This window comes from Talpa europaea, assembly GCF_964194135.1.
Source record: "Talpa europaea genome assembly, chromosome: 7".
Classification (NCBI taxonomy): domain Eukaryota; kingdom Metazoa; phylum Chordata; class Mammalia; order Eulipotyphla; family Talpidae; genus Talpa; species Talpa europaea.
The window spans coordinates 88,038,820-88,101,978 of record NC_140074.1 but is presented as its reverse complement, the minus strand read 5'-3'; the positions used below and the strand labels follow the sequence as shown (position 1 = coordinate 88,101,978).

Here is a 63,159-nt window from a genome sequence, read left to right as displayed (position 1 = left end):
TGGCTGGTTGGGGGGATGGAACTCATGCTGCAGAGGCTGCGGATTGCTTCATAGTGCCGTGCTTAACCCCTTGCACCACAGGGAGGCCCTCCATATGAATTTTATAATAATCTCAAGTAGAGAGTATTGTGGAACTGAAAAGTTGTTTCAACATTAAAAAATACATCTAAATGATCATATCAACAGACTAAAGGAAGAAGACATGATTAAAAGAGACTTCATGATGTGATACCTCAAAGTCCATTTAATTAAAGTTATATTCCAAACTGTAATTCTGGGGAATGTGTATTCTCACTACCAAATGATTCTGTGCTACAAGAAATGTATCATCCATTAGTGGTTAATGTGCAAAGATAATTTAATAGAAAACCATCTTTTCATGAAGAAAATCACTGCCTATACCTCACAGTCTATACAAGAATTCACGTAGGGCCTCCCCAGTGGTGCAGCGGTTGAGCGCTGGGTTGCGAAGCTTCCCGCAGCCTCTGCGGCGCCGGTTCGATCCCCGGCTGCTCCCCGGCCACTGGAGGAGGGTCCCGCATGGTGCGCAGACCTCTCCTGCCGCCCGCTGCTCCCCTCAGCAGTGTACTTTGGTCCTTTTGCCGGTTCTGCTCCCCGCTCTGGCTCTGACGAATTCTCTCACCCTCCCGCGCTTCTGACTGTGCCCAGTGCTTGTATAAATAAATCTTAAAAAAAATTCACTTAAAATGAATAATAATATGCCTAAATATTTGCATGAGCACTGAGAAAGATCCCCCTGACACTGTGTTCCATGCCATCAGAAATGTCCTGGGTCTGGACCAAGTAGCAGGAGAGGTAGAAGTGATGTGAGGTGCTGTCATTTGGCACCTGTAGGGTAAATGGTTTTTGTGCCCTTCCACCATTAGGATTGTCCTGCCTGATGTGGCACCTGCAGTTGTTATATTGTTACAAACTGTCTTATTTACTTCTGTGGGCCATGGGAGGGGTATTGAGAGATAGTCACCAAGAGAAGCAGAAGCAGGAGAGAGGCAGGAGAGAGAAGGGGTGAAAGAGGCCAGAGAAGCCCAGAGTGAAGACTTGCATAGGGCCTGGAGGCCTCCTTGCCTCCTGGCTCCCAGAAATCCCTATGTGCCATGTATCTGATTGCCGCAATGCATGTAAAACTCAATAAAAGCCTGAGAAAGCCACCGAGGGCTCCAAGACTCTCCTTTACCCATCTGCTGGATCATAGATAATCTGCTCAGTGGCCATCCTGCCCCTACAGCACCTACTAAAGGCTAACTGAAATATATTCAGAACTAGTTACTGCAGTGTGGCTGGAATAAGAGATGAGGCTGAGAGACATGAAAATGACACTCAAAAAGTGTCCCAGATATTCCCAGGGGAAGAATACTTCTGCCAGGGGAAGTAATGATGAATTTTTTGGATTGGAAGTTGAGGCTACCCCCTGAATTTTTCGTGGTTCTCATGTGAACCAGTATTCAATGAGCAGGTTTCCATTCTGCCAGGTGATTATATAGATTTCCCAGGGAAAAACAGGATTGCTTTGTGCAACTGGAGCAGAGAGGACAATGTCTGAAATTGTTGGGAATTATTTGGGTACCGCTTGTTATTTTTATGTCCAAGAGTAATGTTAATGAAAATGACAACACCCAATTGGAAGACCAATGAGGATGCAGATTCCCCAGAAATGAGGATTGGCATCACACCACTATGTATAACACACAATCCAGCTGAGACGATGACCAAGGAGAACATGGAACTAGTAGTGAAAAAAGTAGGTTATATATGTTACTTCTAAACTTATGTTGGGATGCAAACTTATGCGTTTCCCAGATGTAATCTGAAATCATCCTGCATACACATAAGGCAGGAAGAGAGGAAGAAAGAGAGGAAGAACCCATTCTGGGTTGGTAGGTGGCAGTTTTAATGAGCAAGGGAACTTACGTATGAGGCTTCTCTTGGGCACTGCAAGGCGAGTATATTCCACCCTCCCTGCCAAAACTATAAAGTTTATATAGAGGCCATAACTGGCTAAGGCATGTAACCTAACCAGATAATCTCAATATTACAATACCCTGCCACCTCAAGATTATATGCTTGGGGCGAATTTGGAGTGAGTAAAGCAAATAGAACCCATAGTCAAAAAGGAAGTGAGGGAGGAGCCTCCACCTGCCCAGGTTCACTCACAGGTCAACTGGTAAAGCACCATGGTCTTTCCCAATACCTCATGATCAATTGCAAGGAAGGGAAAAGCTGGAAATGGAAGGAGTCTGACACCTAGAGAGAGTGGTAGAGATGATGGTGGTGAGGTGACATTAAGGTTTTCATAGAGAAGTGAGGGCTTAGATGCACCTCAGTGGGATGAAAATTGTTTTCTTCGTTGACCTGAGGAAGCGTTAGCCATAAAGCAGGAGAGAATATCTTTTCTCTAATCCCAGTCCTTCCTATATGTCTGCATAGGGTTGGGTCAAAATAATTTGAAACTTGTTAAATAAAAAGGCTTAACCCTACCTTTGGGGATATCCATGGGGAACTGGGTTGTAGTGAGAGGTTCTGTCAACTTGGGAATCTTTCTAAAATATGTGTATTTCTGGACAGTTTGATCAAAGACCACTGATGGCTTCTTGTTGCCTATAGAACAAGAAATACTCCAAATCTCTTAAAATATTTTTGGATAGTCACCACTGGTCCCTGCTTATTCTTATGGCTTTTTAAAGTTATTATTATCATCTTTCAACTCCCAAATGTCGACTCCAGTCCCACAGGACCAATTCCTGTCCACTCCTGCATATGCGGTGATCAAGCATTCGCACACAAGATTCTCTCCATCCCCAGCTTGACCCAGAGCATATTCAGGTGTGAGGGGTGACTGTAATCAGTCACTGCTCCAGTGACAATTTATCCTAGAGATGTCCTGGGTAATTACTTTGTCTAATGAGTTCCTCAAGTATCTGGACTCTTGTGGGATCCAGGGTCCCTTAGGTCCAGGGAGATATGAGCAGGATGTTGCAGATGCAGGTGATGACTGCAAAGGCTATTACTCATGTAGTGAATGAAGGGGAGCAAGGCCTGGGTCCGGGTCCTAGAGCTGCCCTGAGACATGTTGGGTGAGTTGGGCAGAGGGCGAGTGAGCGAGTCCATTGGGATCCTTCCAACCTGAGGTTCTTGATGTCCCAGGTTGGAGAGTTTTTCTGCTATGTCCCTTTACTTCTCACCTCTCTGACTCCCCCAAATTTTGCACATTATGGAAATATTTTGAAGAATGTTCATCAATGATGATCTTGGTAGCACTAACAGCATTCATAAGTGTATCTGCCCTGTAGTATGTCCTCACAAGACTACAAGTTGGTCATAACAGTAGCTCATGAGCTAGGCTTTCATGAAACAGTCTTCTCTCTTTATCAGCATTGAGACACCATGGGTGTAGCAGTCAGGGTTCTCAGGAAAATAAACAATAAGAGTATATATCACTATATCTATGAATAGACATCTGTATTAATGAATACAATATAAGAAGATACCCTAACATTTCCATGAGTATGCAAATACATCTATACATTCTGTAATAAAATGTCAAATGGTGCTCAACAGTTTACGTTGTAAGTTCTTTTTTCTTTTTTTTTAAAGATTTATTTATTATGCATACAAGAACAGGGGTACAGGCCAGAGATGCAGGGGGTGAGAGGATTCAACAGAGACAGAATGGGGAGCAGAATAGGCAGATTGAGTGAAATACACTACTGAGGGGAGCAGCAGGCAAGACAGGAGAGGTCTGCTGCTCCGTGTGGGTTTCTCCCTGGCCGGGGATCAAACTCATGCTGCGGTGGCTGCAGATAGCTTCATAGGCTGCGTCTTAACCCCTTGTGCCACCAGGGAGGCCACAGGTTGTAAGTTCTTGTTATGAGTTAATTTATTAGGCATAGTGATTTTCATTTAGAGGACGTTTCATTTGGGGGGTCTATGTTTCCACCTGAAGGACAGCCTGTCAGCTCTTAGGATGCACCTGCTAGTCCAGGTGCTGTGACAGGCCTGGTGCTCCTGCAGTCACAGTGAGACAGGGCCTCTCCTGAATGCAGCTCCCAGTCTGGGGCAGGTCAGCTGTGAGCAACCACCAGGCTCTGAGTGCGGGAGGACAAGCGCAGGACCCTGGGAACAGCAGCAGGTTTAGCTGCCCACTTCGGGAGACAGGGCAGGCTTAGTTGAGTAACTGATGAATAATATGCCTGAAGGGTAATTAGGAGTGTGTATTCTCACTACCAAATGATTCAGTGCTACAAAAAAAAAGTATCATCTGTTGGTGGTAAATGTGTAAAGATAATATAGTAGAAAACCATTTATTGAATAAAGAAAACCACTGTCTATACCTCACAGTCTATACAACAATTTACTTAAAATGAATAATACGCCTAAATATTTGCTTGAGCGCTGAGAAAGTTTCCCATGACATTGTGTTCCACGACATCAAAAATGTCCCAGAGCTGGAACAGGTAGAAGAGTAGTGAGGTGCTGTCAGTTGGCACCTATAAAGGCTAATAGAAGTATATTCAGAACTGGTTACTGCAGTGCAGTGTGGCTGGAATAAGAAACGAGGTCAAGAGACATGAAAATGGCACTCATCCACAGCCTGCGGAACAGAGACATCAAAGGTGCCCTGGGAAGAGTCTTTAGCAAAAAGAAAAGTTCCTTTTACCTATGACAATAAAGCTTGGGATGTCTACATAGTTTATTCAGTAAATGTGCTGATATTAATATGGGAATATTGATCTAGACTTTTTTTTTTACTTTGCAACTTTGTTAAGTGGCATGCTAAATAATTATCCAGTCAGTAGAAAAGATGAAGTGGAGGAGCACAGTTGAATAAGAAAGAGGATCCTAGTGACATGCTGGGAAGGTCTTCCTTTTGGTTCTTCTGGGGAGACCCTGAGGAAACATAGTTTTAAAGTTTTTAAGTGATCTTTCTGACTCCGTTAGCTTCACAACTAATTTATCATGTGTTAATTTTTTTTTTTTTAATTCAAAACTGCTTCAAATAGTCATCTGTTCTCCCTGGTCGATGCACACTAAAACTCAAACCCCTCCCTTTCCTGGCTACCTCTGCTCAGGTGAACTTTTCATTGTTGAATACAATGAACATATTCTTTACCTCTCTCTGAGTAAGGGATCAGATCATTCTATCTCTTAACCTTATCTCTTCTGGTTTATTTTTATGTCTGCATTAGCTCTCTGGCCCCACCTGAACCACCTGTGAGCGGTCTGTTTACATTGCACCAGCAGTTCAGTGTGTCTTAGGGAGCTAACTCAGCTCTGGGCACCTAAGTTTACTCCATCAGTTATTGGGGCAGCACCCAGAGTCTGGTTAACAGCTTATGTCACTCTCCTGCTTGATATTTGGAATTTGTCAGCAAACTTTATACCCTTTATCTGCTCTACTCTTGTAATGATTCCGCAAGGGCATCACTGCCTTTTTTTTTTTTTTTTTTTTTTAAAGATTTATTTATTTATTTATACAAGCACTGGGTACAGGCAGAAGCGCGGGAGGGTGAGAGAATTCACCAGAGCCAGAGCGGGGAGCAGAGCAGGCAGAAGGACCGAAGTACACTGCTGAGGGGAACAGCGGGTGGCAGGAGAGGTCTGCGCGTCATGCGGGACCCTCCTCCGGTGGCCGGGGAGCAGCCGGGGATTGAACCCAGCGCTCAACCTCTGCACCATCGGGGAGGCCCCATCATTGCCATTTTAAAGATTAAAAATGCACTCAATTACCCATCCATTCCCTGACACTGTAATTTATTGATTTGAGTTCTATCACTACGGATTAGATTGCTTATTTTTGTACTTCATATAAACAGGAATCGTAGGTGTTCCTTTGTATTTTTTGTGATTTTTTTATTTTTAGTATTTTTGTGAATCTAAAGAAGGTAACTTTTTGAGATTCATTCATAGAGTGGTATGTTTGTTCCTTTTGAATTCTGCGCCATTATTATAATTAAGGCTACTATGAATATTTTCATGTCTGTCTTTTTTTACATATATGTGCATTGGAGTAAAATTGTCGGAATATAGAATTTGCCTATATTCTAATAAGGTAAATATTACCAGAGAGATTGTCAAACTGATCATACCAATTTAAATACTTATAAGCAGTCTGTTAGAATTCTGGTTTCTTCACTTCCTTGCAACACTAATATTTAAAATTTTAAAAATATTGCTTATTTACTTTTTTAAGTTAAATTATTTTGATTGAGGTAATGTTAAAATGGCCTTTTGCCCAAAGCAATATAAAGATTCAGTGCAATCCCTATCAAAGTTGCAATTTCTTCAAAGAAACAGGAAATATTATTGAAAAATATATGGAACTACAGAAGTCCCAAATAATCAAACAATCTTGACAAAATAAAGAACAAAAGTATCACAAATCTTGAACATTCCTAAAAAAAACCCTTCATCTACAGCCTCTGGAACAGACATGAAAGCTGCCTTAGGAAGAGTCTTTTGCAAAAAAGAAAAGTCTCTACCATCCGTAATTTAACATTTGTGAGTTTTTACATATTTTTATCCAGTAAATGCATTATTATTAGAATTTTATTGTAGATTTTCCCCCTGACTTGGACACTTCTTAAAAAGACATGTTGCATAGATGTTGAGTAGTAGAACAGTTATAATGAAGCTGCACAGCAGAACCCTGGAAGGGGTCTTGGTTACCCCCAGGCTAAGTGTTCCTCTTTGTCTTCACCAGGAAATTCTGGAAAATCATAATTAAGAGACATTGTTTTAAATGATTTTTATGCCTTACATTCTTAAACTAATTTATTATAGATTACCGTTCTTTAGCCAGAATTCTATAATTGTGGTAGTGTTTTTTAATAGTTTTTTAAAATTATTAGGTCAACTCTAGATACAATCCAAAGAGTTCAGCCTTATGACCGTCCTTTAAATATCTCCTGCTTACCTCTCCTCGAAACTTTTGTTTTCCCACTATGATTTATGTTCTTGTTTACCTTGCGTATTCTGAATGACATTGCTTTTCCTTACCTTCTTGCTATAAGAGTGCATTTTGTCTATATCTGAGAATAGCTAATACCCAGGAGCCCTAAAGTTAATTTTATTAGGAATAGGAAAGATACCAGAGACTGGTAAACAAGTTCAATGCTTAAGGAGGATTCTTTTCAACTTGGTGTTTTGAACTTCATAAAAGAACTTTATGTTTTTAACTTACCTTCATGACAATTCCAAGAGGTAGAGAAGATTTTATCACTATTCCATGGATGGAGAATTAATGGCCTTCAATGACTTGTCATGTCACACAGTGTGTCCATTGCTGAATCTGTGTGAGATTCGGGAGCATATGTTTCTATCATTTCTTCTCATTTTCTCCTACTTCAAAATGAAGGGCAGCAGCCAAAACAAAAACAATGACAATAACACAGGTTTTTAAGCTCCGTTTATGGTATGGACTGGGGTTTAGCATTAGTCCATTGTGTCCTTAGCTGTCCTCTCTAAGTGATGGCATTCAGAACTACCACTCTGATCCTCCCAGGCTTCTGGAGAACTTCAGAAGATATGAAACCCAGACCTTTCTCCTGAGCTTTTAACTGCTAATCTCATCATTTTCCTCCCTGCCCCCCAGGCTCTATGAACGTTCGGTCTCAACCAGCATAACATGAACTTTTTATGTCCCACCAGTTCTCCTGTTTATCTCTAAATATTCTCTATCTTGATTTATAATGTCACCTTCCACCCAGTTACTAATGCTCCCATTTCTTTATATATATGTATACTCACAAAAGTAGATTATAGTAACATAATTTTGCATTATACACTTCCATTTAGTAATGTAATTCCTGAAATACTCTATTCTCCATGAGGTAGGTAAGCTGGAACCAGCTAACCAGCTGCTATACTGGTTAAATACTGAAATCTCCGTGGCACACCACAACAGAAGGGTCAATGGCAAGACAGAAGATTAGTATTTAAATTAAAGCGTTTTATTTTTTTCCTTACAGTTTTTAAATATATTTTTTACATCATTTTTCATTTTTGCACAATGTATGCATTTTCATCTTGGTTATATTCCCCATACAATTTCCCCCCACCTTATTTTGACCCTAATTCCCCTCCCCCCACCCCGTGTGTCTCTGGATTATAGTTGCTTGTTGAATTTGATTTTTATTTTATTATAATTAGTCTTCCCTTATTTAGGTCTTCTAGATTCCTGTTATGAGTGAGACCATCTGGTAAAGCACTTTATTTTGTACCGGAAAAATCCAATTAAAACATCAGTGAAACATAGTTCCTATTTTTTTTTATTTATGCATACAAGAACTGGGGTCTAGGTCAGAGGTACAGAGGATGAGAGGATTCCCCAGAGAGAGAATGGGGAGCAGAATAGGTGGATCTAGTGAAATGCACTACTGAGGGGAGCAGCAGGAGAGACAGGAGAGGTCTGCTGCACCATGTGGGTTGCTCCCTGGCGGGGGATGGAACTCATGCTGCAGGGACTGGTGAGAGCTTGATAGCGCTGCAACTTAACCCCAGGGAGACCCTAGATCCTATTCTTTTTTTTCCTTCATTATAACTAGACAATAATTTTATTTTCAGAGAAAGCCCAGGAATGGCTTGGAAAGAAAATATTTTCATTTTGGAAAAGTTTTACTTTATATTTTTCACTGAAGATGCCATAAAATGTTGGAAAGAAACATGATACAGCTTAAAAGATACAGCTTAAAAGAATAAGAAAACAAGCTACAAACTGGTAGAAACTCTTTGTAAAACATTTCTGATAAAGGAATGGTATTCATTTTAATTGAGTTTTTTATTTTCTTATTGTTGTGTATTAAGAGTTCTTTTTCTATTTTAGATACTATTTTAATTGCAATGAAAATTAGGTACAAGCACTATAAGAAGAAAACTGTGAAACTCTACTGAAATATATAAAAGAATACCATAAGTGGATATGCACAATAACCTGGAAAGGGTATCTCATTTTAAAAAGTTTTTTGAAAAGTATTTTTAAGTCTGACATATTTGACCACATATAAATAATAAACCTGTCTGGGACAAAAGATAAATAAACTTAAAAGAGAATTGACTCTGTAATGTACTTAACAGATACAAGTTAAAATTCGGAATGTACAAAGAGCTCCTACAAATAACATAAGAATAAAAATTACAAACAATAAAAGAATGTAATAAACAATGAAATATGAAAATGAACAAAGAATATAATCAGAAAATTCATAAAGAATAAACAATGTTAATATTCAATTTTAATGTTAATCAGGAAAAACAAATTAAAAAACAAGATGTGATAATTAAATTAGCACATAATAAGCAATTATAAATGATTGACCTCTGTTAATAACAAGGATGTGGGAATAAGGGCACTCACATCATTTTCAATTTTTTTAATTGTAACTTGCATATAATAAATTGCAACCATGTTAAGCACCTGGTTCTGTGAGTTTTGACAGGTAGAAACTTCCACATACACTCCATCACCTCACAATTTGCCATGACCCCGACAATCAGATCTTATGTGTTCTGATTTCTACTTATCATATTTCTGCCACAATAGATTAGATTTACCTGATTTTGAACTTCATACAAATGGAATCATTTAGTGTACCTAGGGTCTTTAGCACGATGTAGTGTTTTATAGATTTAGCTGTATAATTCAGAACATCAGTTGTTTCTTTTATATTATGGAGTAGTATTCCATTGTACAAATATAAATACAATTTATTCATTCATTCACATTTTTGTGTCCAGCTTTTTTAAAATTTGTTTAAAACTCATTTTTTTTAAGATTTAAAAAAAAAATTATTTATTTATTTATACAAGAATGAGGTACAGGCCAGATGTGCAGGAGGGTGAGAGGATTCACCAGAGACAGTCGGGAAAAGAACAGGCAGACTGATGAAATACACTGATGAGGGGAGCAGCGGGCCAGACAGTAGGGGTCTGCCATGCCATATGGGACCCTTGTTGGCCAGCCGGGATTGAGCCAACGCTGCAGAGGCTGCGGACAGCTTCACAGCGCTGCGCTCAACCACCTGCGCCACCAGTCGAGGCCGTTTTTTTTTTTTTAATTTATGAATTAACAGTGTATTATAAAATTATATACATTTCAGGTGTCATCAAAAAATCAACATGTGTATATACTGTATTAAGTTCACCTCTAAAGTCCAATTCTATTCTTCACTATATAATTGTTTCCTTTGTCCCAAAGTACCCACCACCCATCCCCCTTCCTTCCTGGTAGCCACTTAGTCTGTGGTCTAAAAGTTTCCTTTAGTTTTTTACTTAGTTCACCCATCTTTTGTTTTCTGTATATACCACTTATGAGTGAACCATAAGGTGTCTTTTTTCTCGTTGCCTGTTTCATGAAGTCCATTCATGTCGTTGCAAATAACAGGATTTCATCTTTTTTCATAACTTCATCTCTTTTATCCATTAGTGGATTGAGGGGTACTTAGGTTGTCTTTATATTATAAAAAAGGCTGCAGTAAACATGGGGGTGCATATAGCTCTCCAAATTAGATTTTGTATATATTCTGGGTAAATGCCCAGAATTGGGATTACTGGATTGTATGGAAATTTTGCTTTTAATTTTTTGAAGATTTTCCTTTGCTTCATTGTAAGCACTTGGCTCCTTTGTCATAAATTAGTTGTCTATATATGTGTTGTGACTGGTCTCTTTGCCTCTGGCCTCATTCCATTCTGTATACCACAGCCAAGGACATTTTGCTAAAAGTGCAAATCTATTATGTGTCTCCTATGCTTAGAATAACTCAACAATTTTCTTTTTTTTCTTTATATTCAGTTTATGTTTTATTTTTTCACTTAAACTTTTTAATTTTCTTGTATTGTTGTTGATTTTTCTACAGCAGTTGATTTTTCCCCTCAGATGTAGTCCCTGTAAATCTCCCACCACCACATCACCCGTGAACCATCACCACGGTCCCTTGTACCAGGGACCCTTGTTTTGACCCTTCTCCCCTGCTGTATGCCTCAGATCTATGGTTGGCCTGCAAGCTTTATCTTTTTTTAACCCTTTGTTCGACTTTTCTATATTCCTGCTAAAAGAGAAACCATCGATGTCTTTCTTTTTTCCTTCTGGCTTATTTCACTGAGCATGGTCCCTTCCAGCTCTATCCATGTTTCTGCACATAGCATGAGTTTATCTTAATTGATTGCTGAGTAGTATTCCATTTGCATATATACTACATCTTCTTCATCCAGTCATCTATTTTTGGGCATTTAGGTTATTTCCATGCCTTAGCTATTGTAAGTAGTGCTGCAATAAACATAAGACTACCTCAACAATTTTCCACTGCTCTCTGTGAAAACACAAACTACTTACTTTGGTTTCCATGGTCCTTTGGGACCTGACCCTGCCTCCCCAGCTTTGTCACTTACCTATCCCCCTCCCGACAGTCCCCTGTGCTCTGCCCTTCTCCCAGCACTAACATACCGCACCTCAGTCACAGTGAATTTCCTTTACTTTGGAAAAGCTGCAGGCTCTCTCACCTCTAGGGTTATCCAGGTACCATTTCCTCTCTCTGGACACTATTTCTATTTCTATTTCTTCTCCATGAAAATACCTCAGATTACACAGAAATTTCATTAAAAAGCAAGATGTCTTCTCTGATCTGCTGGATAAAGTGAGATGCCCTGATACGCACTGTTATCACATCCTGTATTTCCTCTATGATAGAATTTGTGAAACTCGATAGTAGCTTGTTGTCTTGTCTGCAGGTGCCTGTAAGCTCCCGGAGGGCAGGGACCGTTTCTACCTTGGTTGCTGCTTTCCTCACAGTGCATGTGCCAGTGCCTTGTAATGCTAGTCACTTAGTAATCACTTCTTAAAGAAATGCATTAATGAACGAATGAATTAAATGTTTCTGGAGTGAATTATTCTACACATTGCTTGCACTCTAGGAGCTTGAATTCCTGCTGAGAAGAGGTGGCTGATATATATGGAAGCCATCACTGAACAGCATAAAGAGTGGTGATCAGTGCTTCAGTATTTGATTACGGGAACTGTTGCAGGAGGCGGGATACTGCAGGAGATAGAGGGCATGTTCGTATAGGCTGTGAAGTCAGGGAAAGCTTCCTAGAGAATGTCAGACTTCAGTTTGGCCCGAATTTTTCTGTCTGTGGACATGACTTAGTCAGAATGTGGCTCATAAAGGTACAGGAGTGAGGGGGGCGGTAAGTACTAGGTTTGTCACTAATGAGTTTCTTTGGGACCCAGGCATCCCGGGGGTCAGGGCATTGTAGAAGAGAGGAGTCAGAAGAGAATGGTAGGGACTCTGGCTGGAAATGAGTGCTGTGGAAGTAGCAATCAGGAAGCAGACTCGGGAGCCACACTCAGACAAGCTGGGTAAGCTGGGAGAGAGCCCAGGAGAGGGAGTTATTCTGGAATCCCCCTCCCCATTTTTTTATTTCTTTTTAAAAAAAATACTTTATTTTATATAATTCTTACATCATTTTTCCTTTTTTTTTTTTTTTAGAGCTATTAGAGTCCCATAGTTCTATAGTGCAGCTCCTGCAGGGTGGGTTGGAAGTTATCATTCTCCTGTTTTCCCTCTCAACAGTGATTCCCTTGTCCAGGTGTAACTGGGGCTCACCAGAGCTGTTAATGGAAACTAACACGTTGAATGTTGTAGTGAGCTTTGTGCATCACAACTACCAATCGCTGCAAACTCACTGCGGCAAGGTGTGTAAGTGACAGTTGAGTGTAAGTTTGGGAAAATCCAGCAATTTGCCAGGGTCACAGCCTAGTGACTTCGGAGTCTAACTCCTCTGGGCTCCAGGATATTTTGCTCCAGGGCCAGCTAAAGAGAGTGTGAAAGTCATGTAGGACTTTCTGAAAAACCCCTTCTGAAAAACCAGTTTTTTTCACCTTCCATAGAGCTGTCCTAATAGTAACATCTTTGAGTAGGAGTAGAGTCAACTCATAACCTGGGAGGAAACACTCACTCTTGGGCTCCTATCTGTCCCCTTCAGGCCGGGTGTTTCTTCTACCCGACAGCGCTCCTCCAGGCCTTCTCTATTAGCATATATATGGGGGCCTTGGTTGGGAAAAATGCTGCATCCTCATCACAGAACTTAGTGCTGCCATGCTGTGTCTGCCTGGCAGCAGTGTCTCTACACGGACTGCTTATTGCCCCTCTTCCTTTGGTGTGACAAATTAGATCTGCTGTGTTCCTATGAAGCTGATGACAGAATTCAGAATAAGGGAGGCTAGGCTCCTCCACCAAGTTCATGGAGTTGTTCTGGGTATACTAAGGTGGTCCCTGCTGACTGGCTCCAGGGACTTAGCACTAGACCCCAAGCATGCCACTTAAGGGTCCTCATTCTCAGCTCCTTCCCCAGAATGTCCATCTTAATCCTGTTCCCTTCTTACTCTACTTCCCTGACTAATCACCCTGTGTCCGTAAAGTCTTTAAAGGGAAAAGTTTTAAAAGTCCCTTTAAAAGTCTTTAAAGGGATCAGTTTCCATGCTGTTGGGTTAGGATTAATCTGTGTAAAAAAAAAATCAAAGTGGAGGAGCCATCTTTCCAGTAGTTATAGTGGCAGGAATTGCACCCCAGCTTTGTGGGGTGGGTTTTACTGCCTGTATGTGGTGAGAGAACTTCTACTGCTTTCTTTTTTTTTCTTTTTTCTTTTTAAACAATATTTGCTTCCCACCCCCACTCAGATTGAGTCCTCATAGAATTTCCTTCCCCAAGGTACCCGTGTGCCATCACCACATCCTCTGTGCTCCTCCCTCCCTCCCTCACACCCCTCTTCCTCCTTCTCCCCTGCAGGATGACTCTGATTTATAATTGTCTGTTTTTGCTTTGTTGTATTTTGTACTGTTATTAATTTTTTTACACTGATGTCTTATTTGGTTCCCCCATATTCTTGTTATAAGTGAAACTATCTGATATTTTCCTTTTCCTTCTGGCTTATTTCACTGAGAGTAATTCCTTCTAGCTCCATTCACGTTGCTGCAAATGGGCATGAGTCTCCTGCTTTCTAATCTCAGCAAACTTCGTGCCATTCTGCAGTCTGAGCAGCCCCTGTGGGTGTAAATGACACCATGACTGAGGTAGGCATGGAACACAGGATTGCATCAATTTTGACTCATCCTTGCCTTCCCAAATCCACTGAGGTGAGTGGCTGAGGGGGCTATAAGCTGGTGGGTAGCCAGATAGATGGGCTTTCCTTTGGAATTGGGCTGTTGGGAGCAGAGCAGAGGAAAGGACCAGCTGGTGGAAGTTGGTGGCAGAGCCCCTGACATTTTGCTTGCTCCAGGTCATACTCCTCACTGCTCCCTGGTCTGATATCTTCTCCAGGCTCCATGGTGGACTCACAGGGCCAGAACTCCTGTGAGAGTGGAGGAGGAAGCATTGTGGAGGGTCAGATTAGGGGGCTTCACTGTGTGTTCACCATGGTGACTAGACCCTTCCCAGGGCCTGTTTCTCTCTGGCCCACTTAGGAGCCGCCTCAGCAAAGGCCCCACTTTGCCTCAGGGCCCAACCTTGCCTGGGGTGACGGCTCGGCCTGGGATCTGACTGAGTGTCACCACTGTGTATGAAGTCCTGCTGTGGTCCTCGGACTCCAGTGTTCACCCACTCCAGTGTTCCGCCACCCTCTCCACTGGCCTCAGGACCCAATACTTTTTATTTGTGAAATTGGGAATTTTCTAGTGCTTCTGGGAGAAAAGGGCCACTTAGCCGCTAAGTGGGTTTCTCATTTGCTTGTGTTACATGAAAGCTGGTTATTCCGAGGAATTTTTCCTCAGTCTGATCCTATTGCTTCATAGGATTCAAAAACCCTCAAAACTTCTGGCAAGCTAATGGCTAATGACACCATTTTTCAGTCCTGCTAGTCACTTAATTTTTTTTTTATATCTCATTTGTTATAGCATATGCCAGAGAGAAGCTATCCCTTAGACCTTTACTGTTCAGTTTGGTAGCCACTATGATAGGTGGTGACTGAGCACTTGAGTGTGGCTAATTCAAACTCAGGTATGCTATATTTGGAGAATAAACTCAAGATTTCAAAAAAAAATAGATGTACAATATATCATTATGATTTAAATATTGATAATATATTAAAATGATGATATATTGGCTAAAATAAATTTGGTAGTTTGAAATTTTCACCACTCTGTGTGAGATTAACTCTTGATAAAATAGATTTTTTTATGTATTCATGGAAATTCTCAGAGAGGTGGCCTGTGTGGGCCCTGAAACACCCTGCTTTATTGCTTGTATTTTTTTTTAAATTAGTCAGTACAGACCAACTATTGTGCTTAAGTAAGGACTCCAGAGTCTCTTAGTCTCTTCTAAGAAATAAGCTTCACATTTACAGCAAAGTTGGAAAATATGTAGATTGCAAATCCCCTGTTCAAAGACACTTCCATTTAAAAATAATACTTCTTTGCCAAGTGTCTCCTCTGTGTCCTGAACAAGGCAGAATGAGAGGTGTGGGTGTCAGTTTGGTGTGCCCCCAAGAGAGCTGTTAAAGGCTTGAGAACTGGGCCTCCCTTGTGACCTAGGGGTTAAGTCTCAGCGCTATCACCTCTGTGGCCTGAGTTTAATCCCAGCCAGGGAGCTCACCCACATGGTGCAGCAGACCTCTCCTGTCTCGTCCGCTGCTCCCCTCAGCAGTGTATTTCTGTCAATCTGCCTGTTCTGCTCCCCACTCTGTCCCTGGTGAATTTTCTCACCCCTGCATCTCTGGCTTGCACCCCAGTTCTTGTATGCATAAATTAATAAAAAATATCTAAAAAAAAAAAGGCATGAGAACTCTCTGTTCCAATGTCAATGGTTACCCAGTGTTGCCAGCAGACCTGAGGATAAGTGTAGAACAAGCGATGTCTTGGGGGAAGCAGTGTGAGTAATACCTGGCATGATAGTTGGTGGGCAACAGACAAGCCAAATCCTTTGATAGGATTAAGTCTTGGGTGGTTTGTGATTCACATTTCCCTGCAGCCTAGTGCAGAGAATGAGAGTGTGCTCTCATCCAGAGAGGGCTACAGCCCCAACTTGGGCAGATCGAAATACATCATATTAAGGAAGCAAGCTTTTGTTTCACTCTGAGCTTTGATCAGGAATTGCTATTGATGTTTTTCACATACCTAATTTTCCTATTGGACATATAAATGCAATTTCAAATGTGAAAGACTGGCATTACTGGTGTTTGAGACTAGAATTCATATCCAGTTCCAAAAGTGGGATTGGTCTATAATTTTATTCTTTGTGTCTTTCCACTCCCCCTCCCCCTTTCAGTAAATTATGCAGCTCTCTATTTAATTTTAGGTTCTGGAATACCTTATGGAAAATCTGGGGATTATTTCTTGAAAGCTTGAAAAATCCAGAAAGTTTCTTGGCCCAAGAGTTGAAAAATTACAAAATATACAGTACACAGATTTTAAATGTACAGCTTGCTGAATTTTACACCCGTGTAATCACTGCACAGATCAAGGCATAAAACATATATCTCCCCAGGAATTTCCCTTGTACTGTTTCCTAGTCAGTGCCCACATAGGTCCACAGGTAAGCCCTGTTCTAGTTCCTGTCACCATAGATTAGATTTCCCAGCTTGTGAACTTCATGTAGGTGGAATGATCTAGAACTATTTTTGAGTCTGGATTTTTTTACTCAATAACAAGTTTTTGAAGTTTGTACATTTTGTTGTTTGAATCATCATCGTTCATTTTTTAAAAATTGCCATAAGGTATATCATGGAAATGAATATGCCACGATTTGCTTATGCATTTTCCTGCTGATGGGTGTTTGGGTACCCCAGTTTCAGCAGCTATGACTAAGGGTTCTGTGGAAAATTCCATTACACTACCTCTGTGGACATCTGTTTTTATTTATTTGGTGGTATTTCAGGAATAAAATTCCTGGGTTATAAGATAGGTGAATGTTAAACTTTAAGAAACTGCAGTTTGCAAAGTGATTTTACTAGTTTACATCCTTGCCAGCACTGTAAGAAAGTGTTAATTGCTCCATATTCTTGCTAACATTTGATATTGTGAATCTTTTTATTTTAGCCATTTTAGCATTTCTCTGATGAATAATAACTTGACCATCTTTTCCTATTTTTTTGGCTTATGCACTTAATTATTTGATATAATTTTTTCTGTTTCATATTTGTTGCCTAAATTGATATTTCATTTTTCCTGCTTATTAAAGATTTTATTTTATTTTTTTAAAGATTTATTTATTTATATATTTATACAAGCACTGGGTACAGTCAGAAGTGTGGGAGGGTGAAAGGATACACCAGAGCCAGAGCAGGGAACAGAACAGGCAGACTGTCAAAATACACTGCTGAGGGGAGCAGTGGTCGCAACAGGAGAGGTCTGCGCGCTATGTGGGACCCTCGCCAGTGGCTGGGGATCGAACCGGCGTTGCAGAGGCTGCGGGCAGCTTCACAGCCCATCGCTCAACCGCTGCGCCACCAGTGGAGGCCCTTATTAAAGATTTTAATGATCTATTCAGATACCATGTATTCTATTGAACCAAGTTTTCCAGTTTGTCTCATCCAGATTTTCAAATTATTTAAGGAGTTTTAAAATTTTGCTTTTGTGGCTTTATCCTTTTTCTTATTCCTAATGTTTATCCTTTAATAATTAGATTGGCCAATTTTATCTATTTTGTTGAGCTTTTGAAAACGCTCAAATTATTTTATCGCTTTTATGACTTTGTGTTTTCCATTTTGTTAATATATACTTTTAACTTTATTGGTCACTTAATCCTATGTGTTTGAATTTTGAGCATTCTTTTCCTATGTACTTTTATCTTAATACTTTATGCACTCATTTTCATTTTTACTATCTTATTAGTCAAAACTGGGCATTGTTTTTTTTTTTTTTTTCTATGAAGAAAAGTAGTATTTTCCTCTTGAATAGAGCTTTGTTGATTGCTTTTTTGGACATAAACTCTACTTCAAAGTCTTATTTAATGTCTAAGTACATAACATTTTTGTATTAACTTTTTATATTGCTGCATTATGTTCAGATAGTGTGGTCTTCACAACTTTTTTTTGGAGATTGTAACTTCTGCCACAGTTTAAGTCACTTTATTGTCTATTGCATGGTAAGCAATACTGGTAAATGTTTTTTCTCTCTGAAATCAGTCTTTTCATACAGAAATATGTAGCAGCTAAAGGCGGTCAAATATATAAGCAGACAGCATGCTCACAGTGAGCAAGTTAAACACGGTCCTTGCTCTCATGGAGGGTCCTCTCTAGAGGTTTTATGTTAAGCAGCCTTATGAGACTTGAGCTCATGACTCCATATTTAGGTGCTGGGGCTCTAATTGCCCGACCAGGGAAAAAGTGAGCACCAGCCCATTGGCTCCAAGGGATCCAGGACGCAATGGGGATCTCAGCATTGGTTCCCTGTTTGGTTTTCTGCGCAAATACTGGTAATTTATTTTTTTCTGTCTCTGAAATCAATCTTTTCATTAAAATCATCAGCTGTTGGCAAAGCATTACAAAAATAAATATTAAAATATGGTATTTTTAACAAGCTTTACTCTTTTACAGTTTTACTCTGAATCAAGACTTGTTATCTTATCTCCCTGCCTTCCTAGAGGCATTGCCAAGTGTGTTCTGTTTTGGGGATCCACTGACCACCCCCCATCCTTCCTCTGCTCCTCAAGGACATGTCTTTTTGGTTAGCTGGGAAGAAGTTACCCTTTACTCCCCAATTCTGGCAAAGACATTAAATTTTTTTTCTGTTTCATCTTTTTCTTTAACTTCACATATTTTTATTGAATTGATATCTTTTTTTTTCCCACCACCATCCCTTATGCCTCTTGGCCCTTTCTCCCTCCCCCTTCCTCCTAACCTCAGAAGCATCACTTTATTTATTAGTGTCTGCTAATTTTTAAAGTGTTGCTTTGTTGAATCGTTTGCTATGTAAATGTCCAATATTTTTCTTTGTCATTCTGTTTTACTACACATAATTCCCTCAAACTCCTTCCATTTTGTTGTAAATGGCAACATTTCAGCTTTCTCTAAGTCTGAATAATATTCAGTTGTGTGGATATACTGCAGCTTCTTGATCCAATCCTTTATCCATGGGCAGTCACTTTTTTTTTTTAACCAGAAAATTCTGTCCTCACACCGGGGTTCAGGTTTCTGTAAATAAAAACCAGGAAAACATGTACACTATTTATGCTTTCCTGACACATCTCTCTCCTAAGGCAACGAGCACAGAGCTGACTATGAACTTCAGTAATGAGGAAAAGTGAAAATGAAGAACAAGGAAATCAAACTTTTAAAGAATGCCTCAAAAATTACTCTATTTGTAATTTTCAGTATGCTCACAAATTGAGAGAGTTCAAGAAGCCATTTAGCCTCCCATTCCTTGAACTGGTGGCTTTCCAGCACCTATTTCATGGTTTCCCCTGCTTTTGGACACCTCTACCCAAGAGCAGTCTTCTGCTTGTCCTCAGTCTCTGTTCTTTGACCAAGAGCGGGTGGTTATATTTATGGATATACTCAAACTGTTTGCAAGTGTCTATAATTATTAGAGATGCCAATAAAAAACTTTTCCCAGTCTCTCCCCGCAGCATGTTTTACTTCTAGAACTCATTCTGTTTGTGCTCCCATCTGAGATTTTTCTTGATGGCACATGGCAACCTGTATTGTGTAACCAGGCCCAGAAGCACCCTGGTTAAAAGTCAGGATCTGAAGTTAGACTGTTAAGCTAATGTTCCAGATCTGTTGCTTTATAGATGTGGTAACTTGGGCAAGTTATTTAATGCATGTAAATCTCAACTTTTTATCTAAAAAAATGAGGGTAATGGTACTTATTTTTTGGGCTGTGTGAAGTCAATGAGTTGATACATAGTTAGCCTTTAATCCCAGTGTTTGGTGAGAGCGAGCACTGGTGGATGTTTTCATGGTCTTATTATCACTATCCCAGCCATTGTGTTCACCACCACCATCATTGCCATTCATGAGTAATAAGGATGGTGACCAGTTTCATGGTTGATATACAATTTCCAATCCTAAGCTAGAGGCATCAGAAGTGTTTTCTTAGATAACATCCTGCATGATTTCAGATCATGCTGACCTGACTCAACCCATGGTGTAGTTATGCAACACTCTTATAGAATTCTGGTGATTAGATTTCACCCATAACGTCATACACTTTGTAGTTTTTCTTCATGTAAATATTTACATCCTTGGGAAAGGACAAATAAAGTACTGAACTTAAGCCCTTTTTGACTACAAGTATTCATATTTTAAAGTATCTTTTGAAAGTTCTGCCATATGTAATATGTATAGGAATGTAAACATATATGTACACACATATATGAATGTCTGTCTAGGTTCATATTTTCATACAAATTATTCTTCATTTTAAAAAGGCAAAATGAAAGCAACATGAAAATGGGAAACGAAACTGTCATCTCTGAGTTCCTCCTCCTGGGCCTGCCTATTGAGCCAGATCAGCGAGATCTGTTCTACGCCCTGTTCCTGGCCATGTATCTGACCACTGTCCTGGGGAACCTCCTGATCATCATCCTTATTTACTTGGACTCTCACCTCCACACTCCCATGTATTTGTTTCTCAGCAATTTGTCTTTCTCAGACCTCTGCTTTTCCTCTGTGACCATTCCCAAATTGTTAGAGAACATGCTGAGCAGAGTCCCTTCCATCCCCTATGCCGGCTGTCTGACACAAATGTACTTCTTCCTGTTTTTCGCAGATGTGGAGAGCTTCCTCCTGGTGGTCATGGCCTATGACCGCTATGTGGCCATCTGCTTCCCTCTGCACTACACCACCATCATGAGCCCCAGGCTCTGCGTGGCCTTGCTGGTGCTGTCCTGGGTACTGACCACTTCTATCTCTTTGTTACACACCCTACTCATGGCTCAGCTTTCTTTCTGTGCCGATAATGTCATCCCTCATTTTTTCTGTGACATGTCAGCTCTGCTAAAATTGGCTTGCTCTGACATTCAGATCAATGAAATGGCGATATTTATCTTGGGAGGGCTTGTCATTGTTGTTCCTTTCCTGTTGATATTTTTGTCCTATGCACGAATTGTGTCCTCCATCCTCAAGGTCCCTTCTGCTAGGGGGATCCGCAAGGCCTTCTCCACCTGTGGCTCCCACCTCTCTGTGGTGTCATTGTTCTATGGGACAATCATTGGCCTCTACTTGTGCCCTTCTGCTGACAATTCTACTGTTAAAGAGACTGTCATGGCTGTCATGTACACTGTGGTGACCCCCATGCTGAACCCTTTTATTTATAGTCTGAGGAATCAGGACATAAAGGGAGCCCTGGGAAGAATCTTTTCAAAGAGGATAATTCACTTTTCTCTGGGGCAGTGACTAAAGGTGCAAGTATGTGTTCACACAGTAGGTGTAATATTCATATGAGTAGTCTTCTAACTAGTCTAATAGAATCTGTCCTGAGCACTGCTAACATAGCTTCCCTGACACTTCCATGGGGAGCACTCCCCAGTGTCATCTGGGGAGGATCCATTGTGCTTCTTGGGTGTACTGTACAATGAAATGTCGGATGTGATGGAGCACAAGGACTGACATGTAGTGGACACTCAATAATTATTATTCAATGTTGAATAAATGCCACTCTAACTTCGGTGTTTATTGCACTCCTAGAATGTACAGTAGTTTCTAATTCCTTAAGAAATGAATCCAAATTTCTTAGCCACATCAGTGCTTTGCTTTTGCCAAATATATCTAATCAATAAAGAATATCTTCCAATTTATTCAGTGCAAATTCTTGCAATTTTTTATTCTCCAGGATTGCAATTTCTCCTCTTGCTAACTTAATCAGTTCTTAATTTTATGTTCAGGTATTGATTCAAAGAGCACATTTTAAATTGTCTTTTCTTTTAACCAATTATTTGTCAATTATATCTTTTGATAATATCGATATTTTGGATGAGAATTCCTCTTTTGAATTGAAGTTATGTTATTTGGAAAGGGCCATAGTTTTCTATTGTGAATTATTTAATTTATAAACAGTTAAGTGGCGAGCTATATGTAGCCTAAGGTAACACAGATAATAACAGAAGGACTAGAATCTATTTAGGACTCACAGGTACATTCTTTTCTTCTCTGGAATATTATGCCAAAATTATTTGATTTTTCTTTATTTCTTATAGCCAAGAATATTATAAGTGTCTGGAAGATAGGTGCTTTAATGCCCAGTTCAGTGTCTTGTAAATATTGATTTGATTTGAAGACATTTTCAAATGTTCCTTGATATGAATTTGTGCCTCAAAAATCCCACCTTTTGAAAGAAGTCTTCCTAACAATAACAATTTTGACTTTATTTCTTCTTCAATTTTTTAATTTATTATGAAAAGAATGCACTTCCAAGGAATGTATTTCTTGGCATACAAACAACAAAGAAATGATAAAACAGAATGTATGTAGGGTCCCCCATAATTCTGCTTTCCTCCCATGAAGACAATTAGTGGTTGAATAATAGTCCTCTAGATATTCCCTATGCACAGATTACATATATACGTATGTATATATGAACACACACATATGTATAACAAGTAAATAGGACTAAATTATACATGATATTTCTCATTGTTTTCACTTAAAATATGTTTTTTTAATTCATCACTTCCTATAAAAATACTTAATTCTTTTAGGAGTTATGTAGTGTTTTGTTGAATGGATACACTCACCATAATTTATTTAAATAATATGTTTTTTTTTTCCTAAATAATCTGTTCTTAATGGGCAGTCGGGTTAGCTTCAGTTTTTGATTATTTTTAACTGTGCTTCATTTCAGTTTTACTTCTTGATCCATATAGTTTCTTGTGAACTTCAGCTATATTCTGTGGACACATTCTTAGAAATGGTTGCACAGGATCAAAGCATATGAACATTCTGTAACTGGGTAGAAATTGTCAAGTTGCTTCCAGGGAAGTTTTACTAAAATAAACTCCCTTCAAAAGTAAATGAGACTGGTTGTCCCTTTACAATATTCTCAACACAGTATATTTTGCTTTCAAAATATTCACCAACCTGTTATCCAAAATATGAGCCTTTCTTTCTTTTATCTTAAACTCTGTACCTGTAGGTTAGGTGACAAGGCTTTTTATACTGATGAACTAACTACTTTTCCTCTGGTGTTATCTGTTCATGTCCTCTGCCTTCAGTTAGTTTTCTTTTTTTTTTTTTTATCATAAATAGTGTCATTTATTTATCTTGTAAGTGATATTTACCTTAGTTTGTTATTAATCTTTTGACTTTGGTGGTGATGTATTTTTCCCTTACTGAAGATCATAAATTTCCAAATAGACAAATAGGTTGATTTTTACTTCCATGTATGCACTTTTCTTTGACTCGTATAGAAAGGTTTTTCTGTCTCAAAATTATATTATTCCATTCTTTTTCCTTTTTCTTGTACAGTTTTAGCTTCTACCTCTCTATCTGTGATCCATCTGAAACTTGAGGTAAGACAATCACTCTTTTTTCTCTTTTTCCCATCCCAGTAAGTCAGTTGTTCTATCTTCACTGATGTAAAAATATTAGCGGTATAATATACTAAGTACTGCTATACATTGGAATATATTTCTGGACTCTATTATATTATATTAATGTCACTCTATTTTTGTATTAGTACCATACCAGGTATACATTCATAATAATACACTGTAAATATCTTGTGTGACAAGCCTGCCCCAATTTTGTGCTCCTCCAACTTTTCTGACACATTTATCCTTTCAGATATGCTTCAGATCTATTTTGTTAAATTCCAATAAAAGCCTGTTGGAAATTAATTGAAATTACATTACATTTATGGATTTATGAAGAATTGACTATACAGTTGTTTTACAAAACATATAAGGAGTGTATTTCCATTTATTTGAGTTTTCTTTTTCTTTTTAAAGATTTATTTATTTATGCATACAAGAACTGGGGTACAGGCCAGAGGTGTGGGGGTGAGAAGGGTCACCAGAGACAGAGTAGGGAACAGAACAGATGGATTGACTGAAATACACTGCTGAGGGCAGCATCAGGCGAGACAGGAGAGGTCTGCTGTGCCATGTGGGTCAGCTCTCTGGCCAGGGATCAAACTCATGCTGCAGTGGCTGCGGATAGCTTCATAGGTTGCATTTTATCCCCTTGCGCTACCAGGGAGGCCTTATTTGAGCTTTTTTAATAGAATTCTATAGATTTAAAAATTTGGTACCTGCATATAATTTTCTACATTTGTTCCTGGGAATTTTATATTGAAAAATGTTGGGAGGAAGGAATCACTATTGTGTTTTTGGACAGGTAATTTTTGTGCATAGGAAGTTATTGGTAATTTTGTGTATCAATTTTGCATCAGTTGCCCTTACTAAATCCTCTGTTTTCTAACAAAGATTTTCAGTTAAATATCTTGGGTCTTGCAGACATACAATCAAAACTAATATAAATATTGGTAAGTATTCATACTCCTTTCAAATATTTAGTTCTAGTCTTTTTTTTTTCTAATTGCATTGACTACCACTTCAAGAATAGCACATAATAATACTGTTTCTAATGAGAGTTTAGATGTAGTGTGAGACTTTGCTTTTTGTCACCCAACAACCAGTGAGTTGAGGGGGTGATAGAATTTTCCACATAGTTTTGGGCATTGGGGTGGGGTATAGTGAATTTCCCCTACTAGTTGGGAAGAACTCTGGCAGGAGGCAGCTTTGCAGAAGAGCCTACTGCTGCATGCAGCAGCCGCATCATGGCAGTGCTGGTCTGGGAACTTGTCTGAAATGTCACTTCTGCCTCCACATGCACAGACATGAAGCTTTCCAGCCACTGGGACCATGCAGGGCTGAAAAGCTCTTATACATGCTGGTGGGATGCAGACAGCAGGCTGGAGTCGGAAGCCCGTGTGTCTCCAGAAGCAGGGTAAGGTGTGAGGAGACCCTGAGCAGTGGCTAAGGTTAGATCCCAAGCCAGATGGAAGATATCACCAAGTCCAAGGGAATCAGTAGTACCAGTGAACCCTGAGAAGGGTTCAGCTTCCCCTCAAAAGAAAAATCATGTGTTATTTAGCTAAGAGATGTCGATTTCCATCGACAGTGACATTAGCAGAGGCTCCTGAAATCAAGACCATACATAGGCTTGCAAATCTAGAAAAAGTGTGAAGTCAACACAAAGGAAATGAATGAATTAATAAATAAGAAAAGTTAGTTGAACTGAAAACCCAGAAACAAAATAGTAATAGTAATCTAAATGTTGGTTCTTTGGAACTAATACTGTACCAGATAAAATTTTGGCAAGTACAACAAGAATAAAAAGATAACAAGTACAAAGAACTCTAGGAGTGTAACAGGAGAAAATTAACAGCTAAAAAAACCATTGTAAAATTATGTGAATATGGTATATAAAATGTTGGCAAAGTTATATTTTAGATATACATATTGCTAGAATTTGCTCAACATGATGAAAAATATTGACTATACTACAAATCTTTGAAGAGAATAGTGTCTTAGTTTGCTGATCTTGAAAAAGATCAGTTGGTTTCTCTAAGCTGTTTTTTCCTCTTAGGCAATGAGAATAATAATAATGGTATCTTCTTCCTGTAATCTTGTGAAGTTTAAACGAGACAAAGACAGTTAAGGCAGTGATGGATATATAGTAAGAATCTGAAAACATCAGAAAAGTTAGGGGATGCTAAACCATAGAGCATTCACTGCATATGATTCTATATCATGAAGTTAAAAATGAGAAAGTTCTTTTTGTAGTGATAAGAAAAGATCTCCTGGACATATTGTTTTATGGAAAAAGGAAATTTAAGAATATATAGAGAATACTATTTATGTTACAAAATGATAGACAACACACAGAGAGGGGGAGAGAGAGAGAGAGAGAGAGAGAGAGAGAGAGAGAGAGAGAGAGAGAGAGAGAAGAGAGAACTGAACTTTTAACAGGGATGGCAGTGGAAGTTGGATTGGATGGTAGTCAATTTTACTTTTAAAATTTATCTTTATCTCAACTTTTGAATTCTTACCATGAAAACAATGGCTATAGTATTTAAGGAATAGAATAAAATTTTTAAAAATACTTCAGCAGCTAGATCTTTAGGGAAGTTTCCGCAAAAGGAGTCTGCAGAGGTGGGTTGAGACACTGCAGCACATCCAAAGACAATCTCTTTAAGACCCTCCTCAGACCCCTACTGCTTCTCGGCTTTCCTCTGTCCTCCCCCTGCTGCTGGTCATACTCTTCTGCCCCTCTTTCCCGAAGCTACAAGATTCATTCCCTACTTCTTTGTTTTCTTTTTGTTTGTCCAGAATTTAAAAGTATACTCTCTTTCAAACATTCAGACATAGTTTATTGCTATGAATCCATTCCTATGAAAAAACAGTCACATATTTTGCTTAGGGTCTAATTTTTAATTTCACAAGGAATAAGAGACTGTAGCATCAAAATTGCTAGCTCTTTGCAAAGCAAAAAAAAAAAAAAAAAAAAAAAAAAAAAGGGCCTCCCCTCTGCAGCGCTGGTTCGATCCCTGGTCACCAGACAGAGTCCCACATGGCGTGACAGACCTCTCCTGCCGTGCCCGCTGCTCCCCTCAGCAGTTTACTTCATCAGTCTGCCTGTTCTGCTCCCTGCTCTGGCTCTGGTGAATCCTCTCACCCCGCGAGCTTCTGACTGTACCCAGTGCTTGTATAAATAAATAAATAAATAAATCTTTAAAAAAAAAAAAGTGAATTATTTAAAAAAAAAAACAAAAACCCAACCCCCCTCCCTCCAAAAAAACCCCCAAACAAACGAAGAACACAACAACAAAAAACCAAACAAAATAGCCGAGGGGTGCTCTTTTGTAATCCGTATTGTTGAAATGCCAGTGACCCAGCCCCACGGTCATTGCTCCGGGGCTGCAGCCTTCCATCTAAGCCCCCTTTTCAGGGCACCTTTGACCTCTCTGTTGCGGAGGCTGTAGATGAAGGGGTTCAGCGTCGGCGTGACCACTGCGTAGACCACGCTGGCCAGGCGGTCGTACCTGGCCGAGTAGGCCGAGGATGGTCGGAAGTAGACGGAGAGCACCGAGCCGAAGAAAAGCGACACCACCACCAAGTGGGCGCCGCAGGTGGAGAAGGCGCGGCGCCGGCCCCCGGCCGCCCGCACCCCCAGCACGGTGACGAGGATGTGCGCATAGGAGAGGGACACGAGGAGCAGCGGGGTCAGCACCACGGCCAGGCCCTCGGTGAAGATCGCAGTCTCCTCAGCCGTGGTGTCCGAGGTTGCGAGGCTCAGCATCACTGTCATGTCACAAAAAAAGTGGCGCACAGGGGCGGAGCGCGGGTAGGAGAGCGCGGAGATGAGCAGCGTGTGCAGCAGCGAGTGCACGTGGGCCAAGACCCAGGACGCCGCGACCAGCAGCGCGCAGCGCCGAGGCGTCATGATGGTGCCGTAGTGCAGGGGCCGGCAGACGGCCACCGCGCGGTCGTAGGACATGGCTGCCAGGAGGTAGCTCTCGGTGATGCCCAGAGCCACAAAGAAGTACATCTGGGCAAAGCAGCCCTCGAAGGACACAGCCTGGCCGGGGTGGAGGAGCCCGATCAGCAGTCTGGGGACCGTGACGGTGGTGAAGCAGACGTCCACCAGGCTCAGGTGACCCAAGAAGTAATACATGGGGGCCTGGAGGGCCCCGTCGGTCCTCACCACGGCCACCATGCTCAGGTTGCCCAGGCCGTTGAGCAGGTAGACGCCAAGGAAGAGCAGGAACAACAGCGGGTGCACGTCTGTTCCGTCCATCAGACCCAGGAGGAGGAACTCTGGCCGGGTGGAGAGATTGCCCAGGGCCATGGGGTGCCTGCACAGGTGGGGGTGCTGCAGGGAGAGACCAGGCAGCAGACCTGAATCGGAGCACCTCTCGGTGAACCTCTGCATAGTGGGGCTCCATGTAACTTTTGATTTTCTGCTTGCTGACATGACTTGCAAATCATTAGGCTCACCCAATTTAGTCATTTTATGTAGAAACTGAATCTCAGGAAGGTGTTTTAGGGTAGTGAGTAGGCTCAAGTTTTAGAGTAAATCAGACCTGATTTGATTTCTGGTTCCACCACTCAGTGTGGCCACTCAGAGCTTTATTTATTTTCCTCCTTAAGTGAGAAAAATACTAATAGCTACCCCTGGGGTTGGTAGTGAGGATAAAGTGGATAATGAACTTAAAATGCTTAGCACAGTGCCCCCACACAATAGGCACTGTTTATGTACCGAAACTGTACATCTACCCACAAACTACTATCCATCCATATCACCATTTACTTAGTCAAACAAGTTGGGGTGAAATTGGGACCCAGGCCATCTGAATACCAGATGGGTATAACAGTTTGTTCATAAAATATCCTACTGCATTTACCATTCATTTGTTCACCACATATTATGTGTTAGCTCAGAAACTGGCAAACCTTTTCTACAAAGGATCACATAGTAAATATTTTAAGTTTGTAGACCATTTAGTCTCCCTTGCAACCACTCTGTCTTTGTAGTGTGGAAACGTCCATCAACAATATAAATGAATGGCTATGGCTCTTTTCAATAAAACTTTATTTATAAAACAGGTGGGGGACCAGATTTGACCTGTGTGACATAGTTTGCTGACCCCGGTGCTAGGTACTGTGGGGAATAGGGGGGTGAGTGAGTTTTAATTTCTGCCCACAAACAATTTGACCTAAATCACCTTGCAGAATGTTTTGTCCTTTGCTAATTTTAAGAAACAAGTAGAAGTAAATTATTCCTCCAGCAGGAATGAAAGGAACGGGATTTTGAACCAGGTCTTGGAGAACTAATAGGATTTCACTCAGCAAGATATGATGTGGGAGGGAGAGAGCATTCCAGATAGCTGGAAGAGATTTTGGGTTGGGGGTAGGGGAGGCATGAAATGAAGATGGTAGAATAGCTACATATGATACGGGACATATGTAGCTCTTACCTCAGTTGACAGAAAACATCAGTATCTCAGTTAATCAAGTGACTTCAATGATATCAGAAACAATGCACTCATTTTGCCCCTAACTCAATTTCTCCCTTAAAACACATTCTTTTCTGGGCCTCCCCTGGTGGCACAGCAGTTGAGCACTGGGCTGTGAAGCTGCCCGCAGCCTCTGCAGTGCTGGTTTGATCCCCGGCCACCAGCGAGGGTCCCACATGGCACAACAGACCTCTCCTGCTGCGCCCGATGCTCCCCTCAGCAGTGTATTTCGTCAGTCTGCCTGTTCTGTTCCCTGCTCTGGCTCTGGTGAATTCTCTCACCCTCCTGCACTTCTGATTGTACCCAGTGCATGTATAAATAAATAAATCAATCTTAAAACAAACAAACAAAAAACCACATTCTTTTCTCTTATTGCTTCAAAATTTCTAGAAATGTTATTACTAGTCTAGTCTGTTTCCACTTTCCCAGGAAAGAGGACTAGACTTTGCAGAGATCCCAGAGATTGGATTAAATCAACTCTTAGTAGGGATGCTTCTTATAGGAAGAGCTGCATCTCACCATCTTGTGTGATGCATACAGAATTTACCCAGCAAATATTTGCTGAATGCTGCTTATTAAAGAGCAATGAGTGAAAACAGAAAAAAGGTGAAGGGCGGGAAAAGAGAGGAGATGATGGGCAAAGTGAAGTGTTCACTCCTGTCATTTCCAGGGGAAGCTCCAGACATGTCCTGTTTCAGTTTTCTGCTTTTCAGTAGCCATTCCTGGCTGGCTGTCCCAGGGAAATCATCTGCTTATGACAACCCTACCCTGTCTGGTGGAGAGCTGCAGTGCTGCACAGCCAAACTTTGGCATGCTCCAATCCACCCTCTTTTCTGGTGCAGGAGTCTCCTCTGCAGAACCCTTCCCTTCCCACCTGCCTGTGCACAGCTTTGGGACATAGAAGAAAGGATGCTGGCTTTGGAGTCAGCGCTGCCTGGGTTTTGGTCCCGATTGGCTGTGTAAACATGGCCTTCATTTCCTCTTTATTCTCTGCATCTATAAAATGGGCATATTGCTTATTCCTCTCTTACATGGTTGATGTCAAGACTAAATGAGGTACATAACAGAGGATGGATGCTCAGCTGACACTGGTTCCCTTTCCGTCAACTGCTGCTGGTTTCTCCCTGTTCCTTGCCACCGGCAGCAATCCAGCCCACTGATAGAGGGCTGTAGTCCTGGCATTGAGTTTTTCTTAATCTAAGCTGAAACTGCTTCCTTGTAACTACAGGTGATGCCAGTTTTGGCCACTAGGGGCTGCACGCCAAATCTGCATTCTCTAAAGCTTTTCACACAGGGGTGGTTGAATCTATTCTAGGTCTACTGAGTCTTCTTTTCTTCAACCCCAAACACCCTTGGTGCGCTATTCTTTTTTAGCGGATTCAGTGACCCAATTTTCCTTTAGTTTATGAACGTTGTTCTTAACGGGAGTTGAACTGAGGTTGGAGTTGTGTGGAGGTGTACACTTCACACCTGCTTACTGAATGCTGACTGAGGCTGGCATTGTGTTGGGCTATAGACCTATAAAGGTAGGTCAACTACTGTCCTTGACCTCCAGACATGCACAATGTAATACTACCACTCTAATGGTCTGACTCAAGTAGATTTCCTCTCCTTGGCTGATTCAGGGAAGATTCCAAAGGAGAGGTAAAGTGTGACCTGAGTTTAGAAGAGTGAGTAGGAATGACCAGATAGATAGAGCCCTGGGGGTGGTAAGGGCGCAGAGAGAATGTGAAGGCAGAGGCAGATGTTTTATGAAGTGGGAAGAGCTAAACATGGCCTTTTCCTCCCTACCAATGTAAGGCCGAGTGGACGTGGGGTGGGGAGGAAGCTAGGACTCAAGGCAAGAAGACAGGAGAGGAGTGGCATGTTCTCTCACCTGAATGGCAGCATGTTAGGCTTCAACACTGTCTGCGGAGTCTAAGGGCTTGTCTCCCTCCTGGCCAGAGGTCTCCAGGCTTGAGGGCAGATGCATTGATATCCATCAATGCCCAGAGACTTCAGTGTATTTCCAGAGAGTTGTCACGGTGGCCTTTTGAGAGAGAGAAAGCCCGAGCAATAAGGGTCCTAGGAATTTCCGAGTCATGTTCTTTGCCCTCCACTCTGCCGCACTGTCAGGCTATTTTTTGCCCACTGGCTACAGTACAAGATACCCAGGTCGCCCTCCGAGGCTTCCAACATGGTTCCCCGTATTCTTCTCCAGACTTCGCCCCCATTACTTCCCCACGCTTCCCCTGACCCCGCCCCACCAGGTCAGCCCGGTCACTGTCTCTTGTTTACACTTTTCTCACATGCCTGTCCCACACTGCTCACTACCTGACTGCTTCCTACCATAGCCCAACACTTAACTCCAGTTCTGCCATTTCCAGGAAGCCTATCTTCTTTCTAGATTTCTCCAGCCCACAGAAATGCCTCCCCCACTATCTTCACTGTGTTACTCATTTGGAACTTGCCATCACTGGCTGCTGTTAAAGTGATTTTCCGCCCCCCTGCTCTGATGCTCACCTTCCCTACTTGGCAGAACAAATATTAGTTGTCTTTTCCCATTGGCTGCAAGGCCAGCACAGGGTTTCGTATTATTAACTCTCCTGTCAGCCAGGGAAGGCTCCACAGAGCAGGTGGCATTTGAGAAGGACCAGTTTGAAGGACAAGACATGAACTATACAGATAAGCGTGGAAGGAAATTCTAGAAAGAATTCTAGTATGCGCTGAGCAAGTGACATGAGAAACCCCAGAAAAGTTACTTAACTCTTTGAGGTTATATGCTGTTAATATGTAAAACAGTGGCCTCCCTTGGTGGCGCAGCGGTTGAGCTCTGGGCTGCAAAGCTGCCGGCAGCCTCTGCAGCGCCGGTTGGATCCCTGGCCACTGGCAAGGGTCCCACATGGTGCGACAGACCTCTCCTGCCGCGCCCGCTGCTCCCCTCAGCAGTGTATTTCTTCATCAGTCTGCCTGTTCTGTTCCCTGCTCTGTCTCTGGTGAATTCTCTCACCTCCCCCATACTTCTGACTGTACCTAGTGCTTGCATAAATAAATAAATAAATAAACCTTAAAAAAAGAGATTAAAAATAAATTAAAAAAAGAAAGAGAACTTTTTAATATGTAAAACAAATAGCAAATGTCAAAGCAATGCCAATTTCCTCCCCCAAACACTCGCAACACTCTAAACAGTCAGAGATGAGAGATATATTGACTCCCCCTAGATGCCTGGCAGAGGACTAGGTCCCCTGGAGGTTGAGGTGCTATCGTTGATTCAGATTCCTTTGCTGAAGTCCCGGTATGGCAAGTGTTTGCTTTGAAATGGATAGGAAGAATCTATTTAAGGTCATAAAATGAGGCAGGGATACTTAGGATCTAGACCCAGAAACCCTACCTCCCAGGCACCTTGCTGCCCTAAACCAAATGTTCACCTTTGTAGCAAACTCAGATGTCATCAAGACACATCCTGATGCATCCAGATGCATGGACATGCCAGAGACATATGCCCTCTAGGATGGGAAAATACACATATGGGCACACATGAGCACACACTCCCAGTCATTGATACACAGTCACAGACACATGCACAGATCCGCTCGTAGAGAAAATGTAGACGTACATGCCACATGGGCTTGAAGCCCCAGGCACAGACCCTTCCACACACATGCAGTGACATAGCGTGGCCTCCATTATCTCCCAGGCACCCTGAGACTCTTGCAGGAGCCTGCATACAAACCCAGGCACTACTTTCTCCTTCTTCCTGCTCTCATCTCCGGTTTCTGTCTGCCTTGACAGAGTGAGCAGAGGGCAGTGGACAATAGGGAAAACCATTCCTGGTCCTCAACGCTCTCAGTCCCGAGAGCATCTAGCTAATTCTTCCAGCCCAGTCTCTTGCTGGCAGCTCAGAGTCTTCTCTCAAAGGCATACTAAGTGGCTTCCTCCCCTTTCCTGCTTTCCTCTGCCAACCTCTCAATCATTTCAGCAGCTTACTCAGCAACCTTACCTGTTGTATCTACTCTGTGCCCAGCAGGTACTTGAGCCCCAGGTGAGCAGGGCACCCAGAGCTGCATAAGGCACAGTCAAATGGCCCACCATCCTATCCTGGCATTGGTCAACTGGAAATGATTCTAAGATTTATTTCACCCAAGGCCAAAGTCACAAAAGGGAAGCCAGGTCCAGGGAACACCATGCCAGCAGTCATGCAGAGATCTGGGGAGAGAGCCTGGGTTTGCATGCAGGACTTGGATTTTACCTATGGTTCCGTCCACTTCCCTGTGCTGTCTGCCAGTGCTCACTGGCTATTTCTCATTTATCTTTCTCCCTCAGATGCTTGATTTCCCCATCTTGCCTATTCTCCATTGATTATTCTGCTCTGCCTGACAACTTACCTCTGAGCTAGGCTCTGTCCTCCACATCACGAACCCAGAAGCTGATCTGCTTCCAGCATGGGGTAGTTAAGACAGGTATCCCCCAAGAGGAAGATGTACCTCAGCAGACAAAAGTGGCAGGAAAGGAGGTCACTCACTAATTAATTAACCAGAAAACTCCTTGGGGAACTTTGGTGGCCTCTGCACTGCTGGCCCCATGAGGACCCCTTGGGCTTTAGTCTGCCTGGCTTCCCTCTGACCCTGTGAGACAGATTGAGTGGGAGAGAAGAAACAAAGGGTCTGGGGACCAAAATTAGGATGGACCCCCTGTGGTGACTCCTGGTGATGACCCACAATATTCAGAGGACACTGTTCTTCCTCTGCCACCTTCTAGGGGGCAATGATAGCAAAGTGGGAAGGGCTAGTTAAAGCTGGGAGACCTGGTCTCTTCTCCCTGGCTTTCCCTTTGCTGAGCTGCTATGTCACCCCTAATGCTGTGACCTCCCTGGGGGACTCCTTTGCTCTCAACGAGCCCTTTCATCTGATCCTGCAGTGAGAACAGTGAAGTAGAACTGGGGCTGTAGGTCCCCACTTCACCAGCATGGACCCCAGAGGTGTTTCCATGAGCCCGGGCTCACCTGACTCAGAATCAAGGAAAGGAGAGGGGCTGGAGTTGCTGGCGGAGTCACCCCAGACAGAAGGATTGGGGGACATGTGTGCCGCTGCTGTTAGTGGACTTCCAGGTTGCTGCCTTTTGTTGCCCCAGAGCCCAGGGTGGAGATGTCAGGATCCCAACCCAGCCCAGCTGGGGTTTCTGCTCCTAGTTTTCTGAAGTCTTTTGACTGTCCTGTCCTTACTGGCCTTGTAAAGCAACCGTCCTCGATCTAGAGGGGCTGACCTAATTCCCAGGCTGGAGTGATCTCTCCTGAGGGTAGTCTCTCTTGCTCATCTGCCTCCCACCTGGCATGTATTTTACTGTTTGTGGGTCTGGTAGCCACATCTTGGGGGATGAACATCTCCAGCTTGACTATTCACTCATTTGAGAATGTTGCTAAGGCAGTGTCTGTGGGGTGCTGGCTCTGAAGGTGTCAGAGAAGTCTGGGAATGTGTGACGTATTCAAGCTCCAACTAGCTGTGGGAACCTAGACTAGCCATTTTCCCCTCCAGGTCTCAGGCCCCTTGCTGATCCACTGAGAAAGGTTAACTGACAGAGGCTGATGAGTCCTTCATGTTGGAAGGTGAACATTCTGAGTAGGTACCCTCAATAGTGAACGTGCGTGTTGAGGGACTTGGGCACAGGCAGTCACAAGTTTGGGCAGCAAGTGCCCTAGGGGTTTGGAATAGAAGCTGTGCCTGTGGCTTGGGTATTCAGGGAGCACCTCTGGGAGGAAGTGGGGTTTACACAGAACAGAAGGATGGGAGAACATGGGTGTGTGGGAGGACAGTGTGGGCAAAGGCAAGGTATCTGGGGAGCACAGATTATATAGAGGGGATTAAGGAAGTACGCAAGAAATGAAAGGCAGCTGGGACACAAGTTTCCTGCAGGGGAGAAGGTCCATGTGTCCACTTCCCTGGGACTCTGGTATCATCTTGCCTTTACTAGTTGTGAGAGCTTGGGGAAGTTACTGATATATTCTGTAGCTCTGTCTCACCTGTAAAATGGGAAAATAAGAATTTTATTAGGACCCGATGGGTTAATGAAAGCCCTTAGAACAATTCCTAGCACATAGCACCCACAAGTTATATGCTGGCTGTTAACTATTATCAGTCCTTGATTGTTTGTTTCTATTGTGTGCTAGGTGTTTTAGGGTTTGTTCTATATTTCATTCACTTGACCTGGATTTTTTTTTAAAGAAGAAACCACTTTGAATCTCTGCATTCTCCTGATAAACGTGAAATGACTATTGTTGAACAGTAAGGAGGCATGTTACTAGGAGCTGTTCCAAAAAGAATTGGGGATACTGATTAGTGATCAGTGTTGACAGCTGATCAGTATTGACAGCTAAGTGATTAGTGTTGACAGCTGGGTTCAACACCTTTCTCCCAGCTCACAAAGACTTACATCTACCTACCTATCCACCTACCAACTTACTTACCTGGGTCTTGGCCTATATTGGGCCTTGTACCTGAATAGTAATAAGCTATAAAACAAGATAGTTAATGTTTGCACTTTTCTTTAGTGAAGATCATTTAAAATTACTTCTATTAGTCTTCTTAGCATAGCTATAATTCTCAGACAAATGAATAAACACATGATAAATATCAAGTTTCACAATTTCAGCTTGAGCTGACTTGTGGAATAATTTCCAAAGATAAACAATGCCACATAAACACACACAAAAAATTCATGTCTATATATGTTTCCATATCTTTATCATTTATATCTATATTTTTATATCTCTATGTATCATTGAATGGCAGTGTAATAAATCTAAAAATTAGAATAATTGTGATGTTCATATTTCCTTCTAAAGTACCAAAGTGAGAAATTGCACTCTAATACATAATAATTAGCATTGTTATTGTTGTGTAAAAAGGAAATCACATTGGTTTGCAGTAACTCTTATTTAGGTAAATATAAAGATGCTTAATAGAAAATTGTATTTATGAATAATCAAGGATCAAAGATCCAAATGGACTTGTTTGGATTTAGAAAAAGTGTAAATGCAGGCTCTACGGGAAGAATCTCAGATGCGAGGTCAATACTTTCTACACAACTGGATATTTGTTTCCTATTTGAGAAGTATGTGAGGGTCACCACCTCCAGGAGTCAGGGAATCTGGTTGTTGAATTTGTCAGTGTGGATTCTTTGTAAGGACCTCTCATATTTTGAGAAATAAATCTCTACAGCAAAACAAATGGTAAGGAACTGGAATATAAAGAAATCTGAGTTAGTATGTGAGCAAGCAGAGGAGCAGAGGAACTATGATGTGAGTAAGGCACATCCTCATGAGGCCTCTGTAGCACTAGAACAAAATCAGATAAGCTGAGCTGGGAGAACACAGCAGATGAGAAGTCCATGCTGGGAGAGTGGGGACTGTTCTGTCAGCCACAGATGGCTAAGAGGTGTTACCAGTTTGTTAGGGTGGAAGAAACTGGAAATTCATGTCAGAATTCTGTTGTTTAATATCTTGTGTCATATATTATTTTTAAAATTAAATTAATTTTTAATATTTTAAAATAAAATAAATTTAATAAAATGTTTTAATTTACTTATTTTATTAAATTTATTTAATAAAAATACATTTTTATTTATTTTTATTGTTTAAATTATATTTCCTTACATTGTTGCTGGCAAGGATGTGGAGAAAAAGGAACCCTCTTACTCTGTATTATAATTTATTACACTAAAATTATATAAATTATTACACTAATAATTACATTTATATTTTATAGAACAAATATAACTATAAATAAACAGTTTGATCTGGGTATTATGAAGAAAAACCTTAATTTTTCTCTCCTCCTTGCCCCAAGTGAGATCTGGGGCAGATCCCAGAGCTTTTGGGTTACTTTCAGATATTAGTCTTGTTTTGGGAATTAACAAGCCTAATTTACGTCAGTGCTGTCAAGTACAAATGTGAGCCACGTATGTAATTTAACATTATCTAGTAGCCATATTTTAAAAAGCAAAAATTAGACAGGTGTAATTAATTTAAAAATGTTTTGTCTCACCCAATGTATCTAAAATCACTTCAATATGTGATCAATATAAAAGTTTTAATGACATATTTACATTATTTTTTGTGTTAAGTTTTCAAAACTTAAGTTTCATCGTGTGCTTTATACTTAGAACACACCACAGTTTGGGCACTGAATTTTTATCAGAAATAACTTGACCTGTATTAGGATTTCATGAAATTTATAATTGAAAGAGTAGATTCACGTATCTAAGCTGTTCCAAACATACTTAGAGGTTTTATAAAAACTGAATCAAGCATTAGATTTTAAATGCTTTTATATTTATATACTTTAAATATAAAAGGTTATATTAACCTTAATTAATTTAACCTTAATTAACTTTAAAAATTAAATTAACAATTTAATTCCTCCACTGCAAGTCCACATTTCAAATGCTCAACAGCCTCATGTGGCTAGTGGCCACCATACCAGAGAATGCAAATCTAGATCAGGGCTTCTGACTCACACCCAATTAAAGTCTCTCCCCAACCCCAGCTCCCAATTCAAGACTGACCTCAGCTCAGACATTTTTCCACCTTTCACTCAAGAGCAGCCCAGGACCCACAAGTTCAGAAGTATCCAGTAGTGTGTGTGTCTTTAAGGTGAGAGAGGGGTTGTGTGATGAGGGCTTAGGCAATTTACTCCTAGTCCTGGATCTGAATCCTGACACTACCACTTAGTGTGTTCTAAGTTTTAATGAGTGTAATAATGATATCAATCAAGAGATTTTTTTCTTTCTGTATGTGTGCTGGTAGAATAAAGGAAAGCTTGTCATATGCTTAGTACACCGTATTAGGAGTTTCAATGGCAGCTAACAGTCCTAATGATGGTAGGTGGTGGGCTTGTTTAAGGTGGTGATAGTCGGCTTGAGAGTACGTGGCTTCCAGACATGGACAGCTGGAACCTGAGCTGGGGGGGGAAAGCTGGAACCTGAGCTGGAGGGGAAAGCTGGAGGCTGAGCTGAGTGTGTGTGGCGGGGGGAAGCTAGGTTAGGGAAACTCTAGTCTGAGCTCCTAAAGTTCTAAAGTGAGTTTCTACACAAGGAAGACTCCTGTCTACATTCAACTGTTGTGTTATGTAAAACGTCTGCCTAGGAACAAAGCTGAGATAACATCCATATACTGAGCGTGTGCCTCTAATGGGAGTGTAGAACATCTGGGCCCAGGTAGCAAGTATAAGCACCTCAGGACAAGACTCTGTACCTGAAAGTCCTAAGGAATAGATCCCTATTGTGACTTTATTCCAACCATAGACTCTCGCAGTGCTACAACCTCAGAGAAGATTGAGACAGGTTTGCAGGGGAGACAGTCTTTTGTGGTGGCACATGAAAACCTGAGGCCTCCCATCCAGCCGCGATCATAAGTGGGATAGTGGCCTCTCTGCAATGTGGACCTGCAGCTTTCAGATTACTTTGCTCCTGTTGGCACCTCTGAGGAATAAAACTACTGATTGCAGAACCTTCATGCCAGAGTTGGGCCACAGCTAAGGGCTTAGGGTCAGCTTGAAGCTCTTGGGGAGTTTTGACTGAGGAACTGGCCTGGTAGGAAGCATGTTGTAGAGCCCTCCCATATCAAACTTGGACATCCACAAGAGCCTCAGGAAGAGTGAAATCTTGGTTCTTGGTAGTAGCAATCTTTAGTCCCCTATTATTCCAGCTCCTACCCCTTTCCAGAAACAGCTCTGGTCGCTCAAACAAGTGACCAGAAGAATTTAAAGCAACAGTCATAACTATATTTATTTATTGAAATAAAAACAACTATTAAGCAAAAGCAGGATTACAAAGATAGAGAAAATGATAGCTTCAAACAGGAATAATAGACTTAAAGAATTTTATAGTTTAACTAAAAGATAGGATATGATAGAAGGGCTCAATAGTAGACAAACAGATGTAGCTGCTAAGAGTCAGCAAGCTTGAACACACAGTAATGAGAAACACATAAACAGACCAGCAAAGAGAAAAAAAGAATGAAAAGAGTATGAGAACTATTTGGGACAATATAAAGAGAAATAATATTCACATCATAGGGGTTCCAGAAAGAAAGGAGAGAAGGGAGGAGGGGAGAGAAGTGTTTGTTTTCATTATGTTTGATTGTTTTGCTTTTCTTTATGGTCTACAAATGAGTGAAATCATACGTAGTTGTCTTTCTCCTTTTGACTTGTTTCATTTAACATAATTCCCTCAAGGTCATCCATGTTGTCAAAATGGCAAGATTTCATCTTTTTAGGGCTGGATTATAGTCTGTGTGTATCTATATCGCATCTTTTTAACCCATACATCAGTAAGTCACTTAGGTTGTTTCCAAATCTTGATTATTGTAAATAGTGCTGCAATGAACATAGATGTGCATATATCTTTTCAAATTAGTGTTTTCAGGTTCTTTGGGCAACTACCCAGGAGTGGGATAATTTTCTCTCCATCTTCACTGACACTTACATCTCAACTTTTTGATAATAGCTATTCTAACCAGAGAGAGGTTATATCTCATTGTGGTTTAGATTTATAGTTCCCTAATGATAAATGATATAGAACATCTTTTCATGTGTCCATTGGACATCAGTATGTCTTCTGTGGTGAAATCCCTGTTTAGATCCTCTGCCCATTTTTTAAATTGGATTGTATGCTTTTTGTTGGCTTGTATGAGTTGTTTATACATTTTGATATCAACCCCCTTGTTTGATATATGTCTTGCAAATTTCTTCCCTAATAGGGGATTTTAACACTGCACTAAGGACTATGAACAGATCAACAAGACGAATAAATAAGGAAACAATTGCCTTATATGATATACTAGACCAGATAGACATCTACAGAACATTCTACCCAAATAATTTACATTTTTCTCAAGTGCACATAGAACACTCAAGGATAAGCCATGTGTTGGGACATAAATCATATGTCAATGAGCTTATAAAGATGGACATCATACCAAGTATTTTTTTCTGATCATAATTCTATAAAGCTAAAGACAATTATTTAAAAACTGGTAAAAACCTGATACATAATAGAACCTATATACTACAAACACAAAGCCAATATCATATTTAATGCTAAAAAACTGAATGCTTTTCCTCTAAGATCAAGAACAAGTCAAGGATGTCTATATTCACCACTTCTGTTTAGCTTAACATAAGAAGTTTTAGCTAGAGCGATAAAGGGCAATAGAGCAAAATGACAATTTTTCCAAAAATTATATATAGATTTAATGTACTCCCCATTAAAGTCCAATGATATTCTTCAAGGAAATAAAGCAAAAATATTAAAATTTATATAGAACCATTAAAATCTCTGAATAGCTGAGAAAAAAATAATAAAAGTGGAGGCATCTTGTTACCTGATTTTAAATTATCTTATAAAGTAACAAGTAAAACAATATGGCATTAGAATAAAAATCGACACCTGGATCAGTGGAACAGAATGGAAAGTTCAGAAATAAATCCACTTACATAGTGATACCTAATTTATGACAAAGGAACCAAGGCTATGCAATTGAGAAAGGACAGTCCCTTCAACAAATGATATTGGGAACACTGGATCGCAACATGTTAAACAATGCACCTGGGTCACTCTAACTCCAAACACAAAAATAAATTCAAAATGGACTAGGCAATAAAAGAAAGTATAGGTGATATATTCCATGACATCAATGATGGAGACATCTTTGAGGACTCAATCCTTATGGCAAGGGAAATAAAAGCAAAAATAAACAATTGAACCATATCAAATAAAAATCCTTTACACAGCAAAAGAAATTATTAACAGATGAAAAAGCCATAAAAGATATTTATATATCATACAACCAACAAGAGGTTAATATCCAAGGCATATAAAGAATTCATCTGACTGAACAACAAAACCCAAGCTACCCAATTAAGAAATGTGCAGATCTGAATAGACTCCTTTCCCAAGAGGATCTATAGATGACCAACAGACGTATGAAAAGTGCTCATAATCACTGATAACAGGAAATGCAGGTAAAACCAATGACACAACGTGATTCGTAGAGAATGAAGTATGTAGCAAAAGAGGAAACTTTACACACTGTGGGTGGGTATATAAATTGTTGCAGCCACTTTGGAAAGCAATCTGCATCTTCCTTAAATAGCTAAATAGAGAAATATCACCCGCTCTAGCATTCCTACTTCTGGATGTCTTTCTGAAGAATACAAAACCACAATTTGAGACATTATATGCATCACAATTCTTATTGTAGCATTACTTACTAAGTCTGAAATATGGAAGCAACAAGCTAAGTCCCCACTGAGAGAGGATTGGATAAAGTACATGTGGTACTCACAATGGACTACTATTCAGCTTAAGGAAAGGTGAAATTTTTCCATTTGCAACAGAATGAAAGGAACTTCAGGGGTTATGTAAAGTGAAGTTAGACAGAAAGATAAAGGCAAATATTGGATGATTTTGAAAGGGCAAAAATAAATAAATAATTTACCAACAGGGAGCTTTCCCCCCCATCAGTTAGCTGTTACCAGTAACCTTTAGAGGCTATTAAAATACCATCCTCTGAGGCTATTAAAATACCAACTCCAATGAAAGGCCTGGAGTGACCTCCAGGGTTCCTCTGTTACAGATGACAAGAACCAGATCACCCTTGGTGCCAGTGAGTCTCAGCAAGACTTAAGGGGGAACTTGCCAAAACTCAGTTGTTGACTGATTTTTTTTTTTAATAAAACCCCTGTGCTGAGTCCCAAGGGATGCGATATATTTTCAAGGACAAGAGTCCATCATCTCCCAGAAATACTGACTTTCTAAACAAAACCTTGCTTACCCAGCTCCTGTCTCTTGTGTTTGTTTTATGAGTGACAAGTAGCTGAGAGCTTGGTCTCTGTAGCAATTTCACATGTATGGGTAATAGAAGGAAAGAAAGCAGATAAGCTGACAAAGAAAGAAGAATAAACCAGTGGACATTGATACCTGAACTGAGGTTACCAAAGGTTGGGGGGTGGGTAGGAGAAAAGATTAAGGGGATATAAGGAATGGGAGTATTTTGTGTTTTTTTTTAAACACAGATTTTCATCAAATTATGAATAAATGACATATTTACATTATTCCTTAAAAATAATCTACTGAATGTTAACAATATTGTTTTTTTAAAAAAGATTTATTTATTTATACATATAAGAGATTTACTTATTTATGCATACAGGCCAGAGATGTGGGGGGTGAGGGGATTCACCAGAGACAGAGTGGGAAGCAGAACAGGCAGACTGACTAAAATACACTGCTGAGGGGAGCAGCGGGCGAGACAGGAGAGGTCTGCTTCGCCATGTGGGTTGCTCGCTGGCTGGCTGGGGATCGAACTTGTGCTGCAGAGGCTGCAGATTGCTTCATAGTGTGATGCTTAACCCCTTGTGCCACCAGGGAGGCCCCATGATCTTGACAATATTGTGATAGAAACTTTGGAACACTGTATGTTGACATGTTCCTGTTACTGATTGATATTGGTGGAGCCAATAAAAGATTTAATTAGAGTTTGACAAAATTCACTAATGGGAATTTAAACAGGACTAGAGGACTCATGGCCCCATCTAGAAGATGGACTCACCATTTGCCCACAAGAGGCTTGTACCACGTCCATGAGATCCCACTTATAAAGTCTTTGGAACATTCAAGGTGAAAGGTTTACATTTCTGGGACAGGACAAATTAGGGAACTCTTAAAAAAAAAGTGATTCCACATCATAGGGGTTTTGTTCAGATTAAAAGAGGTGTAAAGTAGGGGTAAAAGCTTGCAAGTGTCAGGTGGAGAAGCTAACACAGGGAAGGCGCTTCTGTCCTCAGACCTCCGGGAGTGCAGTGCTCCCCTCCTTTGGGTCATGCAAAACCCGCAGGCTGGAGCTGAGATTTTGAGTTAAGGATAATCTTGAGAACACAGAGGCATTTCCCCATATTGCTCATTACAGGTGTTTCTTGTTTATTGCTTACATCTTGTAACAGTGTGATCTCCATAGAAAGGGGAAGTTCCAGGTTCTCTGCTCCACCCAATGAAGCGCAGAGCTGAACAGAGAGAAGCTTGGCAGAGGGAGGAAGGGGTGGAGAAAGATGGAGAAAGGAGAAGACTGGAGGAGGTACGTGGAGCAGAATGGCATTCAAAGAGGCCATGCTTGCTTCTTGGTCTCAGACTGTACCAGAAACTTGGGGGGTGGTCATGAAAAGAGATACTTGAAAGAGAGAGAGGGCTTTCCTGGTGGCACAGGGGTTAAGTCTCAGTGCTGTCAAGCTATCACCAGCCACTGCAGCAGGAGTTCGGTCCCTGGCCAGGGAGCTAACCCACTTGGCGCAGCAGACCTCTCCAGTCTCGCCCACTGCTCCCCTCAGTAGTGTATTTCAGTGGCTCCGCCATTCTACTTCCCACTCTGTCTCTGGTGAATGCTCTCACCCCCGACATCTCTGGCCAACACCTCAGTTCTTGTATGCATAAATAAATAAAAATAAATCTTGAGAAAGAAAAGAGACAGAGATGTGGGTGAGAGAAATGTGGTGAGGCTGACAATGGCAGACTTTATCTTGACTTGGATTTTGATGTTGCTCTCTTCCTTCCAAGCCTGCCTGGCGCCTTCTGCCCCTTTTCTATGGGTCCCCAACAGAAGACACCTTAGACTTGTGGTATGCTTTCTGAACTCAGTATCCCTGCTTTGGGTCAACCCTGTTTGGCTGGGCATTTACCCATGAGGGGATGGGTAATTTGGGGTGATTAATTCAAAACTTTTAAATTATATTCTTTCTCTTCTCTCTCTCACACACTGTTGTAATAAAGGTACTTTTCCATTAAATGTATGCACTAAAGTATGGGTTGTCTTGATGTGCCAAATGGCAGAACCCATCTTGAGCATGCGGGTTTGGGGGCCTGGGGTGTCCCTTATTCTGCCATCTAATCATCTCACCACCACTCTATTCCCATTAGGACATCCTGAAGCTGGACCTACACAGAAGCATAGGAAGCTCATACTTGCTCACAATGCATAAATTTGGACTCCTACAGACAAGGCTTGACAATGAAGGAAAGTTAGTAGACAGCCAACAGGGACCAGATTTAATGGCGGACAGAAGAGAGTGCTTAGGATTTCTAAGGTAAGTTCTCGTTGAGAAACTGAAGAAATGTCTTATTAAAAAGCAAAGGGCATTTGTAAGGCTAGAGCTCCACAATAAAGAGTTCTAGGAAAATCCCCCTCCTCAATTTTCAAAATAGATGCTAGACTTATCCCTGTAGAAATTGACTGAAGACTCTACAATCAACTTCTAGTACTTCCCAACTTCACCATGTATACAAGTTACACGAGGATCTTGATTACATGCAGGTTTTGATTTTGGCTAATTAGGTCTAGGAGGGGCTTGTGATTCTGAATTTCTAACAAGTTTTCACATAAGTAGATGTTGCTGGTTTACAAACCACATTTTGAATAGTGAGGTTCTAGATTGTAGGCAGGGTTACAGAAAAAACAAATATTATGCAAAGAAAAGAGGAAGCTGATATAATAAGTGGCTAAAGAAAAGAGTTGATTACTGGTAACAGCCTTGACTATTCTTTGCTACACATAATTGGTTACTGTTTTTCCAAAAAGGATGAAAGTAGGTCTGACCCTATTCTCAGACTAAAAGTTCCTAATCATCAGTCCTCACTATTTCTGTGACTTCTCAAACAATTGTTTGCTTTATGATTTCTTAAGACAATTGATTTTTGCCCTGGCACAAAAGTCTTTCAGCCCAGTTCAAATGAGACAAGTTATGCAATTTCTCTGAACTGACTCTGGGCTCCGTTTTTGAAGATGGATTCACAGATGTCAACTTTTCTCACATTCATATTACTCACATATTTACTATTTTCATTACTCTTCATTTCTTCCTGAATGCCTGATCATCGATCTGGGATTATTTTCATTTTACTGGAGGAACATAATTTACTATTTCTTTTAAAGCAGGTCTGTTGCTGTGGCATTTTTCTCAGTTTTTGTTTGTTGGATAACACTGTAATTTCACCTTCATCCTTGAATCTTATTTTCACTGAATTTAGGATGGCAGTTACTTTATTTGAGCAACTTTTTTTAAAAAAGATTTATTTATTCATGCATACAAAGAACCAGGGTACAGGCCAGACGCACGGGAGGATGATTCACCAGAGACAGAGTGGGAAACAGGACAGACTTACTGAAAACACTGCTGAGGGGAACAGCGGGTGAGACAGGAGAGGTCTGCTGGGCCATGTGGGAATCTCCCTGGCCAGCAGGGAATCGAACCCAAGCTGCAGAGGGTGCAGCCAGCTTCACAGCGCTGTGCTCAATTGCCTGCGCTGAGCTCAACTGACTGTGCCACCAGGGGAGGCCCTACGGAAGGTAAATGGTTTTTCAGGCTTTTCTGCCCTCACACCATTAGGATTGCCCTGCCTGATGGGACACCTGCAGTTGTTACATTGTTGCAAACTATCTTATTTACTTCCCTGGGCCATGGGAGGAGTATTGAGATAGTCAGCAAGAGGAGCAGAAGCTGGAGAGAGGCAGGAAAGAAGCAGCAGAAGGAAAAGAGGGCAGAGAAGCCCAGAGTGAAGACTTGCCAGGGCACCCCTGCCTGCTGTGTACCTGGTTGCTGCTCTATATGTAACAGCTCAATAAAAGCCTGAGAAACCCACTGATGGCTCCAAGACGCTCCTTTACCTGTCTGTGGGATCAGAAAACCTGCCCTGTGCCTATCTTGCCACTACAACGTATTTCAGCAACTTGGTTGTTCCTTGGTCTTTTGCTTTCTGTTTGTCTGCTGAGAAGACAGGTGTCTGCCCAGTGCAATGTGTCTCTCCTTGCCCCTTGGCTGCTTTTAAGATTTGTTCCTTGTTTCTGTATTTCAGCAGTTTTACTGCCACGTAGGCATTTCTTTTGATTTATGCGGCTTGACGCTGAGCTTCCTGGATCTGTGGCTTCATGTCTTTGGTCATTTGGGGTGAGTTCTTTGGCATTTTTCAAATATTATTTCTGTTTCAATTTCTTTTCCTCTATGGGACTCTGGTTACTGATGTCTCTGTACATTATCCTCCTTTTGTATTTTGCATTGTTTTAACTCTGTGTTTTTCTTTTGGATATTTTCTTTGGACTTACGTTCCATTTCCGAAATTCATCTTTTCAGCTGTGTTTGTAGTGCTAACAAACTGGAGTAAGGTTTTACCTCAGAGGTAAGGCAGGCAGGCAGGCTCTAAATGACTAAAAATATGCTTCTGCATGCTATTTGAAAAAATACTATTATTAATTTTGGCCATTATATCATTCTAAATTTTTCATTTGGTCCTTTTGTAAAAATATTTTCTAGTGCTCTACCTTCATTCTCCACCTCCCCCATCTCCTATAAATTAATAAGCAGGTTATTTTAAAGTCTGAATCTGATGTTTGAGTGTTTGAAACCCCACATCACCCATCTCTATTGTTTGCTGCTTCTGTTAGTTTTTGTTCTGTTGTCTTGTTTCCTTAGGCACCTGGTCATTTTTAATTGTGTGTTGTTTCTGGGGAAGGCTTTGGAGACCTCATGGGGGCATAGAGTCCAAAGAGTATCAGATTGACTTGACTTGGCTTCTATAGTTAGATTGCTTTTAGAGAAGTGTTAATAGCATCACCTGCTAATTTTAATTTGGATTTGGCTTCTTGACACAAGTTAGCTTTAATCTTTCCTCACCTCTTGCCTATGTGTCAATATCTTTATGAACAAGTGGTTGCTTCTTATTTAATAACTTAAGTCATTCTGTTACAGGGCAGGGAGAGGGGCACCTTAGACCCCCCAAACCTGCCTGCTCTAAATATGTTCGGCCATCTGCCACATCAACACAAAACAAATGAGACTTTAATGGGAAGGAACTTTAATACAGTTAGTAAACAATACAGGAAAGGCAAAGGATATAGTTTCTAAATCAACCACCCAAAGTTACCTGTCCTCTCATAGATAAAAGTCCACCCAAATGGGATTGGCCCAGAGCAAGGCCTGAAAGCCTGCCACAAGTCCAAAGCATCTTCCAGTGGGGACCCACAGAAAAGGATCAGAGACAACCAGACAAGTCTGGGAGGAAATGAGCAAAATCAAATCAAGACAAAAACCGCCATTGTCACCTCCCCACCGGTCTCTCACCCACATCTGTGTCACCCAGTCCACAACCAAAACGCAAGCACAGTTTCTTCACGAGTCTCTCTGCTCCATGTGCCTCCTCCAGGTCTCCTTCTGGCTCTCCATCCTGCTTCCTCCCTTCCTCAGTCTCCTCTGCAGCTTCTTCTCTCCCTGCTCAGCTCCACCCTTCCATTTGGGTGGGACAGGAAACCTGGAACCTCCCCCTTTCGGGGACCACCCTGTTACAATTCCATTTCAATTGCCTCCATCTCTCAATCTGTCAGGATCATTACAACAGCAGTACATATAATAGTCCTGGCTTGGCAGTTGTTCAATTTTTTATTAGATCTGGAATATATTTTAAAATATGTTGTCCAGCTTTTATTATTATTTTTTTTTCCAGGGGAAAACTTAGTCCAAAAGTACCCAGTCTACCATTATAAGAAGTGGAAGCCATCCTGAGACTTGCCCTTGGCCTGGGAGCTGGTCCTGTCCTTCCCCTCACTTAGTCACTTCATTGATCTAAGACAATAATTGCCTTGGGGTGGATCTATTTTCATTTGCTATGCTTAAAATTTGGGTGTTTCCTCAATTATGGAAGTTAAAATAAAACAGTTACCTTGATGATTTCTTTCCTCCCAAGTTTTATTTTTTTCTCTAGGGAAATTTTATTATTTGGGCATTGAAACTTTTGGTTTTGTTAAAATTTATTTTCTTTTATTCATCAATTTTATTTTTATTTTTCCTTTATTCTCTGAGAGAATTTCCCAACTTTAATTTTCTAATCCTATTGATTTAAATGAATCTCTATGATATTTTTCATTTTTTGGTGTTGGACTGTTCCATTCATGGCCTCTTGTTTATGTTTCAAGAGTTCAGAATCTCTTTTATTTCCTAAGGATGCTTATTATAATCTTTTAAAAAGATTTTATTTATTTATACAAGAACCGGGGTACAGGCCAGATGAGAGGATTCACCAGAGACAGAGTGGGGAACAGAACAGGCAGACTGGCTGAAATACACTGCTGAGGGGAGCAGCAGGCAAGACAGGAGAGGTCTGCTGTGCATGTGTGTATCTCCCCTGCTGGCTGGGATCAAACCCTCACTGCAGAGGCTGCAGACAGCTTCACAGAGCAGCACTCATCTGCCTGTGCCACCAGGGAGGACCCTTATTAAAATTTTTTTCTTTTGCCTCTATGTTTCTTCTTGTTGCTTTTTTGTGCTCTCCCCCCTCCACACCCAACTTTTGGTCTTGAGCTTCCTCTCTCTCCCTTACCATTTTGGCCATTCTCATTATCTAAGAGAGAGGTCCTTAGTGATTGAAAGAGGATGATTCCTGTGGAATTATAGATATGACTAAGGTATTTAATCAGGCAATCTCTAACTATTGGTATAAGAGTGTTTTCCTTTTATAGTTGTCCTTGTCAGTTTCTTAAGTTAGAAATACTGTACTGACTTACTTATGCTTACACCTTTCCATGGAATTTCTCATCCTAGCTACATCAGCACCATGGCCTCCTTCCTTCCTTTTGTCCTTGCAAGATCCAACCCTCCACTTGTTTTCTGTATTCCATACTTTCTTGTTTGCCTTTTAGAGACATTTCACTCCTGTTCTGCCCTTTTACTTCAGTCCACTGAAGATGCAACCAAAAAAAGAAAGACAGTCCTGAGAGACAGAAATTGAGTCCTGGAGACTTTGATTCCCTGGATCACTGAGAGGCTCTATCCTCATGGTGGCAACATGGACTCTGCAGCAAGTCTGCCCATATCATCTTCTGGGAGACAAGGAATTTTGGTCCATATGACTTGAGAATGAGGTCCAGGATTCACCCTAGTTGGACCAACTTGGGTTCATGCCTTTCCCTAACCCTGTGATCTTGGAGGATAAGGATGCTGCTTTACTCCATCTGGAGCTAGACTGGACTCATGGGATGAAAATCAGTGGAAAATTCACTAGAAATCAGAGAGTGTTAACAGCAATTTAAAGGATTTGGGGCGTGATCACTGTAAAATATATAACCACAAGGTGGCAGTAACACACTCGTGCAGGGGCAGCCCTCACACATGGGAACTGGACAGAGGTTAACACACCAGGGCAGGGGATGGAGGGGGATAAAGGGGTGGGAGTGAGGTTACTCAGAAGAGAGAAGGGCAAGGAAACTCCCAGGGGACAGAAGACTAGGAGAGGTGCCATTGTGTCCAGGTAATGTCACTTAGCATGATGTCAGGAGTCTCTAGGTTAGAGAGCTCTGAGGGGCAGCAGCTCCTTTGATTATATAGGTTGCCATAGCAATGGGAGAGCATTTCAAGTGCAGGTTGGCTTGGGTCTAGGTTACCCAGCCCAATTATGAGGCAAGGGGGCAGAGGTGGGGAAGGGCTCATCATCTGCCAAAGCACATGGGCTGCATTGTGAGACGAAGAAAATCATACTGCTGCTAGGAAAGGGAGATGGGCAATACAGATACCAAGCAAGCTTTGACCAGTGAACCTTATAGTCAACTCACTGCAGCAGCTAACTCCTGGAAACAGTATCCAAATTCTGTCCCATCTTCCTCACCTAGAAGTTAAATTATTGAGTGTGTTCCTTAGTTCTCCTTGGGTCATTCTTGGAAAGCAGAGTGGAATCTTGTTTTAAAATTTTCTTTTAATCTAATTCTTATAATTCATGACAGTAAATGAGAGCAAGAAGAAGAATATTAAAATCTCAGTATTGGTCAGGCTGTACTCAGCCTATTTTGGTCAGCTAGTCAAATTCTTATCTCCTTTGCACTGCCTTTTCATATAATGAAGGTGGTTTCTGGGCCTAAATGTCCAGGCAGGGTTTGGAGATGGAAAGATAAAATAGACACTTATCAGAACCCATGTATATGGTTTACTCCAGGGCCAATCTTTCTTGTTTGTATAATTATCTTGACATAGAATGTAGAATTCAATCAAGGGGTGGGGTAACTAACTGGCCTCCTGGAGGACATGTTGAGTTGGAGTTTAGAATAACAGTGCGGAGTCTTGCGAAATCTGTTCAATCAGAAAATACTTATGGATGGCTACAATGGATGTCAAGTTCTGGGAAAGTTTCAAGAAATAATGCACAAATCTTGATCCTGTGGAGAACTCTGTCTATCTAGAAGGAGGAAGGGTTATAAGGAGGGGCCTCCCTGGTGGTGCCAGGGTTAAAGACAGTGCTATCAAGCTATCAGCAACCACTGCAGCACGAGTTGGATCCCTGGCCAGGGAGCTACCCACATGGTGCAGCAGACCTCTCCTGTCTTGCCCGCTGCTCCCCTCAGCAGTGTATTTCAGTCAATCTGTCTGTTCTACTCCCCACTCTGTCTCTGGTGAATCCTCTCATTCCCCCCACCTCTGTCCTGCACCCCAGTTCTTATATGCATAAATAAATAAATCTTTTTTTAAAAAAAAAGCATTAAAAGGAAATCTCAAGTCTGAGCACAACCAAACTGAGTTATCTGGGCTCCCCGGGCAGTCTAATAATCATATACATATTTAAATTGATATTTATGAATGTACTCAAATTTTGTTGGGAGTATAAACTGGATTTTCAATTAGTAAAAGTTGTCTATCTCAATCCAATGGGTGCCATTAATGACTTTACTATTTATTGAACATATTATGTTGACCTAATAAAACTCTTTTATTTCATAATTTCCATCATTATTTGTAGGGCAACATTAGTTGTTTCCCTTAAGGATGGAAGAACTTTATATAAATATAGTTTAAATTTTTTCAAAATTATTCTTTTCTGATATGTCCACATTTTTTTTGATATTCCCCTGTCCCTTAAAGGTAGAATTTAATTCCTCTTCCCTTCAGTGTGGGCTGAAAGTAATGACTCACTTCATATAACCAGGATAAATGCAGAAGTGATGGGCTGTCTCTTCCAGGAATAGACCTGTGACCCATTTTGGCTGCTCTCCCTGTCTCTCATCACTCGCTGGTGGAAGTTATGTCTAAGCATCCCTGTGGAGAGGCCTAGCCCCAGTCACTTTTTGAGAGGCTGCAGCCCTGTCTGATATCAATGACTCAATGAACATACTCCCAGACTTTTGACCCTCAGATGTGGTGTGAAATAGTAAGCATTATTTTAAGCTGCATTACATTTATTCTTTTCCTGGCATTCACATCAGCAAAACACTTTCTGGATTTTCTCTTCAGTTATCGTTTGTGAAAACCTGCTATTTTTCAATGTCTCCAAACCAGATACTTTTAAAAAATGCAGATGAAAGTGTTTGTAAAGTTAGACAACAGAAACTTGTCACTTATTCTCACTAGAAATCACTGTGTTCTGAGTTGTTCAGTCTTATAATCTTAGCTTGCTTCACTTGCTGTAAAAGGCAGGTCAACATTGTTAAAGGTGTGCTTTAAACACTTCCATTGGCTCTGTGCATTTAGGCAGGGACAGGCAGTGAGTTTGCATTTTGCCAGTTGAAAAGCAGTTTTTAAAAACTTGTGGAAAAATGTATCCAAATTAAAAGGTAAAAAACAAACCTGAAGAAATATTTTCAGAAGACATGAAAAAGCTAACATATTTATCCTGTAAAGATAGAAAAGAACAATATACAAGATAAACTAAAAAAAAAAAAAGAAGAACGTGATGTGGAAACATTCACACCTCATTGGGTGAATAAACCAAGAACATAAAAGACAATTTATAAAGGAGAAAAATGCAAACACGGTCAACAGGAGAAAGTGCTCAGTGTCTCTGGTATGCAGTAAAAGTAAAGTAATTACATATTTTTTTCATTCCAAATTAAGAAATGATTAAAAATAATATTTGTGATGATATGGTGAAATGGACATGGCTCATTTTTAAATAAAGACTGGGCCTCCCCTGGTGGCGCAGTGGTTGAGCGCTGGGTTGTGAGGCTGCGGCGCCATTTCGATACCTGGCCACCAGCGAGGGTCCCACCAAAAAATAAATAAAATAAATAAATAAAGACTAAGTTGTCATCTTCCTGTTGGTAAACAGTTTAGCAACATGTATTGAGTTCTAAAACACTCATATCTCACCTTAAAATACTCATGTCACAATAGTAAAACAAAAAGCAATTATCATTTTTAGATATAAACAGAATGGGTGGAAAACTCTAATATTTTTATGTAGAAGTGGGGTGTAGGCCAGAGGTATGGGGGGGTAAAAGCATTCACCAGAGATAGAGTGGGGAGCAGAACAGGTGGATTTACTGAAATACACTGCTGAGGGGGCAGCAGGCCAGAGAGGAGAGGTCTGCTGCGCCATGTGGGTCACCTTCCTGGTCGGGGATCTAACTCAGACGTAGCAGTGAAAGTGGCAAGACTTAACCCCAAGCCACCAGGGAGGCCACCAAAACTCTAATTTTTATGTATTCAAAACTCTTTAGAAATTGCATATGAATAAATGGATAGACCATCCCATGTCCTTGTCTGGATATTTCAATATCATAAAAGTTTTCTATAAATTTAACAACTTGAGTTGAATATATTTCATTCCCCTCAATGGTAGATGAAATCAATCAGAAAGGAAGAAACGAGTTTACAGTTACAGTGAAGAGAAAACGTGAGACTAACCAAGTACATTTGGGAGGAAAGAGTAATGAGAATGTGATATGAATATGAGGTTTTCAGAATGAGCTGTGAATAGGTATTATAAAGATAGTGTTTTAAAAACTATGCCACAAACCCAGAATAGTATCACAGAATATAAAGTTGAAAAGCAGACACAAGTGTATAAAATACACTTGTTCATATTTGACCTACAGAGTTTATGTCAAACTATTGGGACTGGTCTGGGGACATGAGCTGCAAAAATTAAAAAATCAAGTCATACCCTTACATTACATATATGCTAAAATGAAATTCAGCCATTGAAAGTATAAGACATAAAATGTAAAAAATAAATGGTAGAAAATACCAATCAATATTTCCATAAATGGAGATAATAATTTTAAGTGTGAGAACAAAGAAAGAAGTCATAAAATGTTTCTATATATAACTATAGAAAATTAAAGGCTGTATGTCAAAAAGACCATTAGCATTAATGAGAGACAAATAGCAATAATGAGAGACAAATATAAATAAGGAAAATATTTGTAGCATATATGAATATGTGCATTAATATAAGAAAAAAAGCTCATCCTCCTTCACAATCAAAAAAATGCAAACTTGTGTTCTGTTCGGCAGTACATATACAAAGAAACACAAAATAAAACAGTAATGGGAAATAGTGAGTCACTTAACACAGTGTAAAGATTTTTTTAATTGATAATACCTAGGGTTGGTTAGGGTTAGGAAAGTGGGCCTTTTACACTGAATTGCTAGAAAAGTCAAATAGTACAATCTAGTTAATAATTTGTTAATATTCATAAAAATGTTGAAAATGTGTACCTGTCTATGGTCCATTTAAGGAAATAACTGCAAAGACTTATCAACATTTTACCTTTAATAGTAAAAACTGGGAACAACCTTAGGGGTTGCTAAGGAAATTATGGTGCAGTTACAGCAGCACATAGTCATTACATAGACAATGAAACAAGTGCATTTGTTTAACATGGCATTGAAAAAAACTCAGTGCCACTGATGGGAGGAGGTGTGGGGGAGCAGAAGTGTTCTGAGGAGTCAACAGGGGCAGGACGAACACAACACCATAAACAGGCTCCAAAGTGAAGACATGGCAGACAAGTGTCTGCAGGGAGGCTGAGACAAAAGCCCAGACATTCCTGTTTTGAATACATCTTTCCTCTACTCAGAACTTGGCTAATGAGTCTTGCTACCCAAGTGCTACTGAGACAGCCTCACTAATTGGCCTCCAGTCTACTCTCTAAGGTCTAGTTTCTTTCTGACTAAAGGCACAAAAGGAAAGCAAATCTTTTCAGGACATCCCATCCCTCTGGCCTTATTAGCAGATATGTGGAAGACAATCAGCAAATCCCAGCGTCCCTCAGCCACATTATCTTGAAGTCTCATTTGGGAGCTCATTAGAGATTCTGTTTGTGGAACTCGCAAGGCCTTCTTTCCCCAACTTTGGCCCTGTTGTCGTTGTCGAAGCCTTTGTTACAACAGTTGCCTGATGTTTATACCTCCTGAGGCCCTCCTGAGCTGGGGAAGTTACCAAAGTTTATCAATTAATTGCCTCTCATTTAAAGTCCAAAAGACACCGAAGTGTTCCGGCACCCAAGAAATGAATCATGTTCCCTCTGTATCATGACTTCATTCAAGAGAAAATGGCCAGTGTGGTGCAAAGGGCATACTCTGCCCAGGAAGTCTGGAGCGTTTGGGGTGTAAATCCCTGATCTGGTCCTTATTAGAGAAAGGACACAAATTCTAGAAATATGATCACTCTTATTCCAAACCTAGTAGAATTTGACATCTCCTTTTACACTATGCCTGTCAACTCAGTAGTTCTGTACTTAAGTTCATTTAATCCTCAGAATAATCATTTGATGTGCTTGTTATGATTTCCATTTCATAGGTGAGAAATCTGGGGCCTGCAGGGAGGAATTGACCCACCCACCATCCCTTAGCAAGTCAGTGTTAACCCCAGTGGCAGATCTCCCAGCGCCTCAGCCCAGTACTGTCTTCAGCTGACCACAGCTGGGCGAACACAGCGGGAAACATGGGCTTCTCAGTTTGCTGCCTGACACAGAGGATGCTTGTTTTCTATTTGCTTTTCCTTTTGCTGGGCCTGGACAACAGCCTGCAAATACCAAATGAAGGTCTGAAGCCTATAGGGCCCTGATAACATTATCTCCCCAGATCCTACATAAAATCTGAAAAAAAGGTTAAATATTTTCTGGATGATGTTCCAAGATTCCTTTCATTTCTTGCTATTTCAATTATTACTACCTCTCAGACTGTCATATCTCTGCCTGCCTGGCACATTGTTACCATCTCTAATCTGGGAATTTCTCTACTTGTGGAAGTCTAAGAACTAACTTCTACCCATCAGAGATCCACTAAGCACAAATGGTTCCTGGCTTTACACTGTTCTCAACCTTATTGCTGTCCATTTAGTTGCCCACAGTCACTCCCTCCACCTCCCACCCCCCAGTTTTTGGCATCCTATGTGGGTCTGGTTATTTATTATGTAGTAGGTCAGTGAAAATTGCCCATCCTACCTGGAAAGGACTAATTTTATAGATAAAGGAATTGATGCTTGCAAAGTTCATGTAGCCTAAAAAGTAGAAGAGGCTGGATTAGAATCCAGGTTTCTAGAAGTCCTAAGTTTCCCTCACTCAGTGGTTTCCCTGGAAACATTTGCACTTGGAGTCAGTATCACGCTTTACTTTTGAATTCTTTGGTGATTTACTAGAGACAGGCAGGAGGGAGGCAAAGATACTGGACTAGGAGTCAGCACTTGAAGGCTGCCCTAGTTACTATTGTGTGATCTCCAGAAAATCTCTTAGCCTCTCTATGCCTCTGCATTTCTTTTGCTGTACAGAAGCTTTTTAGTTTGATGTAGTCCCATTTGTTTATTTTTGCTTTTATTTTCCTTGCCATGAGTTGAGTCCCCAAAGACATCACTTAAGCCAAGAATCTTAGAGTGTTTTGCCTATGTATTTTTGGGCCCCAGGTCTTACATCCAATTCTTTAATCCATGAATGGTCTACTTTCATTTTTCTGCATGTGGCTGTCAAGTTTTCTCAACAACACTTGTTAAAAAGACTTTCCTTTCCTGTGCAGGAATAACACATCTTCATGCCTGTCTTCTCACACAAGACAGGCACATGTGTCATTTTACACATGCCTGTAAAGGAAGGATCTCAAATGTTTAAAAATCTTTTTCAATGGTATTTTACAAATGTGTTGGAAGAATTGTAAGAATTGTAATTAAAGAATTGTAATTAAAGTTAAGAATTGTCATTAAAAAAAGACTTTTATTTCTCCATTATATACTCTTGGCTCTTTTGTGATAGATTAAGTGTCCATATAAGTATGGATTTATTTCTGAGCTCTTAAGTTTATTTCATTGGTCTATGCATCTGTTTTTATTCCAACGCCAAACTGTTTTTATTACTAGAGCCTAGTAGCACAGTTTGAAGATGGTAGGTGATACCTTTATTCTTCTCCTTTTTTGTCAAGATTGTTTTGGCTACTCAGGGTCTTTTGTGGTTCCATATAAATCCCAGTAATTTTTTCTCTATTTCTTTGAAAATTCCATGGAAACTTTGCTAGGGAGTACACTGAATCTATATATTCCTTCATCCAAAGCTAAACCAGAAATATGACTACAGAATTGAAACTACTAGTGGGTGAGGATGTGGGGTGTGGGATAAAGGGGATACGGGTCCCAATGGACTATGTTGAAAGAGTGTAGGTGCTTTGGTGATGGGTATAATGGAAGTGATATGAACCTACTCCCTTAAATCATGGTGGTGTAAAGCAATGCTACCCAGTAAAAAAAAAAAAAAAAGAAAAAAAAGGGCAATAAATTTGAATAGAAGAAAACCCCTGAAAGTTGCTGAAAATATATTTTAACAGTTGATGTTCAAATAAGTTCAGCAAACATATTTTGAGTCCACCATAAATGCGAGCAGATTTGTGGCCCCAAGAAAGAAGCAAACAGTAGAAAAAAGAGTAAGGGGAGGCTAACAGAGAGGCAGTGAGAAAGTTATTTCTAGTTAGTATTTATGAAGAGTCACTGCTGATTACAAAGACATAAATGATATTATGGTGTAGATATAGATGTCTTATCCTATTTGAAGACAGCATTTAAAGTGTGCTATTGTTCAATAAGCATATCAAAATGTTAAAACATTATGATTTAACTTTAAAATGAAAATTAGAATACTTGAAAAGAGAGTTTGACTCTTCCTTTTTCAAGTCATCCCCTTTCCATTGATTAATTTATAAAAAATAAAAAATTGCTTTTCACAAACAAAAAAATTGTTAGCCAAAGAAATGGCTGGGAGATAAAAATTACTCAGAACTCAGTATTTAATTATTATATTTTACTGTAGCTTCTTCAATCAATATTTCGGTGAGTACTTTTTCTTAATCAATGAATATATGCATATGTGGAAAATCAATCAGTTCTTTTATTACTGATTCATTTTCTCACATCCTTTTGTGACCACTCCATCACCTATCTCCTTTTTCTTGGGCATCTTAACCATATTCATTTTTGTTGGTGTGATCAGGGAAAGACATGCAACTCCTCTTATATTTATTTATTTATTTTTAAATTAAAAAATTTTTTTTTTAAAGATTTATTTATTTATTTACACAAGCACTGGGTACAATCAGAAGCACGGGAGGGTGAGAGAATTTACCAGAGCCAGAGTGGGGAGCAGAGCAGGCAGACTGATGAAGTACACTACTGAGGGAAGCAGGGGGCACGGCAGGAGAGGTCTGTGGGGCATGTGGGACCCTCGCCGGCGGCCAGGGATGGAACCAGCGCTGCAAAGTCTGCGGGCAGCTTCCCAGCCCAGCGCTCAACCGCTGCGCCACCGGGAAGGCCCAACTCCTCTTATATTTAGACAAAACTAAAACAAAATCCAAATGTCCCATAATCTTCTAAGTTTCCATTGCCTACTCCAGGACTTCTCTTATCCACTCACAGCAGAACTTCTCCAAAGGGTGGTTGTCAACTGTGGTCTTCATTTCCTGATGTCTCATTCACTCTGTGAGCCCCCTCCTCCCCCCACTCCTCCCCAGAGCCCTGGAAGAGGTTACATACACTCTGCCTGGATTGATTCCTCCCCAGTCATCTTGGCAAATGCTCACTTTTAACATGTGGTTCAATCTCCATCTCTTTTAGGACTGTTTTTCTCAATACCTTCATTTCCCTGCCAAATGAAAGGATGTGTCTCTTTATCCTCACTGTGCATGTAGCTGTGTTACAGACGGAATCTCTGTGCACTTCTGCAACTTGGCCAGTTTGGCTTTTCCAATAGAAGAGACTATCCTGAGGCCAGAGTTAATTTTGTTACTCTTCTTTCAGTGCTTACTATTATTTCTGCTACATTTCAGGTGCTCCATGAATGACTTTTGAATGAATTTATAATTTAATAGAGTTGTATTTTTGTGGAAATATGTCAGGTCCAGTAAGTAACAGGTCCAAGTCTGAATTTCCTTTTTCTCACTAAATAATGCTTAACTATTGAGGTGATTTTCCTTTAAGCAAGACAAAGATTCATGCCATTAGTATTACATGACACATTTTATGTACAGCTACAAGTTACATGTATTGCAAGTTAAGGGTTCATGTAGAATGAGAAAATTATAGGAAATAAACATACATTACAGATAAAATCTTTTTCTCAAGTTTCAAATGTCCCAAAGACAAGAAAATCAAATATCTAGATCAGGGATGACAAATTCAAATGCCTACAAGAGCCAGGCTGATGATGTGATCAGGGGAAGACTTTGCAAACTGGGCCATGGGAACTTAGTTCTATATGACTGGTGATGAATGAGAATGTGGGTTTACTGCTGACAGAATTCATTTTATGATAAGAACTGGAAACCATGGGAAATCTGATGATTTTTATATTTAAGTAGGGTACACTACACTTCCATGCTCTGGATATGACTAGAATCTATTAACTGGTAAACTCTGTAAGACACACAAAAATGATTTCTTTCCATTGTTTTTATTTTATTTTAAGTGTTAATTATACATAGAGTTTAAGATTCCCATTGATTTTTTTTATTATTTTTTAATTTTATATATTTTTTACATCATTTTTCATTTTTGCACAATGTATGCATTTTCATCTTGGTTATAGTCCCCATACAATTCCCACCCCCCGTGTTTTGATCCTACTCCCTCCTCTCCCCCCTGTAGAATGTCTCTGGTTTATAGTTTCTTATTGATTTTGATTTTTACTTTATTATAATTAGTCTTTTTCCTGGTCCCTTATTTAGGTTTTCTAAATTCCTGCTATGAGTGAGACCACCCGGTATTTTTCTTTTTTTCTGGCTTATTTCACTGAGCATGATCTCTTCCAGCTTCATCCATGTTGCTGCAAATTGCATGAGTTTATCTTTTTTGATTGCTGAGTAATATTCCATTGTATATATGTACCACATCTTCTTGATCCAGTCATCTATTTTTTGGCATTTGCATTGTTTCCATAGCTTAGCTATTGTAAATAGTGCTGCTATAAACATAGGGGTGCAGGTGCTCTTTTGAATTAATGATTCTGTGTCCTTTGGGTAAATACCTAGGAGTGGAATTGCTGGATCATGATTAAAGAACTAAACCTAAGACCTGAAACCATAAAATATATAGAAGGAAACATAGGTGAAACACTACATGATATACACCTCAGTAAAATCTTTAAAGACACATCACCCAAAGCAGTAATAGTGAAGGCAAAGATAAACAGCTGGAACTACATCAAATTAAAGCCTTCTGGACAGCAAAAGAGACAGCAATCCATTGCTTTTCAAAGTGCAAATATTCCTAATGATCAGAAGAGTAAGTTCACATGGACTCTTCCCTAGAGTTCCTAATAGGATGTTGGCGTTTCAGAGTTAGCTGCTGTAAAATGAGCAAACACTTTCTACCCTCACTCGGGTAACTTGCCTACTTGGCCTCCTGAATCACTCTGGATAACTCTTACCTGCCTCCTGGCAAAAGAAATTCAACTTCCTGGTTCAGAGTATCTTAATGTGTTTTGTTTTTTTCCCAAGATTTTATACTATAAAAGAAGACTTTGGTAATTGAAGAGCTACACCTGTTCTAGAATGGGGACAATCAATATTCAGAGATATCTAGTCTTTTCAAATTTATACATTGAAACTATATTAGTAGAATTTTACAAATGGATTTTAAAAATTAATCTAAATGGGTGACTGAGACTAAGCAGCTGGAGGAATGGGTGAAAGTGGGGCAGCCAATGCTAGGAGAAGAAGAGTAACAAAAGAGCCCTTTATAGCTACATATTAATTTACATTAAAATATTACAAAAAAGGGGCCTCCCTAGTGGCACAAGGGGACAACCTAAGAAGGTCACAACCTACGAAGCTATGCGCAGCTATTGCAGCATGAGTTCGATATCCGGCCAAGGAGCTGACCCACATATGGCGCAGCAGACCTCTCCTGTCTTGCCCGCTGCTCCCCTCAGCAGTGTATTTCAGTCCATCTGCCTGTTCTGTTCCCCACTCTGTCTCTGGTGAATCCTTTCACACACACCCCCACATCTCTGGCCTATACCCCAGCTCTTGTATGCATAAATAAATAAATTTTTAAAAAAACTTTAAAAAATATTTTAACAAAATTGTGTAGCATTGGAAAAGAGAGGCCAACAGCAGACTCAAAACTATCAGGATATTTAGCAGATGGCAAAGTCTTCATTTCACATCAGTGGGGAAAGTCAATGAATCTATCCATTAAAAAATAAATAAGGTTATTTGCAGGCATGAAACCAAAGCCAGAAAATAAAACCTTATGAAGAAAGATTGAGGAATTTCACCATATATAAATTTAAAACTTCTATATGGCAAAAGAGAGCACTGCTTTTGTAATATTTACGAGGCAAAGAATTAATATCACTAATAAGTTAAGAGCACCTCCAAATTTATAAAAGGCAAACATCTTAGATATATATCTTTCTGTTATTTTTATATAATATTTGTAAGAACTTGCCTTAGTGTGCACACACACAGATTTTAGTGATTTAGAATAAAAGGAGCACTGAGTTCTAGCATTTGACCTATCATGTTGACAAAGATAGAAGTAATTATTAAAGAGTGAACTTGCTCAGTCTTTCAGAATGGCAATTTGGTAATATGTTTCCAAGTGTCTTGATAAGTTCATATGCTCTGACTCAGGAGCTCCATATATGGGAGTGTGTCATCAGAAAATAATTACAGGAGTATGCACAGATAAGCATAAGGATGCCCACAGTAGATGGAAAGATGTCCGTCTACATCACTAAGTAAAAAAAAGCAGAATGCAGAGCTTTAGGTATGTAATGATTACATTTTTGGAAATAGATAATAGGTATGCATTATTTTTTAACAATTATATGCTTAAGCGCCATTATTATTGTCCCTGAATGGTGAACTTATGAGGTAATTTTGCCTTTATAAACTTTTTAATTTTTAAAAATAAGCATGCTTCTTTATTACAATTTGAAAAAAGTTGAATTGTTTAAAGCTACAAATTGAATAGATGAAGTGTCAGCCTCCTTATAGCAATGCTGATGGTTTCAGGTTTATGTCAGAGACAGTGAAGATCTCCATTCAGGCAAGACTTTTCCAAATGAGCTGAACCTCTTTCTTTAATTAACTTTATTACATGTATTTTTGTTACTGTTGTTTTGATATGAAAAGTAATCAATTTCAGCTTTAGGAACTTTCTTTCTCTTTTTGATGAATTAAGCAGTTTTTCCCCCCAAGCTCTTCAAAGATTATTATAAACACAAATAAAGCATCCTTTTAAAAGTGTCCAAGGTACTTCACACCTGTGAGGATGGACCATATCGAAAATACCAGAAACAAGTGCTGGCGAGGATGTGGAGAAAAGGGTGGGAATGCTGACTGGTCCATCTCTTATGGCAAGCAGTTTGGAGGTGCCTCAAAACATTACAAATGGATCTACCATATGATCCAGCAACTCAGCTCCTAGGCATCTACTTGAAAAATTCAAAAATCACTAAATTCAAAAGGAAACTTGCACTTTTGTGTTTATTGTAGCACTATTTATAATAACCATATTATGGAAACAACATGTGAGTGGAGCAAAAAAGATGTGATACATGTACATTATGGAATATTACTCAGCAATCAAAAAGATAAACTCATGCCATTTGTGGAAACCTGGATGAAGCCAGAAAGGATCATGCTAAGTGAAATAAGTCAGAAGGAGAAAGATAATTATGGGATGGTGTCACTAATGTGTGGTATATAGAGAAACCAAACTAAGGATCAGGTAAAGGCGAGCTTAAAATCCAACCCTTGAAAGCTGACTATAGATATGAAGCATCCTGAGGGGGGAGCAGTGGGGAAAAGGTGTGAACAAATAGGGAAGGAAGCACAATGGCCTATGGTGGTAGAATATGGGTGAATTGGTGGTGTACTATGGTGGCAATATTTGATGGGGGTATTCTAATATTACCTCAATTAAAAATATTAAGTTAGTTTAAATAAATAAATAAGTGTCTCAAATGAAACCAAAGGCGTATCACATTGCCAAAGTAAAAACTTTGTGACATTAAGAATGCATTTAGGTTGTAATATTCTCACATTATTGTTTTTAACCATTTGCAGTGTTCTTTAGATTACACATTAAAGACACGAAATAAGAGTATTGCTTTTAAAGTACAGCCACAACAAATAAAACAGAGGGCCTAAAAAAGATAAAGATCAAATCTGCTTTATACACAGGATCAGATTTATACATCATCTGAATCTTTCCAAATGAGTTGGTAAGAACGAGGTCCCATATTTAGTGCATCTTCTCATTTGGAAAAATCAAGATGTATTTGATAATGCTTATTCTCCCCCCAATTTTATATTTGCTTCTTTTCATTTAAAAATCAAAAATTCATGAGGAAAGAACACATTGTTATGCTATAAACATCTTAGGAACAACAAATTACAGATATTCAATTTTTTAATATAAGAAAAGATGCTATTTCCCAAAATGTAGACATCCAATAAATAAAGCATACTTGCTACACCAGGTATATTTCACTTATGAAAGAGGCATATTTTGGTATATTTGGTGATAAGGTATTTAAGTGTCAAGCACCTCACAAAAAAAAAAAAAAAGAACAACAACAACAAAACAGACTGAATCCCAGGTAGTTATTATTTAAAAGTCTACTGTTTCATCCAGCTAACTTATTTGAGTAGAAACGCACCAATTTGTGGAGAATTTTGGTTATAGGACCAGGTCCCAGGAAAGGTCTGAAATATCTAAAAGTTATTTGGCCAGAGAAAATGGGAGGCAGCCCTTCATGACTGCTCTTCAAAGAATTCCTTCCTAACTTCTGCCCTGCATTCCTTAGAGCAAAGCACAGGATCTGGGCTCCGGAAGGGGCTGCTTCTGGCTGGGGCACCGACCAGCAGGGCACAGCTGTGGGCTTTCTGAATGTAGTACCTTTGCAACTCAGCAGCTGCCTTGGAAACCTGGGTCCTCCC

At 40.3% G+C, this 63,159-nt stretch overlaps 2 protein-coding genes across 2 annotated transcripts; one reads left to right on the top strand and one right to left on the bottom strand.

Moving 5' to 3' along the window:
- Positions 1-20,388: 20,388 nt before the first annotated feature.
- On the top strand, positions 20,389-21,339 carry LOC311174635 (olfactory receptor-like protein DTMT; the record flags this gene model as incomplete). The annotated part of the gene is made up of 1 exon (XM_084239222.1): positions 20,389-21,339. The coding sequence occupies one exon, from the start codon at positions 20,389-20,391 to the stop codon at positions 21,337-21,339; it is 951 nt and encodes a 316-aa protein (XP_084095348.1).
- Positions 21,340-26,847: 5,508 nt separating this feature from the next.
- OR1R1 (olfactory receptor family 1 subfamily R member 1) lies at positions 26,848-27,792 on the bottom strand (the record flags this gene model as incomplete). Its single annotated transcript, XM_084237885.1, has 1 exon — positions 26,848-27,792. The coding sequence occupies one exon, from the start codon at positions 27,790-27,792 to the stop codon at positions 26,848-26,850; it is 945 nt and encodes a 314-aa protein (XP_084094011.1).
- Between the last annotated feature and the right edge of the window lie 35,367 nt (positions 27,793-63,159).